The 71000-nt window shown below is 36.4% G+C and overlaps 8 protein-coding genes and 1 pseudogene across 11 annotated transcripts; 5 read left to right on the top strand and 4 right to left on the bottom strand.

The window, feature by feature from the left end:
• Window positions 1–13170: 13170 nt before the first annotated feature.
• Window positions 13171–20376, top strand: LOC126793924 (pentatricopeptide repeat-containing protein At1g10910, chloroplastic). 3 transcript variants are annotated; one of them, XM_050520556.1, is made up of 11 exons: window positions 13171–13389; window positions 13552–13851; window positions 13976–14060; window positions 14160–14423; window positions 14842–15144; window positions 16404–16508; window positions 17318–17417; window positions 17901–18220; window positions 18490–18666; window positions 18781–18909; window positions 19874–20376. In XM_050520556.1, exons 2-11 carry the CDS (start codon window positions 13577–13579, stop codon window positions 20096–20098), a joined length of 1983 nt encoding a protein of 660 aa, XP_050376513.1. In that variant the 5' UTR covers window positions 13171–13389; window positions 13552–13576; the 3' UTR covers window positions 20099–20376. The 3 variants fall into 3 exon arrangements, with proteins under 3 accessions (XP_050376513.1, XP_050376512.1, XP_050376514.1); XM_050520555.1 differs by having other exon boundaries at window positions 13547–13851; XM_050520557.1 differs by having other exon boundaries at window positions 13541–13851.
• Window positions 20377–23341: 2965 nt separating this feature from the next.
• On the bottom strand, window positions 23342–25266 carry LOC126794900 (uncharacterized). The gene is made up of 2 exons (XM_050521696.1): window positions 24453–25266; window positions 23342–24354 (listed from the first exon to the last, which is right to left on the bottom strand). The coding sequence occupies exons 1-2, from the start codon at window positions 24908–24910 to the stop codon at window positions 24339–24341; spliced, it is 474 nt and encodes a 157-aa protein (XP_050377653.1). The 5' UTR covers window positions 24911–25266; the 3' UTR covers window positions 23342–24338.
• A 452-nt stretch (window positions 25267–25718) lies between these two features.
• LOC126795696 (3-ketoacyl-CoA synthase 7-like) lies at window positions 25719–27700 on the bottom strand. The gene is given in 6 exon segments (XM_050522475.1): window positions 25719–25860; window positions 25862–26212; window positions 26214–26454; window positions 26457–26734; window positions 26736–27031; window positions 27686–27700. Coding segments are annotated over 6 exon segments (1323 nt in total).
• A 341-nt stretch (window positions 27701–28041) lies between these two features.
• Window positions 28042–31638, bottom strand: LOC126795695 (protein NSP-INTERACTING KINASE 2-like). Its single transcript, XM_050522474.1, has 9 exons — window positions 31419–31638; window positions 31179–31306; window positions 30977–31074; window positions 30305–30870; window positions 29674–29837; window positions 29163–29230; window positions 28914–29049; window positions 28682–28834; window positions 28042–28181 (listed from the first exon to the last, which is right to left on the bottom strand). Exons 1-9 carry the CDS (start codon window positions 31636–31638, stop codon window positions 28116–28118), a joined length of 1599 nt encoding a protein of 532 aa, XP_050378431.1. The 3' UTR covers window positions 28042–28115.
• Window positions 31639–41754: 10116 nt separating this feature from the next.
• LOC126794711 (mitotic-spindle organizing protein 1A-like) lies at window positions 41755–44110 on the top strand. Of its 2 annotated transcripts, none has more exons than XM_050521480.1 (3): window positions 41755–41929; window positions 43118–43330; window positions 43770–44110. In XM_050521480.1, exons 2-3 carry the CDS (start codon window positions 43127–43129, stop codon window positions 43815–43817), a joined length of 252 nt encoding a protein of 83 aa, XP_050377437.1. In that variant the 5' UTR covers window positions 41755–41929; window positions 43118–43126; the 3' UTR covers window positions 43818–44110. The 2 variants fall into 2 exon arrangements, with proteins under 2 accessions (XP_050377437.1, XP_050377438.1); XM_050521481.1 differs by having other exon boundaries at window positions 41756–41929; window positions 43118–43343.
• Window positions 44111–46312: 2202 nt separating this feature from the next.
• Window positions 46313–51247, top strand: LOC126793869 (putative SWI/SNF-related matrix-associated actin-dependent regulator of chromatin subfamily A member 3-like 1). Its single transcript, XM_050520497.1, is given in 4 exon segments — window positions 46313–47508; window positions 47511–47920; window positions 48693–48984; window positions 50220–51247. Coding segments are annotated over 4 exon segments (2628 nt in total). The 5' UTR covers window positions 46313–46385; the 3' UTR covers window positions 51023–51247.
• A 1502-nt stretch (window positions 51248–52749) lies between these two features.
• Window positions 52750–59738, top strand: LOC126795694 (G-type lectin S-receptor-like serine/threonine-protein kinase At1g61550; annotated as a pseudogene).
• Window positions 59739–62054: 2316 nt separating this feature from the next.
• Window positions 62055–65510, top strand: LOC126794484 (NADH dehydrogenase [ubiquinone] iron-sulfur protein 8-A, mitochondrial). Its single transcript, XM_050521216.1, has 8 exons — window positions 62055–62218; window positions 63406–63484; window positions 63633–63686; window positions 63815–63906; window positions 63988–64101; window positions 64906–64973; window positions 65056–65167; window positions 65270–65510. The coding sequence occupies exons 1-8, from the start codon at window positions 62159–62161 to the stop codon at window positions 65363–65365; spliced, it is 675 nt and encodes a 224-aa protein (XP_050377173.1). The 5' UTR covers window positions 62055–62158; the 3' UTR covers window positions 65366–65510.
• Window positions 65511–66413: 903 nt separating this feature from the next.
• Window positions 66414–68072, bottom strand: LOC126795693 (uncharacterized). Its single transcript, XM_050522473.1, has 3 exons — window positions 67892–68072; window positions 67608–67741; window positions 66414–67514 (listed from the first exon to the last, which is right to left on the bottom strand). Exons 1-3 carry the CDS (start codon window positions 68070–68072, stop codon window positions 66414–66416), a joined length of 1416 nt encoding a protein of 471 aa, XP_050378430.1.
• Window positions 68073–71000: the final 2928 nt, after the last annotated feature.

The raw sequence follows: 71000 nt of genomic DNA, 5'->3' as shown, positions 1-71000 counted from the left end.
ACTTCAATATACTAAGATATGTCATCATTTACACAAATGACAAATAGGTCAAAGACATCGCGTCTACTATGTAGTTAGTAAAGTAAGCATATTTTCAAAATGGAAGGTTCAATGGGTCAAACTAACATATCTTATGCAAGGGTTAAACGTTAAGGGGCTGCCTGCATGAATGTAAAAACCTGAAGCAGGATCTCGACTGGTTTGTGGTTGTTAACTATTTTTAATAATTATACAATTCCTAGATAACTGTTCTATCATGTTGTTGCAGAAGCTTCTAATATATTTGATGTTTATTTTTATTTTATAGTCATCCATATTGATGAAAAAGATACCCTAACAGAATCTCATCATCATTTTGATCTCTATTATCGATTTCATGATGAGGCTATAGAGGAGAGATCCTTATTTCTCATGTACGAGTTTGGGGATCCTATTTGGAGTGAGAAGGATACAATAGACTTGTTAGATGACGTCTGCCATCACTGGTATATATTCACACCAAATTTTCTGTAACATATTAGTTAGACAAGTATATCAGTGTAAGATTTGTTTAACTAGTTGAACTTTCTAATGTCATATTTAATTTTAGGTTGAGTGGACAATATCTATATGATAATGAGCTCGAGGTGTGTCATGTTGTGGCACATATGGTAGATTTCCGCAATCATCGTCTGCTTTTTCATCATGCAGCGGGGCAGAGGCTGCACTCAAGCGTGTTCACCGGCGAATGCATCTAGGTCCTCCTGCGATTGAGCACCATTTTTCCGCAGAAGATGACATGCAATAATCAGGTTTCATAAAGCATGTCTATACTTCGATATGAAGAGTATAGCCACTTGTGAGTGACCTGCATCAGATGATAACATATCTAATAATTAAGGCATGAAAGTAGTTAATGATTATAACTGAGGAACAATGGACTTAGAGTTTTGGTATGACCAAACTAAGTTCATGAATTGATCTCCGAAAAAGAACTAATTTTTTCCTAAATAAATATATGTTCCTAAGGTCTATATGAGTATAAACTAAGTGTTGACAAGTTTAGTTTGTCTAAAAATGATATCAAGCCATGAGTGGTGGTGTATTTTATGTAATGATAATTGTCAAGGAAATAAAGCTATCTTTTCCACGAATATGGATGAGTATTCCAAATTTATGACATGCATGTAGACTATAATATATGTTAATTATGATGTTTTATGAAGACTAATTAACATCCACAAGTGTGAAATTTGTTTGAGACAAAACTAACAAAACCATTTTTATATATGTGATTTGAGATCAATATAAATGGGAGGTGATAATAAACTTATCATTATTATCAATCGTGTTTGACCACTTTTTATTCCCAACGGCTATATGGTTTATGTTTGACAACTTTTTATAACGGCTAATTAATTACAGCCTTTAAATGTCAATATAATGGCTATTATCAAGTCAGAATTGTAAAAAAAATTCTACTTTTCATTCTAGTTTTAACTTACAATCTTTAAAAAATTTATATGAAAAAAAACCCGTATAAATACTTTTATTACTTAATATCACTTCTCACACCAAAACCATATTTTTTTCTCTATCTTCATAATCATCTTGTTCCTTATCTTTTTCATTCTCTATTTCTTCCAAATCTCATCAAACCATGGGAGATACTAATTGCAATTCTAAATGATGAGAATATACAATTGTGTGATTCATGGGAGTGTGTAACAATGTGTTTGATCACTGAAAAATTTATAAGTTCCTCAAATTTATGGAAAAAGGTTCATGCCCATTATGTCAAACATTGGCAAGAAGGTCTACTGACAAGTCAATGTCCTCTCGCCTTGCTATCTCAATTTCGGATGTTGACGAAGATGCTCAAAGATTGGCATAACGCACAAATTAAAGCATGTAGTGATATAGCTAGTGGCATCAATTTGATGAACGAGGTACGTATTCTTTTTTTTTCTAATACTATTAGTTGTTATATTATTATTTATGCTCTTAAATTACTCTTATAAGTATTTTAATTTTATTGGTAGAAATTGATTGCTTTATTATTCTCCTTGTTTAGATGAATCAAGCTCATTCGAACTACATGAAAAATCATCCCAAGATATTTGATAAATGAGAATGTTGGGATAAAGTTAAGCATCATCTTTACTTTGTTGATCACCATTTAATCCTCAACCAATGGAACTTTGTTCGACACCTAATGACTTTGAAAATGACTCCAATTGAATTTGAAGATGATATAGTTTTGGAGACACCTTCAAGCACTATCTCAAGGCCAATTGGGAAAAAAAGAGACAAATAAGCAAAGAGGAAAGAAAAGAAAGTACAAGAAAGCTCCAGCCCAGGCAGTTGGACAATTCTTCGACTCCCAATCCATGCTATTGATGTTTCCAATCATGCATGGAAATCTGCGATGATGTCCTTTGTTGAGAAGCCTATATAAGTCCTTTGTATGTCTATAATATATAATATTGTATGATTAATAATCCTATTAATTAATCTTTTAACTTTGTCATTTATTCAAATTTGGATTGTGAATTAAATTTGATGCAAATGTGGATTAACATGGAAATTGTCTTCAGTTGGTGCATTGATAAAGTTAAGGTAATTGCTAATTCTAGATTTTAAAAAAAATAGCAATATCAATTAAATTGTCAAATCAACAATTGACCTTCACTAAATGGTGCATTTGCTCTAAATCTTCAGTCCAACTCCAAATGCTAATATATACATTATATCAGAAAGGGAGAGCACTTGAAGCATTGATCGACTACCCAACTCTTTTTTTCGCTTAATAACTTCCAGTATGTCTATTATCTTCTATATATATTATTATTTGTTCAGTGGTATCTTCATGTTAATTCATCATTGTTGATAGATTTCTTTATTCTATTTCTGGATAGGTTGTTGATATGTCTATCGTATTGGACATTTAAGAATAAACAAAGTAGGCAATAGATTAATAATAGGTAATGGTAGATGATTTGCCATTAAGTATGATATATATCATATAACAAAGTACATATCATATTTGCATGGATTTCATTAGATGATTGCTAAAAGAATAAGAAAACATTAGACATGATGTGTTGGATTACGTAAACAAGAACTAAAGTCTGGTAATAAAATGTCTCCTTTACTGATGTTTATACAAATGAGAAGGCCACTATCAATAGGACAGAGATAATGATACATTGATGTTCAATTATTTAGGGATTGAAGATGGTGATTATATTCTTTTTAGGTCAGCTTAATATGAGATGATTCCAGTGTTCTTTTTTTCATTTTCAATTGCTATGTATATTAGATTCATAAGAAATAAAATTTGGTAAGTAGTTATGGCCCGTAGAATCTTGTTGAAGACAAAAAAGGTTCTTTCTTCTAATGCTGGACAATATTAAAGTTTACTTAATTTTGTTGTTATGATATATGTTATGATATATATCGATGATCATTGCACTCTAAAATCATAATCAACAACACTCTAAACGCGCATATTGTTATTGTGATGTTGTATGTCATTTTTCTCGTAGTGATCATTGCAGAATGACATTATTGTAAGTATAGATTGAAGTCTCGATCTCTTTATGATTTTGTTTCAAGGATTGGAAATTTTGAACGAATGGTGTATGCAAGTGATGTAAGATGCATAAACAGTCTTAGGATGAATAAACATACATTTAGCACATTATGCTCTATGTTATGCATATCTAGTAATCTGTGAGACACGCGACTTGCTTCTATGGAGGAAACAGTGGTTATGTTCTTGCATATTCTTGCACACCATGAAAAAATAATGAAACCATACAAGATAGATTTTTACGTTCGGAGGAAACAGTTAGCAGATATTTCAATGTGGTATTAAGAGCAGTCCTACGTCTATAAGGGCTATTGTTAAAAACACCATAACATGTCCCTGAAAACTCATCTGATGAAAAGTGGAAATGGTTTAAGGTACACACATATTTGTTATTCTTTTTACACTATAAAACTACATAACAAAATACATTATAAGTTTCTTATTGTTGTAGAATTGTATTTGGGGCGCAAGATGAGACTTATATTAGAGTACATGTACCCGAAGTTGACAAGCTTAGGTATAAAAGTAGGAAGAATAAAATTACTACAAACGTCTTGGGAGTATGCTCCCCAGATATGCAATTCATTTATGTACTCGGTTGTGAGAGGGTTCAGTTGCAGATTGATCGGTTCGATTACTCGAGATCAATTTTAACCCTGTAAGCATCATTAGTAGTATAAAGCAAGAGGGTATCGTTCACAAACCGGGGATCCAACCAGGGTAAAGAATCACAAACATTTAACAACGAATTCATACGAGTTTAAAAGAGTTTGATATATAGGATCGGGTTGAAAGATAAAAACAGAAAATAAAACCTAAACTAATATATACATGTGATCAACCAAACAACACATAAACATCACCAAACAAATCGTCACAAGTAGCTTCAAAATCATAATCTCATCCTATGCAAACACCGAGCCTTAGCGGACAAGTATTGAGTGAACAAACAACAACCTAATACCGAACTAGGTTACTTAGCGCATCCCTAACTCGTAACATGGCCTCGTAATCCTATCTTAGCGCTTAGAAATTACAAGGTAACATGTCATTCTCAATCTTACCACTTCATTGATTCATCTCTTATCTAATTACTTAGCGCATCTTAGATAACAACGAATCATGGTTAATTCCTAGTGATTACTAACAAGTCAAGCATGTCACTTACTTTAACAAGTTAACAAAAACACTTAAGAATCCTATATGCAAAACTAACTTAGCGCCTTGAATCACATATAGTTAACACACAAGAAAGAGAATCATTAAATCATTGAATTATAAACTCACGACATCTACATAGAAATCATAGAAAACAAAATCATAACTACTTTATAACATCTTGCAAAATCGTAAACTACATAAGAGTATTCCACAAATTCGAAACTAGCCAAAAACATAAACACAACATCACATAAAGAATCCAAACGGAAAACATAAGTGAAGAAGTAACGAGTTACACTTTGTAAATCTCCTTAGTGGTATCAAAACAAGGCAGCACGGCTTCAACTTGAATGGCAATCCTAGGCGTAGCGCTTTAAATCGAATGGAATGAAGGGAAGATGGTGTTTTCGCCTTGAATGGCTTTGAGGATGATGAGTAGTGTTTAAGGCAGAGCTTTGGCAAGTCTTGTGAGCAAGGTTGATCATCATTTTATGTGCAAATGAGGTGCTATATATAGAGGAAGAAACCCAAGGGAGGATGGTCACAAAGTCCACAAAGTTGAAACCAAATTGGTTGAGGCTTTCTAGATTCGGCAGATCTGACCTTTGTCCCTTGTTGTGGCCATAACTTTCTCTAGAAAATAGATATTGAGATGATTCCAACTGGCAATTTCAACTAGACTTCCGTGGCTTTTCATCCATAAATCATGCATTTTCTCAATCATTGTGAGCTGTCCAGGGGAGCTCGTCAAAGTTGGATGATCTGCAGTGCCAGAATTCTGATTTCTATAAGGATTGCATATCTTTTGCATTAATTGCATATCTTCTTCCTCCTTTAATGCTGATTTCTTTTGCACAAATTTCTTCTTTTGAATTAGGGAGGCAGCAAAAGTCTTAATTGTTGCAGCCATGTTTGATTTTTCTTACCTCTCCTCATTAAATTTGCTGCATGCCTTCTTTGACTTTCTTGCCTCTTCTCATTTAATTTGCTGCATGCCTTCTTTGACATTCTTTGGTGCAGGGATTTATGGACATTCTGATACATATTTGTGCTCTATATGCAGGGGGAACAAAGTCCCAAGTTTCCCTCATAGCCCTTGGATCAAAAGCAAATCAATGGCTGAGATAATTCCGCCGAGTTCACTGGACCTCCGAGTAATGATTTGGTCATATCTCCCTGTAGGAATAAGATATTGATTTGATTCTAAATCCTACAGAAACTAGACTCAAAATCCTTTTTATCCATATAAGGTACGTCTTCTAACGCAATCGGAGCTATCCAGGGGAGCCCGTCGAAGTTGGACTACGAATCTTGACAGCATTTTCATTCTTGCATTGATTGGGCTTTTAAGTGCAAATCTTCTCTTTCCTTGTGGAACTAGGATTGCTTTCCTTCTCCAAAATGAATTTGTATTTCCTAATAAGAATAAGTATGTTAGAAACAAAGAAATATGAAAGGATGAATCCTACTCGAACAAGGAATCATATCTCAACAAGGATTATTAACACTTAGCACGATTTCATCATCAATTCACTCATAATTGATATAAGCTCAACCTAGACACTTATTCTTACAAAAGAAACTAAAACATACTAAATAAGAGGTAACAAATAGTAAGAATAGGGCATAATCACATTAAGAACGTCACACTTTGTGCTCCTATCACAGATTCAAGAGTGTTGCATGATGCCATTAGTAGGAGACATGGATTGCGAGTTTTTTTTATCTTGGTGTTAGTGATAACTCAATAATAGAAACTAGACTAGCCTCGCTAGTCAAGGTGATATCTCAAGTCATAAGTGTGAACTAGCCCCGCTAGGCTTAGTAAAGTAATCAAGCCATACATTATGCTATACACTATGCCATCTTCCGAGCAACTCAGAAATGTTCTCATACTCCTATTACTGGGCTTTCGTGATATTCCTAAATATCACATCGCCTCCCATGCAGAAAGGGATATCATATTACTCTGCCAGTTCCCATACTCCGATTACTGGGCTTTCGTGATATTCCTAAATATCACATCGCCTCCTAGGCTGAAAGGGATATCATAATACTCTGCTAGCTCTCATCAATGTGCCCCTCCCGAGCAAAATAAATGTGTACTCACATACTCTCGAAACCATCACGTCACGCTAACGGAGAGGATAATGGGCTTTCGTAGCATTGTCGGCATACCACATCACCTCATTGATGAGAGCTAGCAGAGTATTATGATATCCCTTTCAGACAGAAAGGGATATCATATTACTCTGCTAGCTCTCATCAATGTGCCCCTCCCAAGCAAAATAAATGTGTACTCTCATACTCTCGAAACCATCACGTCGCGCTAACGGAGAGGATAATGGGCTTTCGTAGCATTGTCGGCATACCACATCGCCTCCCAGGCGGAAAGGGCTTATGTGCACTACTCTAGGTAGCCACCGACACCATAAGGTGGAATATACATATATGAGTGCTAGGATCATCATCATCATCATACCATCATCATCTGAAAGCCCCATATTCAAACAATAAATATATATTGCCTATACCTCGTTGTATCTAATGGAACAACCGAGTTGATAAGGCTTGCCTATACCTCGTTGAATCTAATCGAATAGCCGAGTTAATAGAGATTGCCTATATCTCGTTGATTCCAATTGAATTTCCAAGTGATAGGGCTTTCATGAGAACAAAAATAATACCAAATACTATGTAACAACAATCAAAGAGAACTTCACTGCAACGAGATCATACTACCATCGTAATTCCCACTCTTTAAGGAAATCAATCACATAATCGTATTTCAATATCCAGAGAAAACATTAATATAACAATTTGATATCACGCTACATTTATTATTTTGTAGTCATCCATAAGTCACAACATAAACAACGCATACCTGATGTAGACAATTTCAGTAACAAGAATTATGGTTCTTTGAATCAGATAAACTCCTATTTATTTCCCGCACATACCCCTAGGAATGAATCATGCAATATCTATATATATCAAGTAGTCAAATTCCACACCAAAATAACTAGTACCAATAGAAAATATATATAAATCATGAACCAAAACCAACTACATATACCACCAACACATTTAGCATCCATTAATACCCTGACCATCAACATCAATGTCTCAAACACTCCAACCTCTTAAAATTATGAAAATTCAACAACTATATTTCTCCTCAACAGATTATATCCCAGTAATCATATCCTCAATACATAATTAAGCAAGCAGTGACCAATGAGTCAAAATGACTCGGTCTTTAGTCCACCTATGAATCCTAAGGGCTGAAACATCCAATAGGTAGAAATTACCAAATACAAGGAAGTTACCTCTATGTGATCAAGGATCAGGACAAGTTAAGCATTAGAAATTTCAGACCCTCTCACTAACCTAAAATAAACGAAATTGCATATAGCCAAACAACGAAATGAAGTTACTCATCTTCTGGTTCCCTCACTAATTAACCCTTCATTGTCTAATGTCAGCTTGCCCACACTAAGGTCTTGAACACCAAATCATGAATACTCCTCCATTCTAGTCTGTACATGATAACTGCAACATATGGATATCCATATCACAAGACAATAAAACAAAACATTCAACAGTCCTTACTACCCTTTCCGATTTTTGACGACATGCCTCAGCTATAATCCATGAATGCACACATAGAATTTCATGAAGAGATCATCTATGCAGACAATGATGTCTCCATATCAGGACACCCAAACTAGAGGGAAAACGATAGGCCAAGATAGATAAATGACATACTATAATCATATTTCAAAGTCAAGGCCTCAATTTCTACAACCCAAAAACATATTAATGATAAAGATGATCGTGCCGATCTCAACTAAAAACACAAAGCTTTACCATAAGAAAAGAATTCACACAACCATAATAATTAAAAGGTACCAACGCTCGATAAGAACCTACATCATAATCTTGGTCCGAGGGGTGTAACCTAAACTCTCATACCAAATGAAATTCCCCAACCCAAAATTTATGTACTTACGCAATAAAATCCGACTTAAATCAATACTAACCCATATTCTAATCTAGAATATTTGTGGCTGGACCCAAACTTTGGTTGGGCTGCCTACATACCCTTTACAAGGGATCAAGTCATTCGTAGTTCAACATTCCATCAATCCAATATCACAAGCCCTCACATTTACAACAAGCCTACAACACTCACCTTAACAACGCAAACCTCATAGTTATTCTGGTACGTATATCACAGACACATCATCACAATTGACACACATAACCAATATTATAACATTCATCCATCAAACACACAATACCATATCCATTATCAATCAAGACAATCACATTCTAACACATGACTATCAATCAACAATTTTGGAAAATAAAGCCACATACATATATTCATCAACGTTCATAATTTCATCAATTATAATTTCAAAAAATCCACACCCGCTCATACTAAAACCAAATTTAACAAATAATATGTCGTTGGATTCGTATCGACAAATACCACTCGATGGAGCAACTCACTGCTCCATAAACCTCCGCATGCGCCACTATTCTCCTACCACTCCAAAACGACTCGACTCCAACTAGATCATCGGAAAACACACATTTTTCATGACGGCGTCGAAGCCCAAATCGTCTGGGAAGTGGCCAGAAAACGCATCCAAAAATCGGAACAGTGCCAAAATTCCCAAAACATGAATCCGCCCAAATCATAGCTCTAAGGACCCTAAATCGTGGAAAAAAAAAGAGATAGGCTAAGAAGAGGAAGACATGAGCTCTGATCTTGCCGAAAAATGCTGCAGCTCCAGCGACAACAACGGCAGTCCCTTGCGGCCTCCGCTGCGCCGTGTACGGCTGTCGGCGCGGTGTACCACTGGTACAGATCGACGGGAAATGAAGAGGCGGAGCGAATGTCACCGGTGGCTTCTCGATCTGTGGCCGGACAACGGAGTTCGCTAGCGAAGAAGTTTTCCGGTCGGGGATGAACAGTACCCGCCCAATTTTTGAATTTCGACTTTTCTCATTTGTTTATCTTTAAATCCCATATTTATACTTTTTCCCAAAAATGCCCCAACACACTTTTTGATTCGTAACTTTTTCTTATAAACTCTGATTTGGGCGTGTTGTGTGTACGAGTCCTACAATTTTCGTGAATGAAGTTTTCCTGAAAAACTTACGCATCGAAAAGTCAATATTTAGAGTCTCTACACTTAACGACGCCATAGGGTAAAAAGGTTCGAGCGTGACAAAGATGAAAATATAATTAATTTCATTAACTCATCAGAACAATGAAACAATTGGAGGAGAGAATTAGCAACACAAATGTTTAATGAATGGACATGAAATAGGAACACAAGATGAAAAACTGAATGGGAGTGTTCATTAGACTAAAAGAAGAACTAAAGACTTTTTGCTGTATTGCTGGCTTTATTGCTTTTAAGAAACTGTTTTTGTGCACCACCCTATGGAAGAATTTATCATGTATTCCGTAATTTATCTATTATTACTACTCTTTGGTATCAAATTTATTATAATTAATCAGAGTTCTATAATTTTTTGTAAAATTTGAATGGATTCAGGATATAGCAGGTGACATGGTTACTTCCAGGAACTAGAATTGAAGTGGGGAGCATTATAGTTACAAAATCCTATGTTTTATAATTTGGTATAACTTGTAATGGTGGGTGGATGGATCATCATCATTATCCTATGTTTACATATATGATGCCATTCATTCTGATTGTTCATGATTTACTGAATTGTATTTTAAGTTTAGTTGAATACAAAGCTGAATTTTTCTGTTAATTGTTGTTCCTACGTTATTTGGATTGAAGTGAAATATTAATCTCAATGCCTCTTTTATGTAGGATGGACTCGCAAGCAAATACATGACCCTCAACTAGTAGAACTGGGGGAAAGAAAGTGAAGCAACCACCACACACTTGGACCACTATTGAAGATGTAGCTCTAGTTGAGGCTTTGATTGAAATTTGTCTAGCTGGGAGCTAGAAGGCTGACAATGGATTTAAGGCTGGATATCTAGGAGAATTAGAAATAATTATACAACAGAAGCTACCAAATTGTGGCTAAAAAGCAGATCCCCACATTTTGTGAAGACACTGAAGAAACAAACACTTGCCATCTCTGAAATGATAGGTAACTCAAGTGGTTTCGCATGGGACCATTAGAATAAAATGATAGTATGCAAAAAGTAAGTGTATGATGATTGGGTTAAGGTTTGTTTTGTGAAATCTAAAATGCAAGTTCTTAATTAAAATGTTTCGTGGTAGACTTGAATCATTCATTCATTATGATTATGACAAGTCTATTTATATTGTGCATGCAGGTTCACAATTTTTATTGTGCATGACAGGTTTACAAGGATGCCAAAGGACTAAGACTTGGACCATTCATTCATTATAATAGTTTGGTGGAAGCTTTTGGGAGGGATTGAGCCAATGTGTTGGGAACTGAAGGACCTGCTTAAGTAGAAGAAAATTTGAATAATGATTATGAATTCCTTGATCTTGAAGGAGATGGCTTGGCTAAAGATATTGTTCCTACACCTGTCATTCACACACCTTTTGCTCCTAGTTCAACTGGAATTAGAAAGCGACCAAGAGGCGCTTATTCTCAATGCTTAGGTGCCATGGCTAGCACACTACGTTCTTTTGTCGATGTGACAAAGACACACTTGGAGACGATGAAAGTAATGTACGTTGAATGACAATGCAACATCTAAAAAAAGAGGTAAACTCGTCGAAGAGCTTATGAAAATTGACGGTATGAATGATTTTCTTGTGCTTGATGCTGCTACTAACATTATTAAAGATGACTCCAAAATTGAGCTCTTTTTCAGCCTACTTGACAATCTAAAGGACCAAATGATTTATAACCTTCTTAATCCATAGAAGAATGGATGCTCATGCGTAATGTTGGTCTAAGACTGAGAGTGGCTTTTGTTAATGGATGCTTACAAGAAGAGTTGGCCTAAAAGTTGCTTTTGTTTATATTTTGGAGTACAAGTCCAGGCTCAACATTATATTATGGCGAAACTCTCTTTCAAATGCTTTTATGTAATCTGAATTCCACTTATGTTGTGATATAAAACAAGACTTATTATCTATGTGATGTTGTGATATCAGCTTTACATGTCTTGTGATGTTGGTGGTTTGTTTATCTAATTGGATATGATATGTTGAGATCATTTTTCTTTGATATCAATTTAAAAATTGAATACATGTCAAGATTAACTAAACTGCTCGGATAAATTATTTCTTTGTTATCAAGATATGCAGGATATTTGCAAATTAAAGTACACGGAAATTAAACTATTTCTGCATATATGTCAATGCTATTGGCAAAACCAATGCCTACTGGTTTCCCTGTCCATTTCAATTTACCCCAGAAATAGGATCTTTATTTTTAGATTTTAGTTGCTTGTGTATTCTTGTTTTATATCATTTCATGTAGACTTATGATCAGTGAACCTATTTCTACAACTTCCAATAACCATCACCAGATTCTCATACTTGGCAAAACCCATGTCTACTGGATTTATATTCTTTCATTCCATCTAGTTGTTGGCCACTCCAATGTAGTAATGTCAAGTAGAACAATAATTATTCTCATTTACATTTTTAAGTAGAAAAGGTTAGAAACTTGAGTTAGAGTAACAAAGTTTCTTCATTCATGAGAGTTCAGGGTATTTTTGAAAAAATGGATTAGTATTCTGTTTCCTTTCCAAGGAATACCAAACCCTGGATGTGGAACTTCAGATTATATCTCCATAAACTCTTGGCACGTTTACTTACTCGGAATGGAATTAATATGGAATAGGAATCGGAAGGAATGAGAGACGGAATGGAATAATATGGAAGAATAGGAAAGAAACTAGTTACGATTGTTGTTGTTTACTTGTACTAAGGAATCGAAATTAAATTTAAGTTAATTACCAAAATACCCTTTTACAAATAGGAAAAAACTCTCTCTTTAGTGTTTCCTTTACAACACTTGATCAAAATATGTATTTAAATAGGTCATTTTGTACCTATGGCTAATTAAGTAGAGGTTTATTAAGGTCATTTTGTACCTATGGCTAACCAAACACAACTAATATAAGTAGATGGGTAAGGATATTTTTGGAAGAAATGTTCATTCCCTCCCATTCCCACCTCCCCCCTTAGTATTACAATTCCATGACATTTCCGGAATCGGAATGAATTTTGGAGGTGGGTCCCACCACGAATTCCATTCCTCTTGGTAAGTAAACGCCAGAATGGAATTGATTCCAGCGGAATACAATTCCATTCCAAGTAAGTAAACATGCCATCTGTTTCCTTTCCTTCCCATTCCTTGAAACAAACACAGCCTTGTGCTGCTTCTCTTTGTTAATGAGGGCAAAACCGTAAAACCATACACTGACAGTACAAAAATGAAAAGAGAGTGCTTCAGTCTAAGAACACGAAACCAAACGCTCCAACGCCTTAAAGATAAGGCAAGTTCATCCATATATTCTTTCACCTCTCCCTCTCTCTGATCACTTGTTTCCGGAAGATTACGATTGCGATTCAAACTGACTTCGATCTCTCTTCATTCTCTTAAAGTGATACCGGCGATATGGGGGTTTCTGTTGGTTGATGACTCGGGAAAGAAAGGTAAAGGAAGATTGAATTTTGAGCCGTTTACTGTCAATTTCACTTGTTAATTCAGATTCCCAAGCTCTTTTTACTGTTATTATCTATAAATTTTTAACCTTTGCAATGTAATGAACTGGAGAGAATTGATTTTTTACAATCATTAATGTAGTCTCAGCTCAGACAAATCTAGGCTTCACAGACTGGGATGGAGGCGTCGGCACTCGGCATCAGTGTCCAACATGTCCTCTGCCGCAACTCGGTTCCACCATTTGTTGGCTCAGTGGAACCATGGAGGACCAGAGTGAGTTATACTTGTCATGTCTGTTGTGCCACAACTATTAACAAAGAGCCATTTCGACGGCAGCCTTCCAAGTTTGACAGTGGGAGGGCCACAAGGCCTCACTCCAAGCAGTATTTAGCAAGGCAATCTGCGATTCTTGAAGTCCAGCAGTCGTCTGACTTGGAATCTGCTCTCACTAGGTAGTTTCGTTTTTTTTTAATTGTATATATTTGATATTTTATTCCTTCATGTAATCGATTTGCATTCGGCAAGAACATTATGCATTTAGTTTGACGTTTGAGTTTTGTAATTGCTTGGTCTCAGATTAGGTGGAAGTTTGAAGGTCCAAGACTTGAATGCCATAATACGCTATTTCGGGATACAGAAAAGATGGCATGATCTTTCCCAGGTCTATCTCTCGAAAATCTCTTAATGTTGTTATCTGTTACGTCTGTGTTTATTTTGTTCTTTCAGTTGTTAATGAAATAATATTATTACATTGTTGCAGCTCTTTGAATGGATGCAACAGAGTGGAAAAATTAGTGCATCTTCCTATAGTAGCTATATAAAATTTATGGGAAAGAGCCTCAATCCTGTAAAGGCACTAGAAATTTACGATAGCATTCAAGATGAATCAACCAAAAAGAATGTTCACATATGCAATTCGGTTCTTGGTAGTCTGGTCAGGAGTGGCAAGTTTGATGGCAGTATTAAGTTGTTTCACCAGATGAAGCAGGATGGCTTAACACCAGATGTTGTCACCTATAGTACGGTATGCATTTCAGTTTCCATGTCACATTGATTTAAAAAAGAAAGTCTCTCCATGAAAAATAGTAATGCAAAGTTAGAACGCTGGTAAAAACAAATAAATATAATCTGCTATTTCAGTATTTCAGTGTAAAAGTTTCCAGTGACAAAATGATTGTGAACATCTTTAACTGTTTAAAGTGAGGAGTAAACCGTTAACATAATTGAAGAAGATATAGACAATCTAACACTCCTTATAAGCTTTTGAAAAAAAGAAGGTTAGTATATGAAAAGCTTCTTAGTTCTTTAAGAGGTCTGTTATACAGTATTTTATATATGAATGTATATCACTTTCATTCATCGATTTCCTCCACTTCTGAACTCCTCATCTTTCATCTGAGAAGTATGAACTGTCTGACACCTAAATCTTGTACCATCTTTAGCTGCTTGCAGGTTGCATCAAATTCAAACACGGTTATTCAAAGGCATTAGAGCTTGTTCAAGAATTACAAAATAATGAGCTGCAGATGGACAGTGTACTTTATGGTACACTTTTAGCAATTTGTGCTTCAAATAATAAATTGGAGGAAGCAGAAAGTTATTTTAAGCAGATGAAGGATGAAGGTCATTTACCGAATGAATTCCATTACAGCTCATTGCTCAATGCTTACTCTGTAAGCGGAAACTACAAAAAAGCTGATGCTTTGGTGCAAGATATGAAATCTGCAGGGTTAGTACCTAATAAGGTTTGTTCATGTTCAACTTCCATAAATGTTATCTCTATGTGAATCTTGATTGTTAGTAATTGTCCATTTCGTATTTGTCAAATTGAAAGAGTTGCACCGAGGGACATATAAACATTAATGAATATAGGTAGTCACAGGGCAAGATGGCTAAAAATTTGGTAGAATAATATATATAATTAGTAAATGTTTAGTCATTTACTTGGTCTAAATGCTCATATTATATATGTTTGAGGGTGCAGAATCACACACTGGGAATCTGATTCTCAGATTCATATGATATAACAAAAGCCTTTCCTCTCACACTTGGAAGATAGTATGACAAATTTGGAGGTTCTGGGAGGGTGGTTGGTTGGAGCAAGTTCCATCCTAACTATTATTCCCAGATTCTTTAGGTTGCTATGAGGCACAAAGACTCATGTCAGTGTATTCCATCTGGATTGACTGTAAAGTCGACAAACACTGAGCACAAGTTATGCACATGGTAGGGTAGCCAGATATCAGATATTAAGAATTCAGCCCACAACATACTGAAGACATGAGATACTGGAGCTAATGTCGTCCTGTCAGGAAATATGGTAGCTACCTCTCCCTTCTAAAATAAACGATTTGCATCAGAATTCTTCCACCTTAAATGTAGTGAGTTTTGACTGCTTAAAAAGAAGACTTCCAAGAATTTTCCAAACAACAATCCCCTACACAGTATATCTCTTAAATATCATATCAAGATACTACTAATGATATGTTGTTGCATCATCAATATTTTGGAAAGGGTAAGGTACATTTAAACAGTTCTCTCCATATGAGAGCCCGCCATATGGAATGCAACTTATCTTGGGAGGTCTCAGTGATTGCTTTCACATGACACTTTGTTGGTTAACCAGTATCTGCATCAGATTAAACATGTTAAGATGTGCAAGCGAACAGTAATTGTGTATGCTAAGATTCCAATAATTTCCTATATATTAATTATTAACTGATAAAATCTTGCTTTTGTTTTATGTGCAAAGCTAGTGAGAGGAATTAGTCTGTCTGATCGATATCTTATTATGATTTTGTTTTGGCAGCTGGTGAAAGTGGTTTAGTAAAACTCATGTTATAAATAATACAATGGGCCACATATTGGTGTTTCAGTTTGAACCACTAATATCCTGGTTTCCTGATGTAGTCAAATGCTCACCTATTTATTCTTGCTCAATTTTCTTTTATATAGTAGTACAATTTGGTGATATGTAATCTGTTGAAACTGCAAATTCTTGCAGGTCCTGTTGACAACATTATTGAAGGCTTATGTCAGAGGTGGGTTGTTTCAAAAATCAAAAGAATTATTAGCCGAACTGGAAGCTTTGGGGTATGCTGAAGATGAGGTATAGTAAATTCTTTGCCTCCTAACTATTAGCTTGTAATCCAAGCCATAGTTTTGCATTTTTTCTACTATTTTGGTCATTCTCTCTCATTTGGAGGAGTGATTCATAGACAAATATGAATTGTTTCTTCTAATGTTTACTGTTTTCTTTCCCATTCGGTAGTAACGGAAGTTTTGAATTAATCAATAATTCATTATCTTCTAAATAACATCTGCTGGGTTTGGTATAGATCGTTATGAAACCATTTCTGTGTGCTTTCACAGATGGTAGTAACTTTTGTTTTCATTTTCGTAAGTTATCTAACAAAATAATTGGTAAATTTGCATTAATTTGCTCTTACTAGTTCCTTACCTTAGATCTAATTGGTCCCTTATTCTCACATTCAAAAGAAAAATAAAATCCCATGTTTTCTAAATTATGTGACACTAGATTGGTACCTTTATCTTGTTGAAATTTTAGCTAATGTAATGTTTGCTGGTGAAATATTGGACCAGCCATGCTGCTATCATATGTTTAGGAATTTCATTTCTTCATATATTTCCTGTGACATTTGCACCTGTGATTAATCATGAGCAAATTTCCATTAACTTGAAGCAAAAGTTGGTGGAAAACTTTAAAAATTACCACCATGATTATTGAGGCTTTTGTAAGATTAATGTTCTTTTCTGATAAAAATGCTTTTGCTTTTCGTGGGAAAATGATTGAAGATTTTCTATGCTTTAATCATCGAGTGCATTGTTTTAATAATCTATCATAAATTCTTTTCTTATTTTCTCTTCTGTAGCTCATCAAGTTACATGTATTTGTAGATGCCATACTGTCTGTTGATGAATGCCCTTGCTAAGGCTGGGCATATACAAGATGCTAAGTTGGTTTTTGATGAAATGAAGGCTAAATCGGTACGATCAGGTATCATTCAACCTTTACCGGAGATGAACTCTCATAGCAAGCTATCAGTTATTTTAATATTGATATCATAATTAATTTGGACACCCAAAACACTGAAAGTCGTGGCTAGTTGACTTGTTTTATGGTTATGTACCATACAAAAGATGATGTGTATTCTGTGTCTTGTTCTGTTCCTGGTGTCAATTCATACTTTGAAGAAGAAATCCTTGCTTGAATATGGTCTTTGCAAATGCTTTGCACATATTTCTTGCTCTTACATATCCATGTTAACTTGTAGTTACTTGCTCTTACATGGCCTCATTAACAGTTAATTTTTTCATGAGTCCCTTTGTTGTATTAGTTAGTAGCATACACTAGTAGAAAAGTAAATGGAGCTTTAAGAAATACTTCCATTGATCTTTTCCTGTAGAACCTTTCTTCCTATGTAGAAATTTGATTATATGTGCTTAGTGCTGCTACTTTATTATTTTTCCCCGCTTGCAGATGGATATTCTTACAGTATCATGATTTCTGCTTTCTGCCGAGGTGGGCTTATAGATGATGCAAAGCAGTTGGCTAAGGACTTCGAAAAAACTTATGACAAGTATGATTTGGTTATGTTGAATACAATGATATGTGCCTATTGCAGAGCAGGTGAAATGGATAGTGTAATGGAAATGCTGAGAAAAATGGATGAATTAAAAATAACACCTGATAATAAGACCTTCCATATTCTAATAAAGTACTTTTGTAAGGAGAAGCTATACATGCTTGCTTATAAGACCATGGAGGACATGCACAACAAAGGCTACCCACCAGATGAGGTATTATGTTCTTTTGAGATGCATCTTGTTGATAAGACCTGCTGAACATTTCCGTTTTGCTTTTCTTCTCTTTAAAAACGAATGAAAAAGAAAGGAATGGCCTTCAGTAAACCTAGACATAATGAAACCATTGATAGAAACAGTAAATCATGTTATGAAGATTTGTTGATATAAATATCAGTATCCTTTATGGTGTAAAGATGATGTAAAAACTTTTATTATATGACATGGTCCAAGAACACAAGACTAATAACTATATTGTCTTGTAGGAACTTTGTTCCTCATTAATGTTTCATCTTGGGAAAGTGAGAGCATATTCAGAAGCATACTCCATTTACAATATGCTAAGGTATAGTAAGCGAACCATGTGCAAGGCCCTTCATGAGAAGATTCTACACGTTCTAGTAGCCGGAAGGCTTCTTAAAGATGCGTATATAGTAGTCAAGGTTAGCTAGCGTTCTAATTCAAGGTTCTTCTTGTGTAACCTTTAATTGTCTGTCTAAGGGCTCTGGGCCTATGTAACTTCTTATTTCTTAATAATTTTGTCTTCTTTTGATCAGGATAATCCGAGGTTGATTTCTAAGCCTGCTACTATGAAATTTGCAACTGCATTTATGAAATTGGGAAATATCAACTTGATAAATGATGTTTTGAAGGCAATTGATGGCTCTGGTTGCAAGATTGATCAGGTAAATTAATATGGGTCTAATATTATGGATCATTATTATTATTGCATGCATATTTTGTTCAATTATTGTGATGAACACATTTGTGGTTTGTGTGTGGGAGGGAGTGCAGGAGAAGAATAATAGGGTCACAATGTCCTCACTTAAAGGGGGAAAAAAGGAAGTATTTTTCTGACTCAACTAAGGAGAAAGTAAAAGTCTAAAGATGGCTAGAAAAAAATGTTGGATTTTTGTAAATCGAGTTCTAAGAAATAAGAGGAGCTAAAAACTAAAGAATTTTTTTTTGTCGTGTATTTTTTGTGCAGGTGGAATTCTAGAAAGCATTTCAAAAATAGTTTACTTCGTTATTATAACTCAAATATAGGGTCTGGGCATATATCTCACAGTCTCACACTGATACTAACATGTAACCTAGGTTTGTTGAAACAAAGCATGGGTTCTGTCTAGTACGGCTATAATACAGATATTAAATATAATTGACGTCACCCTCTGCCATAGTAGGATCCCTGGAGGGAAGAAGTAGCCTTTCTTCATTTCACTTGTTTGAATTAACAGGCTAAGTACTGAGAGTTCATTTTGGACTTATACATTCATGTACTCATCTCCATTTTGTGGGCTTTGGTGTTGGTGCTTTCACATGCCTTTGTGGGCGTGTGACTCTCTTTGCTCTCTTCTGGTGTAACTTGTTACCTGTTAGATGGAAAATATTTCGCTTACTACCTCTTCTGTTTTTGGGTTTGGTTTTGTTATTTTTCTGTTTTCCTTTGTACTTTTGACAAGAAGAGAATAAATTTTTGAAGAGAAATAGTTGCCTGACTGCTTAAGAATAAAGGGCTGTAGGCCTGTAGACAAGTACACCTTGTAGAGACTCTGTTTCATCCTTAGTGGAAGCTTTTCATCGACCTTGTCTGTAACTGCTTTTACTATGACAACTCATATAGCTATGAATCCGTCCTGCATCCCACAGGGAATATTTCAGATGGCCATATCACGTTATATTTCAGAGCCTGACAAGAAGGATCTACTTCTTCAGTTACTACAGTGGATGCCAGGACAAGATTATATTGTGGATTCATCTACAAGAAACCTGTTACTGAAGAACTCTCACTTATTTGATCGCCAGCACATTGCGGAGTTGCTATCGAAGCAACATATGATATCAAAAGCGTCAAAATCTACTAAAGATAAGTGAGTTGAAAAATGTACAATTCCACTGTGGCTAGTTCAACAGTGAAATTTTTTGTTGTCTGATGCTTATAGAGGTAATAGAGCTTCACACTATCAGTATAATCAGTCTGCTGATTGGCTTATTGAAACTAAGCCTCCTTAACTGATTTAGGACATAATGATTAACCCCATGTATAGTGCTAGGTATTACTTTAGATTATATAACCATGCATCCATGTAATCAGATAGACTGAAACTAATTTCTTATTCCTTTGCTATACAAAATGGCTCAATCTTTATCTGCTTTAGTTCAGACATTGTTTGCACATTTAATTTTAAGCAATTTTTTTTGCATTTGAAGAATTATAAGTGTTGTTGATTACCATATTTCATGGAAGAGTTTGCTCGAGTATAAGTTGCAATGGCATTTTGGTTCACATCAATTCTATGAATGTTGATTGGTACTAGAAATGTGAAAAATTACTTCCTCATAAAGGCAATGGTGTTTTGTCTAAGAATGCAGAATCCTTGATGCCAGATTTTGGATTGGCATGGAAGCAATCAAAAAACTTTATAAGCCATTATATGAGATTCTTTAAATTGATAAGAATGTTGATACAGAGATTAGGTTCAGCATGCCTATACTATATGATAGGGAGAATTCAGCAAACGGTACTCAAACTATTTGTCATTCTAACTTTTAGTAACTTATATTTGAAACTATCGCATTGGTACTTCAAGTTTTTTTTTAACCCAATTTTAGTTTTTTTCATCAATTAACAATATTTGTGGCTTCATCTCCCACCAATTTTTAAGGGTATTTTCGTCACTTCATTATTTTTTGATTTCATCTTTCATTTTCCTCCAATTTCTATTTTTAATTTTTTAAACCAAGTTAATTAATTTATATCATTTCATTATAAATTTAATAAGCATTCTTCATTACCACAACTATTACAAACAAGTTAAAGTTCGCAATTATAAAATAAATCAGCATATATTTCATATTGTATATGTCCATTAACCAACAGCCATATTGTTATAATAATATGCTCAAAAACTCCATTATAGGCATTTAAATGTTTCAAAAGCAAAAGAAAATGCTTATATAACAATTGGTTGATTTAAATGATATAATATGTTGGCTATAAACTAAGTGAAATCAATAGAAAATAAAGTGATGAAAATGTCCTTAAAAATTGGTAGGAAATAAAGTCACTAACAGTATTAATTGACGGAAGGAATTAAAATTAGCTTGAAATAGAAACTTGAAGTATCAATGCGATAGTTTTTAAATATGAGGTACTAAACGTTAGAATGATTAATAGTTATGGTACTGTTTGTTGAATTTACCCTATATGATGTCTTATAATGAAAGTAGACTCTTATTAAGCCTGTACTACAAAGACCCACGTTTGACTGAAAATTAGAGCTCATATCGTCGACAACTTCAAAGTAAAAATGAAGTAATGCAAAGCTCATCCCAAGTCTCAACGCCGAGCAACAAAGTTCGACACGGGTGCCTAAATTAAATCAACGGACATTCTACCAAATTGGGTGTCCAAAAGAAATATTTTGACGGAGTCAAAAATATATGTACATTTGGCAAGTTCAAGATTCAGTACAAAACCAGAAATTGCCCAGTATGAACTACGGTCGGTTTGATCCCTCAAAAGGGGTACGTAGGCAATCTAGCAACCCACTAGACGCAACCACATATCTCAAATTGAATCGTTGACTCCACTAGTTAAGTTCAACCAATCTGAATTCTTGTTGCTGCTAGTCAAATTCACCGAGCACTAGAAATATCAAATCATTCTCAAAATGCTTGAAAGCAAACTCAAGGGCTTTAAACACTCACAAATGCGTTAGACAGAAATTCCAAGTAAATGGATATTGGTGTCGTTAGTGGCAATGATATGAGGAGGTTAGGGGGTAACGCAGAGAGACTACGGTGATGACAAAAATGATGGTGGTTGGGCAACACTCGCAAATGCCTTTCTACTTTTGGAAAGAGAGACAATGTTTTGACAATGACAACGCTTTAATGGTTTTCTATTTGTTTTTATAAATTTGAAACATTGCTTATTTTATTATAATTACTTGATATAAATGTGACTATTTTATAAAAACCCTTAAAATCATTTTCTTTTTTGTTCTTGTTGAATGAAGCTTTTAAATTTATTTTCTTTCTTGTCCTTTTTAAAATGAATTTTCAGATGTCAATGGCCTTATTCTTTGCTGGTTGTGTTATTATTTTTTGTTTGGGTATTACTTGTCTTAATTCTGAGTGTCAACTCAATTCAGAGGTTGAAGACTGAGAAGTCATCGTTATTAAATAGATCCTCATTATTGAAAAAATTTAGAATTTCAGGATCCAATTCAAAATCATCAGGCGGAGATCCATATCAGTTAGTGTTGGTTGAATCACTTAAGTATGATTATGTGTATTTATGGGTGAAACTACCTACTCCCAAGTATAGGAGGTCAAGTTTTAGTAAGGGAAAGTGTAGAGTATCGTACCCAAGGGATTGGGGGAAACTCAACTCTAACTAGATTTTCGCAAGAAAAACTAGAAAAACATGCATTCTAACTTTTTACAAGTTCACAACCTTAGCCCTTTGGAAGCTAAGAATCATGGAGATGATATTAACAAGTGGTAGTGAATCGACTTGGTTGATTTTAGAATTAAGCTAAGTAAACTAATTCTTGCACTAAAACAACAAAGAAAGGTAAATGTAGAGATAGAATCAAAAGAGGAGTAGAGACTTAGGCATTGCACCTAGCCTTACTCATGCACAAATGTAACTCAAGATTAATGCATAACATGTTTGACAAACTTCCCCCTAGTGCTTTGGTGAAGCTACCAAGAAACCAACTAATCATGTAATTTAACAAAGTCTTTTGGAGCCAAATTAAATCACAAAACCTTAGTCCCAATTATATTACCTTATAATACAAGTGGGCTATGTACCACAAGCATAACACCCCCTTAGAGTAATTACACTCATGGAACAAGCATTAAGTTCATGGTAAGAAATTCAAGCAACTTAGTATTTCCCGTAAGAAACACTAAGCCACCACCTAAAAGCTACCCATGCTCACGAATTCAAGAAGTTGTCAAGTTCAAGTTCCGATTCATTAATTACCTAAACATGTTTCTAGGTGACAAAACTAGTAACACATTTAGTAAGCATTTTAAGTGTAGAAGCCCATAGATTCAACATGCATCAACATCAATTAAAAATAAAATGAATTCATTAGCACATGAGTTTGGCTAGGGCTAGCCTAGCCTCAAATCCAACTACTCACAACCCATTAAATATAACACCCTTGAAAATGAAATACATCAAAAGAGAAGTAGAGTAAAGAGAAAAGAGATTACCAAGGGTTTGGTACAAATGATACCAAACCGTACCTCTAAAGGTTTACTACCCACAAAGATGTAATAAGGAAGAAAATGCTTCTAAGTATGGTATTAATGGGTTCTAACAAAAGAAGAACTCCATGAACACCATACTTTATCCACACAATCTAGGAACAAAGAACAAGGGTTGAGAAAGAGTATGAGTAGAGGATAAAGAGAGTGAAGTGACCCAAATCTATGAAACAAGTTTGTGATTGATCAAGGGTGTAAAAGATCTTTAGTTTTTGGTGAAAACTCAAGACACTTTACACTTTTCTTTGCACAACTTGATATCTATGACTTAGGCCTAAGAAAACTATGTTAAAACTATGGAAAATATGAAGTTTTGATGGAGTTTTAGTGTGGTGAAGGAGAATGCACGAATTTGTGAAGAATGAGGGTATTTAAAGGCCTTAAGGTCACAAATGAATGGTGGAGATGTAAGGGGATGATTGGTTAGATATGGTGGACAAATGTAGAAGCACAAATTGTGGATCTTGTTCTTGAAATGGTCCCCTTCATTTGTCTTCTTCTATTTTAAATTTAAATCCCCAATTCATGGAGCACAAATTGAGGATCTTGTTCTTGAAATTGTCTCCTTCATTTGTCTTCTTCTATTTTGAATTTAAATTGTAAATTAAAATTTACAATTCATAATTCACCAATATGCTTCATTGTCTTATTGACTTTAACCATCACCATTTCCGGCAACCACCTTCTCATCGCCGGAGTTTAACCGGCATTTTCCGGCGTTGACTTTTCTTTTCTTATGAAATTTCCACATTTGCTCTTTTTGGCTTGAAACTTTCACCTGAATCCATAATGTGCGCTAAATCCACTCTTCTTGACGTGTTTCCGATCATTTGCACATTTTCCTAACATGAGTAGGAAACGTAAAAAGAAATAAATAAATATACAAAAATATAAAGCAAAAGAATAAGAATAAGGCAAACATTACTATGTTAATATTAACCTAACAGTTAGAGAATCATGAACCAGATGATCAAGCTGCTCAACATCCAAGGAAGAGGTAGAGGTAGAGGGTTCTGATTCTTGCGTTTTCAAAGTGTTCACAGCCTCCTCCTCATTCTTCTTTCTTTTGTTGCTCTTCTTCTTTTGCTTCGGAGGAGGAGCAGTGTCTTCAGTTGCTCTAGGGCTTCTTCTGAGGGCACAGAGTAGAAGATCACTGTGGGATGTGATTTCGTACTCGGTCATCAACCAAGCCCCATTTTGGACAGAATCGGAACCCTTGATATACCGGAATTCTCTTTTGAATCCGAGAACGACATCAGGATGGGCAGGAGCAGCGACTCGGTCTAGATTCTGGGAACTCCATGTCCCGGAACCGACCTTTCTGTCGAAGTGTTTGGATCTCCGATGAGTGAAGACATAGAGAGGCTCTCCGGGCTCTTTGAGATCCCCACCCCACATGGTCCAAGTGACCCAGGGCTCCTTCCCATAGATATCGGGGCAATCAAACACAAATTCCGATCGAAACTGATCTCCCAAGACAATTCGATTATGCAAGTAGTAAGCAATCAATTCATCCTATCTGGGATGGAATCGGAGCCCGACGGGGCGAGGAGTAGTCGATGCCATCTTGAATCAGATTCAGATTCAGATTCAGATTCAAACGAAGGAAGGAAATTCCCAAGTTTGAATTAGATCTGATTCAGAGAGAGAGCGAGTGTGGTGATCGGACTTCAGAGTCTCTTATTTATAAACAGTTGGATCGAAGACGCGTCTATACAACGCTCCTCCGCGTTTTTTTTCCGGCAATCGAAAGATCTGGGCTTGCATGTGGAAATGGCAGAAATGCCCTCGCTTGGGCACATGTTACGAATCCTCTGTGGGGGTAAAAAAAGTAAAACAAGACGCTGAGTATAAAGTTTTCAAGAGAGAGAGAGAGGGAGCGCTTCTAAGTGATATCGGCGATATGGGGCTTTTTGTTTCGTTGATGATCGGGGAAGAAAGGTAAAGGGAGATTGAATTTTGAGCCATTTACTGTCAATTTTCACTTGTTAATTCTGATGCCCAACCTCTTTTTACTGCTATTATCTATAAATATAACCTTTGCAATGTAATGAACTGGAGAATTCATGTCTTAAATTGTGGTTTGATTTTACAATCTCTTTAAATTGTTAAAGAGTGTTGGTACAAGAATTATGTTCACCTACCCGATCATTGATAATCGGTGTTATTATGAGAACATCCATAATGGTATTATTGAGCTGCCTTATTAATTTGGGATCTCATCATCAATGATAGGATACAAATTGATGTTGTCTGACCATGCACTTCGTTTTGTTGGATCAACATCTGAAATGCATTTCCAAATTGCACTGTTACACCTGAACCCACTTCCGAATGCAATTTGCCATCTTTCCTTTTGCTTTCAAATAGCAAAGCTCATACCAGATTGAAGAAGATGATGTGTTTCCAAATCTATGTAATGTCATTCTTGAAGCCTCAGCATCTTCCTTTTGCAGTTTCCGACTCTGTTTTATGCTATCAATCACTGCTCTTCCACCAGCATGGATGCAGAAATGTTTGATTGCCTTCTTGAAATTCGGCACATAAATTCCCTTCTGCTTTGGTAAGAACCTGAGTTTCTTACGGATCATCGACCATGCGAACCAAAGCTGCTCGGAGTATGGTAGCACAAGTGGCCCTAGAGCTGAGAGGTTTGTTTTAAGAGCTTTTGTTGCCACACTTAGCAGCGCTCTTGATAGTGACTCCTTCAAATCCATCTTCATCTGGTTTCTGGAAAACAGATTGGTATGCTTCATCATCTGAACCAATGTGGGTTCTGACAAGATGCTGAAGCTCGTACTTTGCCATGCCCTTGTCCTTCTTCCTATTCGATAGTAGAATAGCAGCTCCTCCCATCCTAAACAAGACATTTGGAAGAAGCATGGATTTTTTCTTACCCGCATAACCATTGGGAGTTACAGCTTCCATGCTGAGGAGTGAGGACTAATGCCAATAAATTTGTGAACTTTGAGAAGATCCTTGGCTAAACAAATTGACAGGATTCCAGCACTGCATCCCATGCCGCTGAGGTTTATGCTCTTTATGTTGCTTTGAAATCCAAACTTGTTTATGATCATAGAACTAATGGATGGTGTAGGGCAGAAAATGCTGCAGTTTGAAACAAGAATGTCAATGCTTTTAGGATCCACTTTGTGTTTGGATAGAAGGTCTTCAACAACAGTGAAGAGAACCATTTCAATTTCATTTCGAGTATCATCCACGAGGCGGAATCTCGTGCAGTGAAGTAGGCATGCAAGCCTCTGATCCAATGCCTGACCTTTCCATTACCTTGATTTGGAAGTCAATACCCTCTCTGCCATTGATGTTGGACAACTCGACATGTTCGATGAAGTGCGACTTTGGAACCCTCAATATAGGAGCAAGATAGCAAGTGAAATCAACCAAGTATATCCTCGTTGATCTGAGTTTTAGAAGGAGAACTGTAATGATCAAAGTGGTTCCAGCTAAAAATAGGAAAAGGAATTTAGAAATGATTCTGTTGTGACAGATGACAATTGTCTAAGCAACATAGTCTCCACGTCAACTTATGAATGCTTTTGCTTTCATATTTTTGTTCATGTATCTATAGACGGTTGCATTCCAATTCTACAGGTAAAGACAATCTTTAATTTGTTCGTCTGTTTGATCACATAGTATTCATGCACAAATCAACCTGATAACATTCAGTTTGCATGACATAATGCAATTTCGTCTTCTGTTTAACTAGCTACCGTAAGATATCATCTTATAGCACTCTTTGAATAATAAAAGCAAAGAAAGACTTAAAATGGAGAATACTACGAAAGCTTGTATTGATATTCTGATAATTATACAAAAGACTTAGAAGAAACAGAAATGAAATATGATGTGTATTTCTTGTTTTGATTCTTTCAAATAGCAATGAAAGACTAAGAGATATCAAGATCAAGCCCCGAAGAGCTCTGATACCATGATAAAGTGATTTGACATTCAGATCTAAAACTAATTGGTAATGGATGAAGTGACTCAAACCATTATAAACTCACAAACTAAGTCTCAATTTCCAATGTGAGATGTATATTCTTAACACGCCTCCGCACGTGTAGCGAATTTTCAAATCATACACATGGACAACATTTTGGGTGACGTGGAGTCTGTGTGGTCATTTGGACTTCACACGTGAACGTGAGTAACCTGTTCTGATACCATGTAAGATATCATCTTATAGCACTATTTGAATATTAAAATCAAAGAAAGACTTGAAATGAAGAATACTACGAAAGCTTGTATTGGTATTTTGATAATTATACAAAAGACTTGAAGAAACAAAAATGAAATATGATGTGTATTTCTTGTTTTGATTCTTTCAAATAGCAGCGGAAAACTAAGAGATATCAAAATCATGCCCGAATGGCTCTGATATCATGATAAAGTGATATGTGGTTCACATCCAAAACCAATTGGTAATGGATGGAGTGGTCCAAACCCTTATAAACTCACAGACTATGTCTCAATTCTCAATGTAAGATGTATATTCTCAACAGCTACAAATTTGGTTTTATAATTGTATTTATACATAGATACATTTGTAAACTACTACCCAAAAGCCAGTGATTTCCTGGATTCATTCATATATCTTCAGAGCTTCAATGGATACCACGAGTTCGTCACCGCGAACAATTGCCAAGGCCTGTTAAATTTACCACCATCCATTAGTAGTTTAGTACTACTAGTTCTACAGATAAAGAAGAAAACTGCTGTTCTGTCCCAGTGCAAAATTCCATTAATTCTTACTGTTGTTCTTGTTTTTGTTTGTGTTAAGTCCAGCCAGTCAAAACTAAATTCTTCACGTACAAAGGCTAATCCAAAATAATAATCACATGACTAAAGGAAAATGACTGAACTATGAAATTGACCTCTCATTATAGTCATGCTCTAGTCTTCGAGATAGTTACTTGAGCTTTTCGACAATTCTTACACAATCATTATTTTCCAATGTTTATCTGGTTCACTTTGTGGTAATGAGAAATTCTTTATGGTAATATGTCTGAATAATCCGTTTTAATATTGATTTCACATTTTAAAAGAAGACATAAAACAACTGGTAAGGGAAATGTTTAAAATAGGGGGTGTGTAACAAATATGAGAAGTAAAATCTAGATTGAATATCAGAAGTAAAATCTTCATTACCTCGCTCATCGAAAGTTTGTGATCTGCGTCGACATTTAGGCAGCGCAATGCAGCATGGGCCATCTGACGTACCATTCTAGCATCACCGGCAGTTTCTATCACTCGGCAGTCCATTAGTTCCTTAAGTACACCATTTTCTAGTTGTGGAAATGCCTGATATGCAGGAGAAGCTAGATCAATGACCAAATACATGTTCAGATAGAAAAAGTTACATTTTCCCCAGATTTCTTACCCAGTCAATCAAGGATTGATCATTCCCTTGGATTGGAAAGCTACATGCATTTTTCCCTGTAATAAGCTCCAGGAGGAATTTCCCATAACCACGTACATCTACAAACAGGCGCTCGTCTTCTTCGGAATCTGAGCATCTTTTATACATCAGAGAGCACATGCATAAGATGGTAGTGTTCTTTTATTGGCAGAAAGAAAAAGGACGTACTACACTTATATATTATGATCAGAACATATTAAGTTCTCTTACTTGGCAACCAAATCTTCATCACAGGGAACAACTCCATCAAGCCATTCAGCATCTCTCAGGTTGGCAAGCTTAAGTAATAGGCAAAGTGATCACATATTCAGTGAAGGATAGAAACAACAAATATCAACAAATTATGGACAATCCCAATGAGCATCAGATTATTCTTGAAATCATGTTGTATAAGATTCAATCTGGTGTAAAGTATTCTCTGAAAGCAGTGCAGTTTTTCCATAGGCAAAACTTCAATCATTAACAAATTAATGGTGTATGTATGTGGTAAACATTGAATTGTTTGTGATGCTATCTCTATATTTTGTGCTGTGAGGTTGCGAACTGTTACTTAAGAACGAAAAAGAGTGTGTGCACAAATATATCTGTCTATACAAATAAGAACTGGTAGTATGAAGTCCTTGGAGTTCAATCAGACTACAATGACTACAATTTATAAGAGCTCATATTCACCGATATTATTGTTTCCATATAGGTATGTGGAGAATCAGTCAGAACTCACCATTGCAGAGTTATCATGAGAAAGTGTAACATTACAGGAACAAACAGATTTGTAAATGATAGGTCCATCAGCACATTCCTCATGAAGATAGCGCAAGCTTCTGCCTATCTCTTGAGCGATACACCACCTTGTTCTCCACCCCAGCTTATTAGCCAATTCCTCAACTACAAATGACAGACCTCAGTTTAATTTATGCCTGACAATAATGATTGCATGAAGAAAGCAAGCTAGGCCAATATTGCCACTTCCTCTCTTTAAAAAGAAAAACAAAGTAGTGAGATGAAAATTTGAAGACAACACTCGGTGATTATCTAATAGCGGTTGATGTGGCATGGACATTATGATAAGACTTCAGAGACAAATAGAAGATGCAAGGAATATAGAATGAGGTAGTTTCATGACTCAGGTTCATCCGAAAGAAGATTTGACGCTAGTCGTCCGCATGATGATGAATCCTAGAACCTATCTAGTCAATATGCACATATATATCAGTTAATTAATTCTAACATATATATGTCAATATGCTGTCATAACTCCTAACTAAACTGATCGAATCTTTCAAACGCAGGATGCATTAGAAAGCATGTTTTGCAGATAGTGGTAATTCAATTAGAGAAATGGTCATTCTTACTTTGAAAGTTGACCTCAAGGTTACCCAAACATGGAAAGTCGAAGACCATGTATGCAGTAGCACCAGTGTAGCAGTACCCTACGAGGTTCAAGATATTGCGGTGATATACTCGAGAGAGGATCTTTAGCAATGACCAGAAGCCTTTATTCACTTCTTTGTAACACTTGACTATAACAGTTGTGTCTTGCAATATTCCTTGGTAAACTTTCACGCCTGTCAGTTCTTTTGTAACATAGTCATCGGCAAAGCCATTTGTTATAACTTCAACTTCACTGTGCGAAAATACTCGAGGGAAGCCAGTTCTCCAAGAAACTGGGTAGCAACAAGGATTCTGACGATAAGGTGCCGGTGCAGGTGACATTCGTAATTCATCAGGACTTAAGCTTTTACTAGGCACTTCCACAGGATGTTGTGCATTGTAACTTTCTTCAGGAATATTCTCAGACAAATTACTGTGAGTTGGGGTTGCATTTGATAGCATCAAGGTAGCAAAATATTTGTTCTTCATTACTGCAATGTTGCAGCTTACATGTCCCCGTAGATAAAGTCTGGACTCCCTAAAGTGACTGGCAAGCCAAAATACAAAAGTCGATCAGAAAACCGATCACAATTCTGAGAACACGTGAAGATTTAAACACGCTGCAAACTGAGCACAATTCTGAGATGAGATACCTGTCCATTAAGATCCACCGAGTGTTAAGGTCGCGTGCTTGCTCAATTGCTAATCTCGCCGGACAGTATCCCACAGCAAATTTAACTTGCAACTGCACCTGCACATACACCACAACAAGTACTTTGAAAGTAGTAAGTATTACATTACCAAGCGCTACGTACACTTGCATGTAGTAGTAGCTAGTAACAATCACCAATTAACCTCATTGCTTTGGCACAGGCGGTTTATAGTTTGGAGGCCAATCTCGTACTCGCCTCTCATTTTCTCGTATTTCTCTTTAATCACAACAGAATCCAGGTCGTCATCGTCAACCATTTCTGATCTCTCGCCTGCAACAAAACAAAGTCCATAGCTCTATTATATAGGTCTCCATAGTCCATAAATGCAAATGATCGGTAGCAGAAAAAGGCTTTAGAATCTGATGAAAAGGAGGAGCTTTACATGCGCCGGTGGCGAAGAGAAAGTTGAAAGGAAAGCAGGACTGCTTCTTGGGGTGTCCGAGTTGATCATCATCCAAAACACCCAAGACAAGGAGGATGTCTCCTGGACGAACCAAGTACTTGAAGGCCCATTCCACTATCTCCACGCTTCCCTTTCTCCGTTTGGAGTCCAACGCCACAACCACAGCTTCTCTTGGCATCGCCTCCCTCTCATTTCTCATTTCTTATCGTACGTTGTCACCCCTCTGCTACATGCAGTACGTGAAGCACAGAAGAAGAAGAAGAAGAAGAAGAAGAAGAAGAAGAACAAGAGACGGTGAAGAAAGCGAGGGTTTTGGGTGGGTATGTGAATGGTGTAGATGTAGGGTTTCAATTGGGGTGGAAAAACGCCATGCACGGCGTATCTAGCAAGGTGGTTGAACAAGATGGAGTGTAGTTATCATCGTTACGTACCCATGGATGTGAGCAATTTGTTTAATTTGTCTCTCATGATGACTCATTTGAAGGAATATTAAACCTTATACTTTGTTGCCCAACTCTCTGGATGCCCCAATTGCAACTGCCTATATGTGTTTTTTGCTTGGCTCATTATGATTCCACAGCACTGTCATGATGTGATCGCATACGAGTTTTTAGTATGTGATGTAATTAACTGTCATGATGTGATCGCATACGAGTTTTTAGTATGTGATGTAATTAACTGTCATAATGTGATCGCATACGAGTTTTTAGTATGTGATGTAATTAGTCATTGTTATTAGGAGAAAAATAACTAAATCACAAGGACAAAGACGTGGATCCCATAGACGTGTATCACAGTTACAGAATTCTGCTTTGCATTTTTCCTACTTGAACCCCAATGTACTTGTTATCCAAGGCTAACACTTTTATCACATTATACGAGCCTGAGCACATATGCTATGGGAGAGGAGAAAGTTACTCATTACATGTAGAAGTTAGAAAGTTATTTGTGAAGATAATGAGATAATTATTCATTATATTTTGTATTTATTTTTTATATTTTGTTATTTACATATACAACCTTTATATATTAAAAGTATATCAAAAATAAAATATGATCGGAGGGTTCTCATGTCTTTTCATAGTTCTTTTGGTTCATAAAGTGTGTTTCAGTTATTAATAGTTTATATATGTATATGAGTTATATATGTTAAATATTCAAGTTTGAGGAGATTTATGTACACACTATTATCAAAGAAAATTTAAAATGAGAAATGTTATAGAATATGTAATACGCATCAAAATAGGGAGAAACATCATTTTTTATTTATTGAAAATGAGACATTTATATTGACATTACATTGAGCATCTCGTACAATAAAAGATTATATATTATTTTTTATCTAGACTAACTCAAAATAATTAGGACAAAATACACTGAAAGATTACGGAGAGTAATTCTTCTACAACAAGAAACTGAATAACCTACTTTATAGAGGCTTAGGAGGAATGGGTTAATTTTTTAGGAGCCCCAAGCTTCCATTGTGACTATCCATATTGATTTCGAGTGTAGCATACAAATTTACTGTGATTATAAGCCAAGGGAAACTTAGTGTTTGGTATACCCATAACAAGTCATTTTCTCTCCCGAATTAATGATATTTTTATTTGTAAAGACATTGGGTGCCCTTCAAACCATCCGCAATTACATGGTAAACCCATCACACCTCCACTTTCTCACTATGCATCAGAACCCTGGTTCCTGCATCTTTTTGCTCACTCTAGTTGAACTCTTATTCCATTTGCCACTCACAAGTAACAACCCAGAAGAGAGGAATTTCAGTCTCCAAGGATCTCCAGAGGGTAGGTTCTCATTACTATGATTGCATTTATAAATTTTCCAATATTCAACCTCCAGAGGGACATCTAATTGACGAAATCAAGGTCTTGTTGTCACATTTCCAAGTTTGCTCAGTGCATTTCATTCGAGGCGATGGTAACCAAGCGGCCCACCACTTGGCTCGAGAAGATCTCTCCCTTCCTACCTCTTAAGGAATTTGATTATTTGCCTTTGTGGCTTTCTACTAGAGTCGAATTGGACTTCTCTTCTTGACACGACTCGTCTCAAATAACAACTTAAAATATCTAGAATAAATTGTGTTGTGACCATTATCAAAAGAATATACTAAAAATTTCGGAACGACACTTTTATATTAACACATCCAACCTTAACACCAAGAGCCACCATGCTCCTTATAATTCTCCAAACTCTACAACCACAGCCAATATTTAGAGTACACGATACTACATAATTTAGGATTCTCAGAGTAGTACTAAAATTTCACAACTAATTTAGCGGAAGCTGCAAAGTTGACTATGCCTCACTTCTGGTACATTTGACCTCATTAAGCTTTTCCTGCAAAATGGATCATTGAAAATAAAGGGCCCAGGGAAAAGTAGTTTAAAAAAAAAACTATGTTAGAGTGAGTGAACATAATATAAAATAATAAATCAAACTTACGATTAAGGTAAAAATGAAACGTTTAATATTTTTCCACTTGATAATATAAATAAACGTGCACGTGATCAATGAGTTATAAAAGTAAACGTGATTTCATCTTATAATATCATACGTTCATTTTCAGAACCCAACTTCAAGTACGAAACTCACAAGGACTATCGATCACCAACTCGCGTTTTCAAAATCAGAAGCAGTCAAAATAATAATAATATAGTAGAAACAAAACTTCACACACACGCCTGTCATATCACTCGCAACACAAAGATACATACATGACTACATCTACACTCCTACAAGTCACAAGTATATCTCCTCACTCTCTGAATCTATATCCACTAGTACATGCCTCTCTTTTAACGACTCAATGACATCTGTAACGTTGTCGGTTCATCCCCTCTCTTCCAGAATCATACTCACAAGAGATCACTATTTTATTGACACGACCCGCCCAAAACAAAAATCTAATATCTAGGGTAAGTTGTGCGAAGACCAATATCAAATGAGGCATACTAAAAATTTCGGCATAGTCTCTCTGGAAATAGTCGACCTTTCCTGCACAAAAACGACACTTCTATATTAACACATCAAACCTCAACATCTAGCGCCTCCGTGCCCAACGCATGACCAATCTCCACCACAAACTCAAAGTTTTCAAAGCAAACCTATAACCTTACAACTAAACTAACGGAAGCTGCAAGGATGACTATGTCTCACTCCATGTACTATTGACCCCCTCATGCTTTCCCTACATACTGGGTGGTTGAAAACAAAGGGCCCAGGGAAAAGTAGTTTAAAAAATGAAAACCCCATTATAGTGAGTGGACATAAAATAATAAATCAAAATTTACAATTAAGGTAAAATAAAACATTTAATACTTCTCCATTTTAATAATATAGATAAACGTGCATGCGATCAGTGAGTTATAAAATAACATGATTCCAAAACTCATTCCTAGAGACCACATTCCAATATAAATTTGACAAAGATTGATAATTACCACTCTCGATCTCAAAAATAGAAACAGTCAAACACACTAATAAAGCAACAATGAACCTTACACGCATGTCGTCATATCACTCATAAACCAAAGCGAGACCACAACTCACACAATACAAGTATCACGCACATCTCCTTACTCTCTGAATATATATGACTGAAGTCCACTAGTACAATCAGAGATCTGTGAAAACTATCACTCTCCAACTTACTTTCCCAAAACAAAAGTGGTTAAGATAATAATATCGTCAAATCAAATCTACACACATGCCCATCACAACACACCCAAAGGAAAAGACCAGACTGCAACAACACCATACGAGTCACCAAAAGTAATCTCTCACTCTCTGAATGTATATTTGTCGTCCACTGGTGCATCCTCTCTCTTCTAGTGACCACGTAGAATATACAACACTACAAGTTCATCTCCTCTCTTCCGATATCATCATACAATATGCCCCTACGCAATCAACAATACTCTCAATAACATCAGAACACTACCGATTCATCTCCTCTGTTCTAGTTCTAGTGAAATGATTCATATCATATAGTATGCCCCCTGGGCAACAATAATACTCTCAGGCTCCTAATATTGTCACGTCGCGCTAATGGAGAGGGTATTAGGATGTCGTGGTATTGTCGACTATACCACATCGCCTCCCAGGCGGAAAAGGGATATCACAAGATACGGTTCTCAACTGTATGAAAATAAAAATATAAGCCTGCTAGTTCATCCTCTATTCTAGCTTCACATACCGGTGAGACCACTAGTTCATCCACACTCTTCTAGTGTCTCAATATACCTCATACCATCTCCATCACAACCAATAAACAACCCCGAGTATCACTTGGTAACATGTGACCAACACCCTTCTCTAACTCAACAATAATTATTGTGTCCCACTAAAAATGGGAACCCATATCATACCACTCATCAATACGAATCAACTGAATAACTGAAATAATAAAATCCACAACCCGGACGGTCACGCGACACCAAACATTTATCCATTTTTGAAAATTACTATACCAACCACACCACAAACACACCACTCATAACACTACTGACAATTGAAATCACAACCATAACAAAAAGAAAATCCATCATCAACCAAGACAATCCCATAGCAAGCAACAATTTCAATACAAGAAAATTACCTGATAATTTCTAAAAATAAAATTGCATGCATATATATTTAAAAGCAATGTCCACTCACCGTATAATGCTAGCAGTGCCCGGCGTGAGGATCCTCGTCAAGTGGACTACCCATATGTCATCCTAAATCTCAGAACAATATTACAAAATCAATATACGAGAATCCATCGAGATTCACAATTATGAATCATTTCCAAAACATTCATCTAATATCCAAAATTGACAAATAATATGCCGTTAGGATCATATCGACAATAGCTAATCAATGGAGCAACCCACTGTTCCAAAAATCACCTCTCCAACCTCTCCAAAATCACTTGACTCCAACATAAAAGTTGTATATTAGACGAAAATACACACATTTTTAATACATGCACCGATGACCAAATCGGCTGGGAAGTGGCCGGAAAATGTGGAGGAACTCTGGAACAGTATACTAGATTCAAATTCATGATACAGGCTAAATCGTCGCCTAACTCCAATCGATTCGAACCCAGAGTGAAGGATAATATCGATTTGTAGCAGCCCCGAGATCCGTGTCACCGGAAGGAGGCCACACGACAACATTGACTTTTGCCGGATCTTGTGGTCGTTGTTGTGTCCCGCACGGTGGTCAACAAGTCGAGACTTGTCCCAAACGATGTAGAATGAGGGAGTCGGTTCGAACGAGACCAGTGACGTGCCAATTGGTGGTCGGAAGGCGGAGATCGGCGCCGGAAAAAAATTTCTAGATCGGGGATGAACAGTGGAGCCCAAATTTTGATTTTCGAATTTCTGATATTTCCTCTTTTCAACTCTTTATTTATACTATTTTTCAAAAACGCCCCAATTCCTTTTTAATTCGTAACTCTTTCATACGGACTCCAATTTGGGCGTACCGTGTGTTTAGGAACTCGTATCGATGCGTTCTACAACTTTTGTGAGGAAGTTTTCTCGAAAAACTTACGCATCAAAAAGTCAATTTTTAGAATCGCTACACTTAGTACGACTCTTGATCAAAGTAAAAGGAAAGAGTACAAATCGTAAGTAGGGGTAAAAGATTCAAGGCGTATCATTTATCCTCTCTCTTCTAATGTCTCAATAACATCTGTAACACTGCCAGTTCATCCCCTCTCTTCGGGTTCTAGAAAATGGACTAGCCCCGCTAGTCATAATAATGTCATAATGCCATATAGTATGCCCCTGGACAACAATAATACTCCCAAACTCCTAATACTGTCACGTGACCTTAACAAAGAGGGTATTGGGTTTTCATGATATTTCTAGATATATCACATTGCCTCCCAGGCGGAAAAGGGATATCATAAGAAATCTGCTGGTTCATTCCCTCTCTTCTATCTCATACAATATGCCCCCCCCCCCCCCCCGGCAATCATAAATGCTCTCATACTCCCAGTCACGTCACACTAACGGATATGGTATTGGGCTTTCGTGGTATTGCCGACTATACCACATCGCCTCCTAGGTGAAAAAGGGATATCACATGATATGATTCTCAACCGTATGAAAAAAAATATAGATAAATTCTGCTAGTTCATCCCCTTTCTTCTAGTGTCTCTACATATCCTATATATAACCATGATCCACTCAACATCATATACTAAAAAACCCTTTTTAGATTTAACAACAAATCACCAGCCATAACCAACCAACTCAATAAGTAAAGTAATTAAATATATATTATTTCTCGGATCCCATTTCTGGTAATTCAGATAACATCATAGTTTTCCAGAAAATCACATTTCTGAATAACTAATTAAATAACATGGTTTTCTAGAAATCCCATTTCCGAAATAAATATTTAAAGGACAATTAACTATAGTAATTTCCAATAATCTCATTCTTGAATAATTAAACGACAAATATCAAATATGGATCATGGCTTATTATATGTTTATATACCTTGTTTTTATTTTACAACGAGTAAATAGAAATTCCTTAGATGTATATATATATATATATATATATATATATATATATATACCATAACCAACCAACTCAATAAGTAAAGTAATTAAATCTATAGCATCATAGTTTTCCAGAAATCACATTTCTGCATAACTAATCAAATAACATGGTTTTTTGGAAGCTCATTTTCGAAATAAATATTTAAAGGACAATCAACTATAGTAATTTCTAAGAATCTCATTCTCGAATGATTAAACGACAAATATCAAAATATGGATCATGGCTTATTATATGTTTATATACCTCTTTTTATTTAAGAATGAGTAAATAGAAATTCCATGTGTGTGTATTGCGAAACCAATTAATCGAAAACAAACTTGCATGCATATAATTCAAAATAAAAGTCCACTCACAGTTGAAGGCCTAAGCCTGATGATGACCAAACCATTCCTCACGTATCCCAAGTGCAACGAACCTTCTGTCCCTCGGTAACTAGTCCCTTATCGAAATGAACCAAGGAACAGTGACTCTGCTCTCTTCCTAGACTCACACTTGCGGCATAACTCATAACAACTGCAACTCCACTCATCGTTGTGTTCCGCTTTTGCCCAGAAGTTTCTGGCTTTTCCCCAAGCTTGCCTCATCGTTCGGAATGAGAAGAGACTCGTCGGAGATGGTGGTTTCTTGATATGATCCAAAACAGAAAGAGAAACGGAAATTAGGACTGGTCTCTTGAAAAATGGAAGGGAAAGGACTTAGAATTTGATGAGGGGAAAATGATTTATTAGGGAGGAAGAAGGGAAGATAACTGAAGCTCCGATTTGCTACGGTGGTGCTTTGATTGCTCGATTCGTCTCCAATTTGATCCAAGGGAAAACTTGCCCAAATCCCACAACAATTTTAGGGCTATTTCAGAGCTCGACGAGAGTGAGAATGGTGGTGATGGTCTAAGGAGATGCTAGTCGGAGTTCGTGTCCGTGACACTAACAGCAGAGGAGGAAGGATGAGCTCAGGGAGGAGAAAAGAAGAAAGAGAGGAGAAGAAGGAAAGAAAACAAAATGCGGTCGGGTGAGAGAAGAAGAAAAATTTAAAAGGGTAGGGTGAAATTGTTGAATTACCAATTTGTCCTTGCAACCACTTTAATCCAAATTTCGATATTTAAACTTGGTTGCTAACAACTTTTACATACGATAACTATTTTAAGCATGCTGCATGTCTACAAATGTATATCGACGAGCTCTACAACTTTCGTGAATGAAGTTTTCTCGAAAAACTTACACATCAAAAAGTCAACTTGTAGAGTCGCTACACTTAGAATGATTGTCGATACGAGTAAAAGATAAAAGTGAAACCGTAAGGATAAAAGGTTTGGGTCGTATCACTCCTGAGGTCCTATAGGATAATTTTATCTCTACCTATCCTATAACTCTTTGCATCATTCGTTTTTCAATGAACAAATCTTGATTAAAAAAACCTCTGGGTTTTTCGTTATATTTTGGGGTGAGATTTTGATTTGGTTTAATTTTCTTATGTATTGGAGGTGTTTTTGGTTTTCATTAATTGGTGGTAATAATTTGAAATAGAAGAGTATTGTATGTATGTGTTTGTATATCAATTTGTATTGTATTTACATCATGGTTCTAAAAATCTCCGCTTAGGCGCTAGGCGGTGCCTCACCGTTTCAATTAAGGCTAGTCCCCGAAGTTAGGCGCTAGGCTGTAAATCAGCCGATTAATCTGCCTAATCGACCAACTAGTCTGCCTAATTAACGGCGATTATGCACTATTTTTTATATGTTTATGTTTTCTAACTTCTAAGTTCTAAGAACTCATTAACTCATTGTTGTTAAGTATTTTATTCATATTTGAGTAAAAATACTCATTTCGAACATTATAATACCTCTAATATTTTTTAGTGTATATATGTACATGTAATAAATATTAGAAAAAAATAAAAGATTTTAAACCGCCTAGTCCCCCGACTAGTTCTGTAGGCGCTAGTCCCCGCCCCCCCCCCCCCCCCCCCCCATCTTTCCACCCGACTAGCGCCTAATGTCTTTTAGAAGTTAGAACCTTGATTTATATATCAGTCTTTCCAATAGTGATGATTATTTGGTAGAAGCTGATTTAGTTTCATTGATCTATGCCTTTATCACAATTGTATTATGTGGGGAATAGGTTTATATGGATTCCAAACTGAGGTTGATAGACCTTGGTTTTTAGGAATGACATGTTCTAAATGGGTAGATGAGGGACATGGTTTACTTTGGAACCAGTAGATAGATGAAATTATGCTGGTCTCATAATGTATATTAGATTGTATGAATCTGTTTTATTATAGACGCGTCGGTGACGTTCAGATCTGATTCTTATATTCCTTGTTCAGTTTTGATCCTTGATTTATAATCGTCAGGTTTTATTTTTGTTTTTTGGTTTCTTAAACTTGGATGTGTTCTCATTTTTGTTTTGATTGAGCTTCTTGTTTGCTTGCTATTACCTATTTGTTTCTGACCTTTATGGTTGATAATTATTTAACATCAAGACTGGACATGTTTGGCTGATGAACAAATTTCAAGTTCAGGCATAGGCTAATTTAACCAAGCTTTGTGTATAAGCCCCTTGTGTTCTCAATAGACAATTGGAACATGGTGTACCTTCCATTGCATAAGGTATGCTAGGAGAACTTCCCAATTTCTAATTTTTTTTGTTTCTCGTTAAGATTGACATCATAGAATAGTATGATTAATTAAGAATGCTTAGCTCCAATCAAGGATTATTAAGTAATAGAATATCTTTTCCTTCACTCAGAGGCACACAGCCTACATTTTTGCTCACCATGTGTAAGGTATTTATCGATGGTTTTATTTGATCCTGGGGAAGAAAATGTAAGGCAGGCATTTTGGGCAGAATTTACTAAACTCGACCGAGATTTGAATCGACCGGATCATATTGAGCCAAACATTCGGCTAACCGAACATTCGGCTCGGCTCAGTCGTATAGATGGTATGTATTTGGCTCAGCTACGGTATTCATATATGTATATCGTGAGCATACCAAACAACAAAAATATCTAGGGGTGGACACGTATACCCGAAAACCGAAAAATTATATCCGAATTCAAACCGGATCCGAAAAAAAACTAAAAACCTATAAAACAAACCAAACCGATTATATTTGGGTTGAGTTTTAGATTCAGTCTTTCATAAAATGAATGAAACTGAACCGACCCAAATAACCCGAAGTCAATAGTCAACATTATAATTTTGGTATATTTTTACTTCTCTTATAAAAAAGGTAAACCTAAAGCGTAAACCTAATTAACTTGAACAATCTTACACCTCTTGGGTAAAAAAAATAAAAAACTTACAGCCCTCTATTACTTTGTTTGTACTTGAGCTAAATATGGATTATGGAAACGTTAGAATCAATTAGACTTGGAATAATCAATTGGACCTTTTATTTTTCATATTGATATTAAACTTTGTAATTTGAAATTAATGTCTAATATTACGTAATTTACGGTATAACAAAAAAATCTGAACTGAACTGTGCGGATTGAGCATGAATTTTGTTTAAAACCGAATCGTAGTGACGGATGCACGCCCCTAAAAATACCATTCAAAATAAGATTTTTTAAAAAAAGGTAGGATTTGAACCCTGCCCCTCTTGCGCGTTCCTAGCTATACTTACCACCAAAGCACCTTTGCAGTTACTAACTGGTGTACAAACGTTAAATTTATTACATTATTTTGCGTCAGGTAGAATAAAACAAAAAAAATAGAACCATTTCGACATTCCCTCCCTTGATTCACTCTCTTGAGCGCCTCCATCCCCAAAAATTCACAAAATCTCAGTTCTCACTCATCCCACCCCATAACCCAATTTTCCAAACCCTAGTTCCTCAAGAGTAGCCCATTTTGAAGCCGAATTGAGCTACAGGAAAGTTCTTTTTACTCTCTTCTGAACTTGTGTAAGTTGTGTTGGATGAACTGAAATGCCTGTAAATATTTTTGTTTTTGTCTGTGTTTCAATCAAGGAACCAACAGCAAAATGCCCGTTTTGTGATTCTAACAAGAATTGGATTGCAGCGATGCAACAAATGATTTGCCGATTTCAATTTCGAATGGAATTATCCTTTTGTTTGTGTCTGTAATGAATGCTTTATGTGAATTATTTATTTATATGAACTTAAGAATTTCAATCAAGGAAGAACAAGACCTCTGTATTTCACTTTCTTATTTCTCTTCCTGTTTTTTTTCAAGTTCTTCAGCTCTTCTTCTTTAGATCTGCAGGTCTATACCTTGAATCGCATCGTTTCGGTTTCCGACCGAAACCGAACCTAACCATTAAAAATTCCTTAGGAAAAGCATTTTGTTTCCACCGGGCTAAAACAATTTATTTGTCTTTAGTAAACCGAAGATATTGTTTACTAGCTGTTCTGCTTCAATTCCCCTACAGAAATGAAATATTGAAGATTTAGTTACGATTAGAAATATTAGAAATCAAATGCATAAAATCTATCCATGCTCATCCTCTAGGTCCGCCCCATAGAAGTTCGTGTTCTTAGTACATTCTGGAATGTACTTGCATAAGAAGTCTGACATGGGGTTTGCAAGATGCATCTGGTTACCAAAACATCTGAACACATCTAGTTACCAAAAGATCTGAACTTACTCAATATCGTAATTGGGTCAACTGCAAAAGATTTCAAGTTAAAAGGTGCTACCGAAGGAGGGGTGTTTTGGCTATCAATCGACATCATCAGTCGTCGTGTTGCAAGTCGCAAGTATATAATTGTTATCTTATGGCTTTTAGATTAGATATTTCTAGGGTACTTCACTATCTTCAATTACATTAAGAACTAGATATTCTTTACTTGACTTTTGTTTTATTATTGATTAGGATTCTTGAATTGCGGTATATTTACTGGCCATAACCGGCGTCATTCTCTCAATCTCTTTACATCATTTGTGACTCACTAGTTAAAGCACATTCAATGATAGATTTGTGAAGAACGTAAAATATATGCACTAGATATTGAGTGTAGATGTATTGATTTGCTGGACTTTTATCTTTGTGATATGACGGTCTTTATTCTTCAGAATTATTTACAATGGATATTTTCTCATCTTTCTTTTCCTGCGTACTTTCTCTACAGCTTCTTCATATGGATGCGGATGCTGCAAAGACGGCCCGGGAGTCTCTAGACCTAGCATTTCAGATGTCGAACATTCTTGAGACAGGGCTTGATCGTCACACCCTCTCCATCCTTATTGCACTGTGTGATTTGGGTCTCAACCCTGAGGCGTTAGCTGCTGTTGTCAAGGAGCTCCGAAATGACCTCGGGCCACCGCAGGATGCTGCTCATGATGTAATGTGAACAGGTTTATATATTTGCATGTCCATTCTTGCCTGGTTGGGATTATTCATTTGTAAAACTTATAAACGCTTTGTTTAACCTTCAGATAATCCTAACTGATACAGGTTTTTGATTTAAAAGAATTACTTGAACAATGATTTTAACAATATTTATTCTCTATAGTATTTAACAAATGTTAATCTCTCTTCTTGGCTAGATAGATAGATCTTTGAGAATTCGGTCTGCATGCATTTCTACTCAGGTTTACCTGAGAAAGTACACCCACTTGTTTCAATAAGAGGTTTCTTAGTCAAGAATTGTAGGAAGTCTAAGTTGCACAGTTAGGAAATCTCTGTATTTCACAATCATGTTGCTTAATTTGTGAAATTATCAACTTAGACATTATTTGTGTCTTTGTGTAGCTTTTGCTAAATTTTAGTCTTCTATACAGAGCCTTTTGGTGGAGAAACTAAAATGCGTTTGTGGAGGAATGATATGAACACATCACTGGGTCTCTCTTTGTTTCACTTCAGTTCTGTACAACCAAATGCATGATTGCTGCAAAAATCGTTCATGCTATTTTCCTGCTGTTTTGGTTTGCGTGTGTGTGAGGTTTAGCTTTGTAATGTGCAGTCTATTGCAAGGTTGTGGGACTTGGGGGAAATTTAGTGTGATAGCTCCTTTGTATTTTTCTCGTTATGTACAAATCTCTACCTTGTGATTTGTGTGTGATACTGCAAAGGCAAACGCGTTGCCAATTATGAATGCAAATTGTGCAAAAGATTTGGAACACAGCGGTCCTTTCTTCTTCACTTGTGCTATTTGCCACTTAAACTTCTCTTTTCAGTAATCTCAACACCTCGAATCTCTGTTGAATTATTGAAAAAAACAAACGAATGGTAAGGTTATCTAACAGGTAACAAACTACAAACAAGAGAACAGAAAAAAAACACCCAAAAGAACATAGTACCATTCTGTCTAGCCGTATAGTCTCCTCTATAGATACGTGCGAGAGGCCCAGAGGGATTTGTACTTGTCGTGACATTTCAGCTGTGATCGGATTATTTCTTTTTAACACTCTTTTATTCGAGGAGGATTGATGAGTGTAGTTTACCATATATAGTTGGCTCTTACTCGACTACACTCGACTTTCTCCCTTAGATTATATTTTTATGGGTATTATAGTATTATTTTGTATAGTCTCGTAAAATGAGGCAAAATTTGTATTATTTTTTTCCCACTTTTACCATGTCATTTAGATAGAAAATGACGTAATCATTTCTAGATTTTTACTGAAGACGTTCCCACATGTAAGCTAGTTAGAGTGTAGTTTGAGTAAGGATATCTCCGACAATGAGAGTTATCTTAGTAGTTATAAATAACTAAGAATGAGCTATAACTAATTGGTTAATAAGCTATGCTCCTACCTCGACTCAAATTAAGTTATAAATAACGATAGAAATTTAACAAAAATTTATTATTTTCTCAACTTTAGTCAAATTTAACAAGAAAAAAGTTACATGCATCTACTTATACACATATAAGATAATGACTCTGCTCTACATAGCCAATTTAAACATAGCCAATTCCATGCACACTTCATCATTTTTTGTTCAAAAGGAAATTACAAATAATCTAAAGCCATTAGTATGAAGTAATCTAAGCTCACTTTGAATCTGATGTAGTTACAACCACACCAACATACAAGTCTTATCAACACATAGAATGATGATCTAAGCCTCAGGTATTCAATATTCACTTATGTCTTAGGCCAATATCCAGTCCCTAGGACTCACCAAGCAATTACCAATGTCATACATATAAAACAGGGGTAAATTTTTTGAGACAGCCAATGATTATAAATCGTCTATATAATTCTATGAAAGTATGAAACTAATCATATGTATCTCTGTGATCCTAAATTGACATAGCCTCTATCATTCTTAAAGATATGAAACCATCCACCTCTTAAATTCTTAATCAAATTATTACTATGGAAGCTTGTTCTGAACCAAAAGCTACTAAATTTATTACATTCAACTTAAACACAGAATACCCAATACACTGATACAGACTAAAATCCTCAAAGAGTTAAACCCAAATACAGTCAATTATGTTAAAACCCAGAAAGGATCAGATAATTTAAAGCAAACCCAGCAAGAACATAACAAAAAGATACATCCTTTTTCACTAGGAATCATAAACCCATTTGATGAGAAATACATGCCATTGAATTATTGGAGAAGGGTTCTTATGGCTCTCATCTGAAATTGGAAAAATAAACAGAAACAACTAACTCGATCTCAAGTCTCGATTCCACCGATTGCTTCAAAGTGTCAAGCTTCCGGCCAAATTGATTAAAAGCAATTATCAAATATTAATCCAAAAACAATACAAATGAGAGAACTAATTAAAGGGATTATGGGGAAGAACCGAAGAAGAGAATGAATGAATGATTATTGATCATGATTCATGAACAGTAAACAACCGATAGAGAGAGAGAGGTCAGATGAGTTAAAAGGGAAAGTGAATGAGGGAAGGAGTTAATAAGAGGGGAAAAAAGGAAAAAAAAACACAAACCCGCGTATCGAACCCCCAACCTCATTGTCACTCTAATTATAAAATCTGGTATGTAGCCAATCCACCAACCACTTTGTTTGATTATAAATAGATCATGCTTAGTATATGTCAAATACCTTATTTCTATTGGAAAAAAAAATTGCAAGCCCTTATCGGCCGGATGACCCTTGCCGGTCGGAGGGCCATGTGCGGCCGCACCTCCTTGACCGCCCTATGGCCGGCCCTGAACTTAGCCATACATTTTAATTAAAACTAAACTCAAATACTTTTTAACTATTTTGCCGGAGATTAAAGTTAGCACAAACAAAAATTTCAATTTCATTTTTTGTTGTTGAAATAACTAGTCTGTTAGATAGATATATAAGAGCCAACTATATCCTTACACCAGCCTATCCATTTTCAAATACGTCTTCCTCTCATTTACAAACAAACCCACGCCTCTTTCTCTCTCTCTCCTCACTGAAACCCCAAAGCCCTAGATTCTCCGATGGACGACCAAGAAGGAGAAGACCCAGTAAGCCGCCACTTGACGAACCTCGACCAATGGCAGTGCCCCATTGCTGAGCCCTCCGACGCTTTCGTCCCCACTACTCCCCCCGAGGACACCTACATGCTCGGCTTCCTCATCGCCAACATCGTCGGAATCCAATACTACTCCGGCAGCATCACCGGCCGCGAGATGGTCGGCCTTGTCCGCGAGCCTCTCAACCCTTACGATCCCAACGCCATCCGCGTCCTCAACACCCGCTCCCTCCAAGTCGGCCACATCGAACGCAAAGTCGCCGCCGCCCTCGCACCCTCGATCGACGCTGACCTCATCGCCGTCGAGGGCATCGTCCCCAAAACGCGCTCCAAGGCCAACCGGTTCAAAGTTCCCTGCCAGGTCCACATCTTCGCCAGAATCCACGACTTCCCCGCCGTGAGGTCCGCCGTGATCGGCGCCGGGATGCAGCTGATTTCGAACGAGGACGCGGGGTTTGCGCTCTCGGAGGCGGCGGCGGTGAAGGAGAAGAAGGCGGAGAGCGGGTACAAGACTGTGGATGAGATTTTCAAGCTGGTGGAGGACAATGCCGGCCTGAAGGGTGCGTTGGAGGCGGTGGAGCCGCCGGGAGAGGTGATCAAATCGGAGCTTTTTTGGCACCAGAAGGAAGGGCTGGGGTGGTTGGTTGGGAGAGAGAATTCGGCTGATTTGCCTCCATTTTGGGAAGAGAAAAACGATGGCTCTTTTGTTAATGTGTTGACAAATTACCATACGGATAAGCGGCCGGAGCCTCTAAGAGGCGGGATCTTTGCAGATGATATGGGTTTGGGTAAGACCCTGACTTTGCTTTCCTTGATTGCTTTGGATAGATATGGTAGTGGCAGTAGTGCTAGCGTAGATGAAAGGATACCAAATGATAGTGCAACGTGTGAGGATGAGAGGTTGTCTGTTTTTGGTAAGAGGACTAAGACTAAGGGAGGGAGTATGGTTTATTCGTCAAGACAAGTAACAAAGAAAATACGTAAAAATGAGGATAGCAATGCTAGTGGAAATGATTTGTGTAGTGGCGGTTTGAGTAGCAAGTCGACGATAATTGTGTGCCCTCCTTCTGTGTTTTCAACATGGGTTACTCAGAACACACTAAGTCGGGCAAATTGAAGGTGTATATGTATTATGGGGAGCGGACTCGAATTGCTGAGGAGCTGATCAAGTATGATATAGTGTTAACTACTTACAGTATTCTTGCTACTGAACATTCTTGGCCAAGCTCTCCTGTTAAAGAGATTGAGTGGTGGCGGGTCATTTTGGATGAGGCGCATACGATTAAGAATGTCAATGCTCAACAAAGTCAGGCTGTCGCTAATTTGAAGGCTAAGAGAAGGTGGGCTGTTACTGGAACTCCAATCCAGAATGGCTCATACGATTTGTTTTCTTTGATGGCATTCTTGAGATTTGAGCCTTTCTCAATTAAGAGCTACTGGCAGAGCTTGGTGCAGCGCCCGCTTGCTCAAGGTAACAACATGGGGCTCTCACGACTGCAGGTAATACAACAGTGTTAAGTTATTTATTTTATTTTATTAATCTTTTAAACAAAGAATTGATGTATTTAATGTTCTTTGTTATAGACTTATAAATAGGTGTGGATTATTATATTTCTTTACTGCTCGGCAGTTTATTTTTTACGAACATGGACGGAATAGACTAGATTCTTTGACGAGTCCAAAATAATGTCTTTTGTGCATCTGAAGGCTGTCAGATCTCACCGGCTCTCATCTAAATTGTGTATCTAACGTGTGTTGGTATTATATTTTGAAAGGAATGATAGTTTCTCTTTTTAGTTCTAATTTTATTTGAACTCTTGAAATCATAAGATATCTTATTGGGTTTTAATGATGAGTATGAGTATGACCTTGCGGTTTGATATGAACTTGATTCCACCTGAACCACCTGTCATCTTTCACTCTCTGTAGTTGGGTATGAAGGAAAGTAAAGTTCTGTTAGGCAATATAAGCTTTTAGATGACAGATTAGACATGGCTAAAGATGGTTAATGACTTGCTACCAGGAGTGTTTTTTTATTTTTTATTTTTATTTTTTTTAATTTTTCTCTATAAGATTTTTAAAGGCCTTAAGCGACCTTGGATGTATTTCTGTTAAAGATAGTGAATCCATAGGGCTTCTTTTCTGTGAAAGGGTAATGAATGCCCCTTATTGACTTTGTATGTGTATTTCATGTTGTCTATGTTGCAACTTTTCAGTCCGGCCGTATTGCTTATATTCCAATCATAACTGGTTTATAATGCCAATTATTCAGGTTTTGATGGCAACCATTTCTTTGCGGAGAACAAAAGACAAAGCAATGATTGGATTACCTCCTAAAACTATAGAGACTTGCTATGTGGAACTATCTGCTGAAGAACGTGATCTGTATGATAGGATGGAAGGCGAAGTGAAGAGTGTATTGTGGAATTACATAGATTCTGGTAGTATGATGCGGAACTATTCCACTGTGCTTAGCATAATCTTACGACTGCGGCAAATCTGTACTGATTTGGCCTTGTGTCCTTCTGATCTCAAGTCACTTATTCCTTCCAGCAATGTTGAAGGTATTGGAAAAAGATTTTATGTTGGTTCCTCCGCTGTTCTTAAATTTGGTCATTTAACTTTAGATCACCTGCATACACCACTAGGCTCCATAAACTCTGACTCCTCTTTTAGTTTAAAGTTGTCCCTCTTGGGAACATTAATTGTCTAGGCTTCGTCAGGCTATGTCACCTATGTGTTATATATATAGATATATATAATTGCATTTGTGTACTTCTACTATTAAATGCGTTTACTCCTGCTTTTAAGGTAGTCAATAAAATATTACAACCTTGTGACCATCTTGGTAGGCACAAGTTAATAGTGTGAATTCTGAGGAAGAAAAGAAGTTAATGGTGGATTTATGTCGTACTATTGGTGAGGCCATGGCAATCCCTCTCTGTTCCTATCTACCTAGCTATTAGCTCCTACCCCCTATGCATATGTATATTCATGAGGACCCAATTTTGTGCTCGGTCTGTGAAGCTGTTTAGGATGATTTCTGGGTATCAAAAAAAATCCAGGATTTTCTCTAGGAGTGTTGTGCAACTGATGTGCCTCATAAGCAATAAGGAGGAGCCATATGCTTAAATTCTGTAGGATTGTCCTTGTTTAAACAGTTAACTTTGAAACTGGACAACTGTTCCTTTTCCTTGATTTAGACTATGGACTTCGAATATTTTTCCATGGTCCTATTGTTGATGACCAACTTACCACGTAAACATAATTGACCATACATAAACTAAGTAAAATTCATTGTGCTACTTTGATTCGACTGTTTTTGTGTTATGGTGATGTTTTGCTTTAATTTTGGTATACCATGATCAAATCTGTTAATATTAACCAAGTAAAATTCATTGTGCTACTTGGATTCGACTTTTTTGGTGTTATGGTTATGTTTTGCCTTAGTTTTGGTATACCATGAGCAAATCAGTTAATATTAACAAAGTAAAGTTCATTATGCTACATTGATTTGACTTTTTTGGTGTAATGGTTATGTTTTACCCTAATTTCGGTACACCATGATCAAATCAGTTACTATTTAGATGATGATTCATTTAATTGTCTATGCCGTTGTATAATGACTTTCCATTATAATGTTGTCCAGTTCTGCATATGTTTCTTTCTGTGTGCGTTTGCATAATTAGTAATTACTGTAAGTTCTTCAGTACTTTTTGCCCACATGAATTGCAAACCTCTATGGAGAATGTTTTCACTTGGTATGTTAATTCTGTCTCATTTGGTTGATTCTAAGCAGATGTATCAAAGAACCCAGAGTTACTGAAAAAGATGGTTGAGGTGCTACAAGATGGTGAAGATTTTGATTGTCCCATCTGCATTTCTCCACCAACCAATGTCATTATTACTCGTTGCGCACACATGTTTTGCCAAGCCTGTATTGTGAAAACCCTTCAGCACACCAAACCCTGCTGCCCTTTGTGTCGCCGTCCTCTATCACAATCTGATCTGTTCTCATCGCCGCAAACATCTTCTGATGATGACAACACAATATCTTCAGAAAGAACCATGTCATCAAAAGTATCTGCTCTCTTAAAACTTCTTGTTGAATCAAGGGATCAAAATCCACTGGCCAAATCAGTAGTGTTTTCACAATTTCGAAAGATGTTGCTACACATCGAAGATGTACTGAAAAAAGCTGGTTTCAAAGTTTTGCGTTTGGATGGGACTATGACTGCAAATAAAAGAGCTCAAGTAATCAGAGAGTTTGCGGTTGTAGGAGATGATGCACCCACAATTTTGCTTGCAAGTCTGAAGGCTTCAGGAACAGGGATAAATCTTACTGCTGCTAGTAGAGTCTATCTGTTGGAGCCATGGTGGAACCCAGCAGTTGAGGAACAAGCAATGGATCGTATTCACCGGATAGGGCAGAAGGAGAATGTTAAGATTGTCAGATTGATTGCTCGAAATAGCATAGAAGAGAGGATATTGGAGTTACAGGAGAAAAAGAAGAAACTTGCAAAAGAAGCTTTTGGAAAGAGAGCTGCAAAGGATTGGAGAGAAGTGGGTGCTGATGATCTTATTAGTCTCATGTCCTTGTGAGTTCATCTACAAACGCCTTGATGCTACCTTTTGTTGCTGCACATAGTCGGCTGTTACTGCATGTGTAAATATTTAGGATATGGTAAGCTGATGTACATGCCCTCCTCTTAAGAAACTAGTGCCTTTAGTTTTGTAGTCGGCGCATAGTTTGTTCTGGTTTTGTTGGAGGAGGTGACAGTTTTTTTGCTAATGGTAAGAATGTGCTATTGATATTTACTTTTTACATGCGATTGAAATCATTGAATGATAACACATGTTACCCTTGGCTGCAAGTTAGAATGTCCTCTGTGATGCAAGAACTTCAAAGAACTATGCAAGTTGAAGCCCCTTCTGTAGAATATTAACAGAGGGTGGAGAACAAAACAATCGAGTATAATTTTCTTTTATCTCACTAATTAAGATTTCTGAACCTGATTTACGTCACGAATTCTACGCATGTAGCCGAGGTCGCCCAACTTCCTGACAAAACAGAGCTTTGCACCATTTTCATGGTCTTTCTCTAGTTTGAGCTATTTGCTTGTTTCTCTTGCGTACATGCTTCCGAATAACTTGTCCAAATTTGACATCAGCGAATGGATTGCATGAATACCAGCGGTAACACCCGAGGTAACAATCACATTGGTATCGGTATTAAATGCATGTTTGTTTGCCGGGACTAGCCAGGATGGCGTTACATAAGGAGTGCTATATGGCTAATACTGTGTTTGGTGCTCAAAGGTACAAACTTAAATGGGCTTAGGTAAAGCCGTGTCTTCTTTCCAACCTCCTTAAGTGGTGTTAATAAGGGTACTCATTTTGCTCACCCTTAGATAGTGAAGTTAAAAGTACAAGGTAAAATGTTGTTCTTAGGAAATTTGTAAGACAAAAACCAAGTCATCCAGTCCTCCAGGCCCAGCCAGCATAGGTTTAAAGACCAGTGAGTAAGAATTTTTTGAAGATAGAGAAATTGAAGAAGAAGAAGAAGAAGAAGAAGAAGAAGAAGAGCAATTGCTAAGGAAAAGTTTGAGACTTGACTCCTATCAGGTACTCAATTGTTTCTGAACAGTGCAAAGTTTCAGTCTTTTACATCAATTTCTACTGGGTTCCAGCTCTGTCTTGATGAAGATAATGATGGGTTTTATGATTCTTTCAAATTTTGATTAACTGGCTTGGGTAATATTTATTGGATTTCATTTACTTTTTCAGAATTTGATTGGTGCTATATTTTCTTTAATTTCACACTCTGAGAATACTAATTCCTCCAAAAACGAAGCTAGCATTACTATGATTGAAGGACGTTAAGCAACGTACCATATATCTTTCCCTGATTTCTTTGGTGCTGAATCTACCTGCAGATGATTTCTTTGCATGCATTCTGGTCTCTCCTAATTAAGGGATGGAATTCGGCAATTCGCTTCCTTTACTAGTTCAATTATTTTTTCTCAGTCATTGATTCTGTCAATGGTTGAAAGCATTGACTTCAAGTATGAATGTTACTTAAAGTGATCATAAAACATAGAGAAGATTGTTTGAATGTTACTGAGATGTTAACATCTCAACATAATGTCAAATATGTGTGCCATGACTTTGGAAGCATTGGCAGAGCTATCATTGACTTTTTTTCAATTACCTTGAATAAGCTAAGTTCTGTGTGCCCAAGGTGCTTTACTACTTTAATTAGCAGCTATCCCTTTGAAGCAGAAAATTATTGAGATTGTTCTTCTGCTAAACATTTAAAAGTAGGGATGATGCAACTGGGTTTGTTTTTCTTATTCATCTTTAGTTTGCTTCCGTTACAGTATGGCGTGGAAGTCTATAACTAACTCCCTCACACCCATTAGCAGAGGGACAAACTCTAGTCTCTCCTGGCCTAATATTCGAATTAGGCTTCTTCAGTCCAAACAGTTCTACTAATAAGTATGTGGGGTTGTGGCACAAAAGTATACTTCCTCGTAAATATGTATAGGACAGAGTAAGTCCTCTTGCAGCTTCAGACACCTTGGCTACTTTGAGATTGTTGGCAGCAGTGGGAATCTGGAGCTTGTAGATGGCAAGCAGAGTTATGTCTGGTCAGCTAATATATCTAATTGTTCATCTGCAGTTCTCTTAGACAATGGAAACTTTGATGTCAAAAATGTCATGGGAGCTGTTATGTGGGAGAGTTTTAATAATCCTAGTGACTCACTACTTCCTAGCATGTTGTTGGGATATGATAGAAGTTCTGGTAAACGGAATTTCTTGACATCTTGGAGAAGTGAAAATGATCCATCACCGGGGATATTCTTGGGAGGACTGTCAGCAGAGTTGCCGGCGCAATTGTTCGTTTGGATGAATGAATCTACTCCCCACTGGAGAAGTGGGCCATGGGATTAATCAACGTTTATTGGTGTACCCTCGATGGTTTTTCAGTATCGAAATCCAATTAGTCTGGTTGATAACGAGATACAGGGATCAAGGTATCTCTCATACGGTATCCTTCAATGTGGGTTCATATCTTCAGATGGAATAGCGAGAACTTTTCATTCAGAGAGTGACAAGAACTGGCATCTCGACTGGTACTCATTGGAAAACCCATGTGACATCTATGGTGCGTGTGGACCATTTGGGGTTTGCAAAGCTTCTAAATCTCCAATCTACAAGTGTTTGAAAGGGTTTCAACCCAAGTCAAACGACGAATGGAGAAATAGAAACTGGACCCGAGGTTGTGTGAGACGAACAAATTTGTCTTGTGAGACACGCACAAATGGATCAGCCTCATCAATAGAATCAGATTGGTTTTTTAAGATAGAAAGATTGAAAGTGCCCGATTTTCATGAGTACCTGAACTCTGTAGCTGTAAGCCTGATTGAGGACTGCAAGATAAAGTGCCTTAACAATTGTTCTTGCCTGGCTTATTCTTATGTTGATAACATAGGGTGTTTGGTCTGGTACAAGGACCTTATTGATATTCAGCAGTTTCCATCTCTTGGAAAAGATCTTTATGTCTGCCTAGCAGACTCAGAAATAGGTAAATGATAGTAGATGTTGCACAATTCTCGCATCACTAGGCTTATTTGTTTTTTTCTTCCTCCAGGTGAAGGAAAACCAATAAAGTTAATTGGCAGCCTTACAGCTGTTGGATTTATGATCATCTTGGTGGCTGTAGTCTTCACTAGGGGTGTTAATTGAAAACCGAAAACCGAAAAAAAACCGAACTATAATCGAAAAAAACCGAAGAAAACAAAAACCGCACCAAACCGAAAGATTTGGTGTGATTTTGGTTTGGGATGTTTGGAAACCGAAACCGAACCGAAAAACTGAATATATATATATATTATAAAAATTATATTATTTATAGATATATTTAATATACATAATTAAATATGTTATCGATCGAGAAACAAATTTTATCAAAATTCGGTGAATTTTTTACCATATCTGTATTTATATATGCTGATCACATCCGACGGTCGAAATTTAATAATTTGAATTTTAGATATTGGAACCACAACATGTCTACTAATGTGGTATAACTTGTTTAGTGGTCTTTTTGCAAATGTATGCAGTTGTGAAGCAACTATATCTTATAAATAGAATTTTACAAATATGTCTGCATGATGCGTTACGTATAGTGAAATATGGTTATGGTAAAAAAATCACATATTTTTCGATAACGTTTGTGTCCCGATCGAGGCGGTCAACCCTTTTTACACTTATTATCCCCTATGGGTAGCCTTATCCCTGGAACGTAAAATTTTTGAAAATTTTACACGAGCTGCTACATCACATATATGTGAGAGTATGTGCATGAAAAAATCCACCAAAACTAGTCAAGAAGGAGGGGGTAAGAACAAATTCACTTAATTAGATGAAATTAAGTTAATGTTGACCACATCGATCGAGACCCAAATATTATCAACATTAGATGAATTTTTTACCATATCCTTATTTAAATATGCTGACCACATCTGACGGTCAAAATTTAATATTTTGAATTTTAGACATTGGAACCACAACATGCCTACTAATGTGGTATAACTTGTTTAGTGCTTTTTTGCAAATGTATGCATTTGTGAAGTAACTATATATTATAAATAGAATTTTGCAAATATGTCCGCATGATGCGTTACGTATTGTGAAATATGGTTATGGTAAAAAAATCACATATTTTCGATAACGTTTGTGTCCCGATCAAGGCGGTCAACCCTTTTTACGCTTATTATCCCCTATGGGTAGCCTTATCCCTGGAACGTAAAAATTTTTGAAAATTTTACACGAGCTGCTACATCACATATATGTGAGAGTGTGTGCATGAAAAAATCCACCAAAACTAGTCAAGAAAGAGGGGGTAAGAACAAATTCACTTAATTAGATGAAATTAAGTTAATGTTGACCACATCGATTGAGACCCAAATATTATCAACATTAGATGAATTTTTTACCATATCCTTATTTAAATATACTGATCACATCTGACGGTCAAAATTTAATATTTTGAATTTTAGACATTGGAACCACAACATGCCTACTAATGTGGTATAACTTGTTTAGTGGTCTTTTTGCAAATGTATGCATTTGTGAAGCAACTATATATTATAAATAGAATTTTGCAAATATGTCCGCATGATGCGTTACGTATTGTGAGATATGGTTATGGTAAAAAAATCACATATTTTCGATAACGTTTGTGTCCCGATCGAGGCGGTCAACCCTTTTTACGCTTATTATTCCCTATGGGCCTATGGGTAGCCCTATCCCTGGAAGGTAAAATTTTTGAAAATTTTACACGAGCTGCTACATCACATATATATGAGAGTGTGTGCGTGAAAGAATCCACCAAAACTAGTCAAGAAGGAGGGGGTAAGAACGAATTCACACTTAATTAGATGAAATTAAGTTAATGTTGACTACATCGATCGAGACCCAAATTTGATCAAAATTAGATGAATTTTTTACCATATCCGTATTTAAATATGCTGATCACATCTGATGGTCAAAATTTAATATTTTGAATTTTAGACATTGGAACCACAACATGCCTACTAATGTGGTATAAGTTGTTTAGTGGCTTTTTGCAATTGTATGCATTTGTGAAGCAACTATATCTTGTAAATAGAATTTTGCAAATCTGTCCGCATGTTCTTTTTATTTCATTAAGAATCAAGTAGATAGACAAGGAAAGAAACTCCGATTTTCTTTACAAAATAACCGAAAGAAAAACCGATATAAACCAGAGAAAAACCAAACCGAACCAAACCGAACACAATTGGTTTTTGAAAAAAAAAAGTGAAAAACCAAACTGAACCAAACCGAATAAATAGAACGGTTTGGTGTTCGGTATCACCTATAAACCGCACCATTCACACCGATTAACACCCCTAGTCTTCACTTTGCACAGGTGGCAGGCTAACCAAATGCGTAAGAGAATTTGAAGAGGAAATTGATTAATTGACACACAATGAAAAATTTATAATTTATAGTGTGTTGTTAGTTCAACAACTTCTTGACTTATGGACATATTGTATTTATGTAGATGTAGTAATTGACTTTTGTGTTAAGTGTTCATATTAGATAGGTCTCCTATAAATGTATGATATGAACTTATATGAATTACAATCATCTATTATATCTGATTTGGTATCAGAGTAGATCTAAAAGGGTTTGCTATTTCCTTCTTCTTGTTAGGATTTTCTTGTCTCAAATCAGTGTTGTGTAACGTCTGGCGTTGATGTTTTATTAGACGGTGTTAAAGGTCTCAGTATTGCTGTGTGAAGTTCGACAGTGTTCTCCGAGCAGGTCGTCCGACATTTGTGTCTCAGGCCGTCGTTGAGCCCCGTAGTCGAAGCCTCTGGATCGTTCTGCTCCTTCCTCAAAAGCTTCCAGGCTATTGAGCAAGTACCGTTGTGCAGACGCCGTCGTCCCCTTGGAAGTGATCAATTCGACCTGGCTGCAGCCTTCAACGACCCAATTCCAATATTCTGACCCGATTTCAGTGTTCAACCAGTTTTCAGTGCATTTACACTGCCAGTGCAGATTCACCTATTTTCTCCTTGTCATTGCAAGTGCACCGATAGTGCAGGTTCACCTGAGCAGGTTGTTATCGTTATTTTCTGCCGCATCACTACTGATCTGTTGATTTTTTTACAATGGGTTCTGGAACAGAAAAAAGTTTTCAGGCCAAAGTTTTCATCAAACAACGTGTCCTTACACACTTGAGCAGAACGGGGTATCCGAAAGAAAAAATCGTCATTTACTTTATATGGCTCGTTGTCTTCTCTTTAGTGTCCAGATGCCTAAATATCTTTGGGTGATGCTGTCATAACCTCTGCCCACCTCATTAATCATCTTCCACCTAGTGTCCTCCAGGGAAAAGTCCATATGAGGTGCTTGCATCTCATGTCTCCTTCCCCTCATTTCATAATCTCCATGCTCGTGATTTTGGTTGTGTTACCTTTGTCCATATTCCAAAAAGTCAGAGGTTAAAGTTGAATGTCCGGGCACTTAAATGTGTGTTTGTTGGTTGAGGACATCAGAAAGGGTACAAGTGCTATCATCCACCTACCAGGAAATACTATGTCACTATGGATGTTACTTTCTTTGAGGACATGAGCTATTTTACCTCTTCTGATACTACTCTTCAGGGGGAGTATTCATATTTTGAAGAGCTGTATCGTGAAGAGACTGAGATAGGTTCAGTTGAGATCACTGATGCATCAAGTCCGAAGACACCACCAGATGATTCTGGTACAGTTGCTCTAGAGATTGAGGTATCAGAAGCTGACAACGCAACTGCCCCTCCTGCTTCCCCTGCTGTTACTTCTATCCCTGACCCATGTTTGCGTGGTACAGAAGATCACTCATATGAGGTTAGTCACTCTATTGGAGTTAATACTAGTGAGGCTAATAGTAGACAATATACTTTACCAAATAGGTCTACTCGAGGTCAACTGACAAAAAAGTATGAACCTACCCTTCAGGCCAAAGGTAAGTATCTTGTGGCTAATTTTGTGTCCACCAAAAAATTGTCTGAGTCATATAAATCATTTGTAAATCAAATATCCGTTGTATTCAAACAAATAAATGAGAAGAGGTAAGAAAAAAATCACATAAGGCTGCAACAATTAAGATTCTTGCTGCCTCCCTAATTCAAAAGAGGAAATTCGTGCAAAACAAATCAGCATTAAAGGAGGAAGAAGATATGCAATTAATGTCCAATCCTTATCAGAATAAGAATTCTGCCAGTGCAGATCATACAACTTTGACGGGCTCCCCTGAATAGTTCACAATGATTCAGACAATGTATAAGATATATGGATGAAAATCTACGAAAGTATATTTTCAAATGCAATTGGAATCACCTTAATAGTTATTTTCTAGCGAAAGTTATGGCGATAACAAGGTACAAATGTCAGATATGCCGAATTGAGAAAATCTAAGAAACCTAAACCAATTTGGTTTCACCTTTATGGACTTTGTGGCCGGCCTCCCTTTGGTTTTTCCTCTATATATAACACTTCATTTCCATAGAAAAGATCATCAACCTTGAACACAAGTATAGCCAAAGCTTTGTCCAAACACTTTCATTCACCAAGAACCATAGAATCCAAATTCACCACCATTCACCATATTTTATGTCCAAAGCTTGGGAGCCTAGGATACCATACTCTTGAAGATTTCGTGCTACCTTTGTAAGGAACCTTGGGAGGTGAATATAAAGTGTAACTTTATGATTTCATGTTTAGTTTTCGGGTTTTTATGTTCTTGTTCTTGGATGATTTATGTTTATTGTTAAAGTTATTTTTATTCGTGTCTATAAGATATTTGTAACTTTCGAATGACATGATGAATTAATTTTTTCGATTTTTATTCAATAATTTTAGGTTTTATGCCATGAGTTTCTGTTTATTTATTTAAAGGATTTTCGGTGTGTTCTTACTTATGTGTGTGATTGATACCCAGAAGTTGACGTTGCATGTGTAATAATCCAAAGTTATAAACGATTTTGATACTTGGGAGTTGATTAATTGTTATTCTTTGTCACCTTCACCGATTATTGCCTAGGTTCGGTTAGACTTGTGCCTTTGAATATGTTAATTTCTTTATGTGACTGGGGTTGCATGATGGGTTAGTATGTTAGATTTCGAATGAGGCTGGGGCTGAGTTCGAATCTATTAAAGTGTCATTGAGTTAAGAACCTTGGGAGGAAGTTAACTACATAACCGATTCTAGGATGTATAAGGAACCCTACGACATGAACTTAATTGAGATTATATTTCGTTTCCTTTGTTCTTATGTGATTTGTTGGTGATTGCTTATGTGTTGGTTGGTTGATCACATGTATATATTATTTTAGGTTTAATTTCTGTTTGATCTGAAATATATATTAAATCTTTTAAACTCTTATGAATTCGTTGTTAAATATTTGTGATTCTTTACCCTGGTTGGATTTCCGGTTTGTGAACGATACCCTCTTGCTTTATACTACTAACGATACTTACATGGTTAATATTGATGTCGAGTAATCGAACCGATCAGCTAGCATTACTATGATTGAAGGACGTTAAGAGACATCGAATTTGGTGCATGACATGTTGAAGATCTTGTTTTTGGTGTAGGTAACATTGTTAAGAAGATGTATGGAGATTTATTTCGTTAAGGAGATGCACGCTTTGGTTGATGTTTTTACATTTTGTATTGACAATTGTGTAAAGCCTGAAGTCTATTACATGATACATGCTCTTTGAAACAGGTTCATTAATTAATCAATTTCTCCAAATTAAATATTCAATATATTATACTAGAGGTGGCAAATTGGCCGAAAAGCCCAAGCTCAGCACGTTAAAAGTCGGCCCTGCCCGAGTTCATTATTATAATGGGTCAAGCTGGGTCAAGATATATTTGCCCATAGGCCCGGCCTGGCCCGAGTCCGTTTTGAGCCCGGCACGGCCCAAACACGATAATTTCATGGGCCGGCCCGTTAAACACATAATTTTATATTATTTATATAAATAATTAAACAATTATCACTATTAGACTTGAATATTAGAATTTTTAAATTAATATCTTTTGATTATTTCATTATTTTAACTACAATATTTCACAAATATAATCAAAGTAGTGAAGAAAACGCTATTGTTTTGACATATGTAATATTTTACAAATAAGATTATGAAATATGTTATAGTAGTTTATTTATTTTACTATTATAAATAGTTATATAAAACAAATATTCTAATTACATAATATTTTTTATTCTAATTGTGTGATATAATGTTAATGGGCCGGCTTGCTTCTTGGCCCGACACAGGCCTGAGCCCGGCCCGACATAAGCTTGGGCCGTGGGTCGGGCCGGACTTGATGTTTAAGAAAATGGGCTGGCTTGAGCCCGACACGAAAAATAAATGGACCGGCTCGAGCACATCACAAACACGGTTTTGACCCGCTTAAAATGGGTCCGGCTGTCCCGACCCGGCCCGGCCCGTTTGTCACCTCTAATTATACATACAATTCTTAGGGTATGCTCGCTTATATGTGATGGTTGATGTGAAATTGGCAATTAGCCGATTATTAAAGATGCAACACGCACAAGTCTCTCATTTCAGTTTTCTCAAAAAAAAAAAAAAGTCTATCATTTCAGAACCAAAAATGAGAAACTTCACATTCTGCTCCAATGAACAATAATTTTGTGAAACTAGAGAGAATGGGGAAGAAGGAGAAGAACTTCATAAAAAAGCCAACTGCTCTAGGCGGGCTCCAAGAGAAGCTAGGCGGATCATAGGCAGACGCCTAATTAATCGGTTCAATGAGTTCTAGTCGGACGCCTAGAAAGACTTGGTAAATTCTAGACGGGCACCTAGGCGGTTTAGTTTCTTGTTAGACTAGTGCTTAATATGTTTGTAATTTGAAAGAGAGAGGGTTTAGTTTTTTGCGGTAAATGGGGTTTGAGTGTTAATTATGTAACACTATCTTGACATCATATTGTTGTCAACGGTATCCCACGTAATTAACTGAACACTTAGCTGAACCATAAGAAAGAGAGAAAAACAATCAATTTGGATCTTTCTGCCTCTTTTATTCGCATGCAAATTTGCCGACCACTCAAACTTTGCCCACCATATGTCCAACTTCTAAATGTGTCATGTGTCATCTTATTTAACTATGATTTAACCATAATATAAATTTATAACAACAAATTTCAATTTATAACAACAAATTTCAATTTCTTAAATGTGTTTAAGTTTAAATCACATTAATTAATAAAATAGAATCCTATTACCACCCCTATATACAATAATTGCTTCACTTCACACCATATTTCTTCCTCATTTTTTTTCTCTTGCAGTAAGACCAACTAAAGTGCAAAGGTGTGATACCAGAAGTAGTATGATTTAGAACACTATTACAAAAGAATTGGAGCCAAATTTACTCCATAAAAATATTGAAAAGGAAAAAACCCAGACATAATACTTTTAAAACAGTGTTCAGGTTTAAATGAAAAAAAAAATCAATTGTATTGTTAATTTTTATCTTAACCATGGTTAGACAAAGTAAAGAAAATGACACATGACACATATTTAAGAAGTGGGCATGGGGTGAGCAAAGTTTGGGTGATCAGTAAATTTGCATATCTTTTATTCATATACGTGGACAATTCATTTAACCATTCTGCAACGTGAACTACAAAAACTCTTGTATGAAATTACGTTACAAAATCATGCACAAGGCAAGATTGTCCATACCACCATGCTAGTCCTTACATCAGTCCATTCACATGTCTTATCTCACTCTTTAAATTAAGACGGTACGAGACATGTCTTGCGTTTTCACATTTCAATCTTACTGAAACATATAACCCTCATCATCAGTATATTAACATTTATACATCAATAAATTTTTCGCTCATTGTAAAGAAAACAAAAAAATAACCATAAATCGTAATTCTTCAAAGTTTTATATATGAGTGTACGCTAAAGAAAATATAATAAAAAAATAAATTATAAAATTCTCCAAAGTATACTTGTAGAAATTAGGGCCATGGGCATAGCTGACGTGTCAGCTTTGGGGGTTTATTTTTTAGCAGAAGGAAAAACAATTTGCATTTCAGGGTCGATCGCCCCAAATCGAAGGAAGGGGAGAGAGAGAACTACAAGAACCCACCGACTCAGCCCATCGTCGGCAATGGCTGCCTTCCTCGCTCGCAAATCTCTTCAGACTTTCCGTGCCAGACACCTTCAGCTTGTATGCCCTATTTCCTCTCCCCCTCAATTTTTGTTCTTCATTTCTATCCCCCTTTGTTAGGTTTCTCAGTCTCTTTTGGTGACTGAGCTAGTTTATTGAATCCATATTCAATACTTTAATTGCGGTTATTGGTTTAGGGCTAGAATCCTAGAAAGGGCTCACCTGATTGGAAGTACCTGGGTCTTTTATTGTGTGAGATTTGGATGATCTATGGATAAAGCATTGTGATGGTGCCAAAGCTAGTAGTTCTGATGTAATGATTGTACTAATGAAATGCTGAATTGATAGGAAATGCTAAAACTAGGTTGATTGTTGTGCTTAGGTAAGGAGTGTGGTAGAGTTCAGTTTCTAGATTCTTGGAATTTACGCTGCGATTATACTGGGCAGTGGGTTTCCAGGATGTATGAACCTCTTACGAGGAAGTGTTAGCAGGTCTATCCGAGTGTTACGCTAGAACTCGGCTGAGTGGGAGGCTATCTGCAATTTTCGTTATATCATAACAGCGAAATGCTTAGTTGCTTAGTTATTGTGTTCCTCTGTATTTACGAGTCTGCTATGTTAGAGACTCCGTCTTCCCTGTTGCTCGGTTTTTATATTTTCTAGTGACATGTTAGTTTTTATTGGTTCAAGAAATTAGGAGATGAATGAAATTTAATGATTTAGCTTCATATATATGATTTTAATATAATATAACTGCATTGATTGGGCTTGGAAATCCCCTCTGTTGCACCGGCTTCAGAAAACCTTCATTTTGGGTTATAGATATTTATATAAAGCCAAAATGAACTAACCAATTTTTTTTTTTTACTCTCACACGTAGAAGTAGCATTCGGTCTGTTTAAGAGATTTGTTGAGGTATTCCTGAAATTTCTTAACAATATGTCTAGCTTTCAGTTGTAAGATCCATTCCTGATACAAGATTCTTTTGGTTTTCTTGAAGAAGAAAGAATTATGATGTTGGTGGTCAGTTTGAAGATTGATAAATCTTGTGTACTAGTTCATGTCTCAAAGATTCATCTGAATCTATCACTCTCACCTTTATCATCTAAATGCTTTTACTTGTTTTTTTCTTCTAGTTTCTCAGAACCTGTTACTCTTAATTTCTTTCTATTGATATTACATATTATTTGTAGCTTTTAACCGTTAAGAATTTCATTTGACCATTCACGTTTTTGCCTTTTGTTTAGGCTGTACCAGGGAAAGCACTGCAGGGATCTCAATTATATGGAATGCGATCTAGCTCACATTGTTACTCAACTAAACTAGGTTGGCTATTCTATGGGGACATTGGTGTTCCTGTAGTTAAGAAATAAGATAAAACAAATAAATCTCTTCAACATTTATGGTTAGCGTTTAGAGCTTTGTTAAGTAATTAAACTAAATAAAAGTTCATTTTTGCTTATGCCATCTGCAGAGGATGAGGAAAGAGAGCAACTGGCAAAGGAGATGTCCAAGGACTGGAGTGCTGGTAATGCTTTTTCCTTATAGAAGAGAAGATCGCGAGCCATTATTTTTGCTGTCAATAAGGTGTTAGTTTTTTATTAGGATACGTGAAATATATACCATCAATTTTTGTAACTTTTTTTGTAACTGCAGTTTTCGAGAGAAGCATCAACACACTATTTCTTACTGAAATGGTTCGAGGTCTAATGCTAACGCTAAAGTACTTTTTTGAGCAAAAAGTTACTGTAAGTATTTACTCCATCTAATTCTGGGATTATTTGTTTCTGAATGCTGAGGACATATGACAGCCATCTTTTGTTTTGTAGATCAATTATCCTTTTGAGAAAGGTCCTCTGAGCCCTCGTTTTCGTGGTGAGCATGCCCTACGGCGTTATCCTACTGGAGAAGAGCGTTGCATTGCGTGCAAACTTTGTGAAGCTGTAAGATTCGGTGGTGCTATTCTAGCTGTTATAATATGAACTAAGAAGCTACACTCACCAGTATATGACAGTGAAAACTACTTGCCTGTTAAGCTTGAATATGATGCAATTTTTTTTTATAGTTATAAGAGTTGAAAGATTTTGCAGTTGCATAGCTTTAAAACATGAGCTAAGAAGCTAAACTCACTAATATACGATGGCCAAAATTACTTGCCTGTTTAACTATATTATGATGCCCGTTCATTATTCTGAAGTTCCTCTGGTGTATATGGCCTTGGATGACTCCTTGAGCTACCAATGAATGGTGTCTTGCTTTGTCGTCATGGACAATGCCCAACTCAGATGCTAGATATTATGCTAAGGAAAACTACATTATGTTGTGTAATCTAGCTTCTTTAACCATCAGGTTGTTGCCTGATTAGGAGCAAGTTAATGTCCCAAATAGTTCATGCCCCTGGCACACGTGCATGCACACACACACACACACACAGATATATGTGTCATACTGTTCTGTTCTGAGTTTTATAATATGCACACACATTACAGATATATATGTGTCATGTTGTTCTGTTCTGAGTTTCATAATATGCACACACTATGGGTCGTCATAATGTATCATACAATCTCATTTAATACTCATGGTATATATCTTCTTAGTACTGTGCTTTGGATGTAACCAACTCTTTTCTATAATTTGAGTCACGATTTCACTTGGTAAATCATTGTTGTGTTTGCTTGCTTCATGTTTATTTTTAAGGGCTTGAATGAAGCACTCTAACTCGCAATGCAATTGTTGTTCAACAGATTTGCCCGGCACAGGCAATTACAATTGAGGCCGAGGAACGAGAAGATGGTAGCCGTAGGACTACTAGGTAAATGACCATGCTGCTTTCTTTCTTTCACCTTGCTTTATAATCCTCTTACTTCAGTTCCCTCACATTCATTTGATTTCAGGTATGACATTGACATGACAAAGTGCATCTACTGTGGATTCTGTCAAGAAGCATGTCCTGTAGATGCTATTGTAGAAGGACCAAACTTCGAATTTTCAACCGAAACTCATGAGGTTAAAGATCCTTTCATTTTATTTATAAGTCCTTGCTTTTACTCTCCTTTAAGTAATTGTTTTTTGTCACCTCATCCTGCAATTTCTATATCTGGATTACAGGAGCTTCTTTATGACAAAGAAAAGCTGCTTGAGAATGGAGACCGTTGGGAGACTGAGATTGCTGAGAACCTCAGATCGGAAAGCCTCTACCGATAATTGTTGTTGAATGGTTCTTTCCTCAGTAGCCGTACCTGCACTTGACTTTTTGATCATGTGGGAAAATAATAGATCCGTGCATGGATCTTAAATTGGCATCATTGATTTGTGAACCTTTTTCCTTTCTTTTGTGTTGGTTTAAAATGCAAGGGATGTAACCATTTTAAACATGCTGAGAATACACAAAAATGCGTTTACTCTGTTCCATAATGGCGTGCGTTCAGAACTGTTTTGAGTAAAACGCACACACCGGAACACAACACAAAATTGGTCAAGACAGGATGCGATTAATGCGCATCTTTAGATCCGAGAACTGTTTTGATATTAAAGATGAGCTTAGATCAAGGATTGGGGCATTACAGCAAATGAACTGAGCTTAAGTAAAGGCGGTCGAGCAATAACATTCCGATCTCACTTCAAGCATAGTACAATTGATATGCCTTTGGCTTGTGATATCCCTTGTGTGCAAATAAAATACAAGCATAGAGAAAAGAGAGGAAGAAAGTTGAGAAAGAGTATAGGAATGCTCCCCGTTGAAGACCTCCATTGCACACGACCTGGTGTGGGTGCTCCAATGAGGTTGCCATCACTTGGAACCGTAAGCTGATGTTGTGTCTCTAGATTTCTGTTTTGTGGCATAAGGGTTAACGAGTTTACAAGAATCAGCTGCTTAATTTGTCCGAGGATTTAGGCAAGCGCTTTTTACTTGCATACAACAATTATGATCTGAATGGAGGTTTTGAGCAACGCTTAGGAAACACGTTATGAAAAGTTCCTTCGGTTATTAAGGATATCTGGATATTGAGGATATATATGGCAGGTACTGTGATACATGACTATATAGGCATTCAGCTCTTATGGTAATCCTCTCTGTATTGTATCTGGCCATTGGCATGGTTGCTGAGCTTGTAGGCAGTGACGGATCCAGGATGACTAAATTGGGGATGCTTGAAATTTTAAACCAAAGAAGAATAAAATTGTGAAAATATCGATAGTGCCAAATAATTTTATTAATTGAAATAAAAATGGATACGACAAAAAAGTTAAATTATCTAAATTTAACTCTACGAGTCGATAGTTCCTCAAACTCTCTTATCACCTCATCATTACCTATAGACTCAGCATACTCTTTCTCAATATGAAGGACCATACAATCACCAAGAAACTCATCTCCCATCTTATTTCTAAGTTTATTCTTGATGATGTTCATAGCTGATGCCCTTTCAGTTGTTGCCGTAGAAACATGAATAGTCAAAACTAAATAAATCAATCTATAAAGCATAGGAAAAAATTCAGACTTCCTTGTTAGAACCAAAGTGTGGCACAAATCACCAATGGATTCTAATTTCTGGAACTTTGGATCACTTGAATCTTTCTCATAATATGCACACTCTGATTGAAGAGTAAACATTTCACCATCATCAAAATCTTCAGAATAAAACTTCTTGGCAAGATTGCAAACATCTTCAGCTTTAAAACTCATGAAGTTATCCCGAGGATCTAAGGTTGAACTAAGAATAAGGAGTTCTGATGCTTGGTCTGAGAATATTCTATTCAATTCACTCAGCTGAAGATCAATCCAAACATTGAACACATCTATATGGTAATGATGTTCAATTGAAATGAAATTCCTTTGTTGGCAATCACGACATGTACCAGATTTGTATCGAGCACTCAAATCAGGCATATCAAGATCATGTTTTTCACAGAAAGATTTCACTTCTCCTACCAAATCCTCCCAACCTTCTTCTCTCATTTCTTGAAGAAGTGAATTTGTAAGTCCAACAAAACTCATAGCCTGCACAAAGTCTAGAGATTTCCGCTGCAATGTCTGACAAAGAAAATCAGTAACTTTCATTACTTTGTTCATTAGAAGCAAACAGAACACAAACTCAAAAGACCTCAAAGCTCCAAGAATAGCTTTAGCTTGTCCTCCATTTCCTTGATCAATCATATCATTAAGAGTTTTCTTTACTGAGCTAAACAGTTCAATTAAACTCCTGATAGAACGGAAATGTGAGCTCCACCAAGTAGGACATGCTCGTTGCAAAGTACAAATTTGGTTAGCACCACTGCCTGTTTGAAGTTCCCCACAAGCAACCAAATTAGCAATTTCCTCTATTCTCACATCTTTCAATGTTGAATGCCTCTTAGCAAAAGAATCAACAAAATTCACAATTAAGCTCAAAGTTTGAAAGAATTGCCAAATTTCTTTAACCCCTTGAGCTGTAGCATTTAATACCAACTGCAAATGGTGAGCAAAACAATGCACAAAATATGCATAAGGACACTCTTCAAGAAACAATGCTTGTAACCCATTATAAATTCCCCTCATATTACTAGCACCATCATATCCTTGACCTCTAATGTATTTCACTTGAAGATTGTACATAGTAAACACTTTTGAGATCTCATTTTTAAGGGTTTGTGAGGTAGTATTGGGAACACTCACAATTATAAAAAATCGTTCTCGAAACAAGCCTTAATAATCAACAAATCTCAAAATGATTGCCATTTGCTCCTTACCGGACATGTCTATAGCTTCATCAACAAGAATACAATATTTGGAGTTCCCAACTTCATCTCGGATCTTGCCCCTTACTTTGTTACCAAGGATATTGAGGATTTGCTTTTGAATTAAGGGACTAGTGTACTTGGCATTTGCAGGGGCATTTTCTAAGACAACTCTCTCAATATCCACACTCATCTTTGAAAAGGATTTTATTATTTCTTGAAAATATCCACGATTCAAGGAGTTTTTAGATTCATCATGGCTCTAAAAGGAGCTCCTTGATTAGCAAGCAATCTAACACTCTCTATTGAAGTCGTAAGCCTCAATCGATTGTCTTCCACGTCCTTCAATGACCTTGTCTCAAGAACTCTTTCAATATGGTCATCTGAGTTCCTCAACGAATCCCATTTTTGCATGGCAGCCATGTGTTAAGATGTGATGCTTCCAACATGCTTCATCAACATATTATTACCCGCATAAACCTTGTTCCAATTTTTTAATCCTTCCACAGTAAATGCATGATGGCCAGAATCTTTAATGTCAAAAAGAAAACAAGGAAAGCAAAATGCTCTATCAACAACAATTGAGTACTCAAGCCATGGATAAGTCTTGAACCAAGAATACTGAAACTTCCGTTGTTGACCCCCATATTTGGTCATTGGAAACACCACCTTAGGTTGAAAAGGCCCCAACGAAATGTAGGCTTTTTGAACTTTATCTTGCTCATCCACTGGCCATTCCCAAATCGGACAACGTAATCGAGGATCACGTTGAAGAGCATTAATCCTATTTGGTGGCTCTAAAGGTTGAGAGTTGGGCAATGGAAAATGACTTGAAGATTGTGGTTCATCATTAAAATTTGGAGAAGTAATGGAAGGAGTAGAATTCAAATTGGAACTTCCAGACTCAACATCCCTTGAAAACCATGAAGTAATTTCTTTTAATCGCTTCGATTTTAGTAGAGGGTCTGACATTTTTTAGATCTTAGACTAATAACCTATAATCATTGAATACCAATGCATATATTAGACAACTACATATATTACAGCTACCAAATTGATAAATGCACATAGCACAATTCGAAACAGTTCAATATCACAACATCATGCTCATTACTGCCAATACTAGTTTTCAGTTTTCACAATAGATGAAATAACTACAGTTATAAAACAAGCACATCTTCATCACTAAGGACACTAATTTCAAATCAGTAAACATTACTTTAAGAAGAAAACATCAATAAAATTTCTTACCTGCTCTGTTGTTCAGTTTGTTAGAATGTTGGATGATGAATTGATGATTCTCTATATTCTGGTCTCTGGAACTGGAAGTAAATTCTGTTAGGAAAATGAAGTAAATCAAGTAATGAATTACTAGATTTCCTATCTTGAATCACCATAAAATTAAAAAATTAGAAAAATTCAATATTTTTACAAACTAAAAGTTGGATTTAGTGAGCTTACGAAGTTATGAGGAGGGACTAGACGAGAGGGAGTGAGAGACACTCACCATCACCAGTCAGTCAGTCACCAGATCAAATTGTTGATGAAGGCCGGCGCCATGCTCCTACAGTGGTGGTCTGGTGGAGGACTAGAGGACCATGTAGGTGGAGATAAGTCAGATTACTGGTTAAATTTGTGTTTGGGGATTTTAGGGATTTAAGATTTGAGGTCAAAGACTCGGGGTCCTTCAAGAAGAAGAAGAGCTGAATAGGGAAATTGGGTGATTTCACTTATTTGGGTTTATTCTTTTTAATTATTCAGTATATGTTATAATACAATGGAGAATTGAGGGTAATTTGTGGATGCTAAGTCTACACACATCGAAAAGAAATACCGGGTGTTTTTTTCCCCTATTGGCTGGGGATGCTTGAGTCTCTCCCCCCCCCCCCCCCCAACACATGAGATCCGCCCCTGCTTGTAGGGAGTTGTGATTTTAGTGTGACAGGAAAGTTGGCTGAAAATCCCTCGATTACTAACCTGCATGAAGCATGCCTTAAGATTACAGTGATTGCCTATAAGCAAAAGTTATTCATCCTCTCTTCTTCTGTTTTCTTTACCTGTTTTTTAATCTTTAACTTTTTGTTTTTCATTTTTTTTTCTGCAAGACCTAGTAGAGTAATGATTCTCTTTATGCAAAGTATTGACTGCTTATGGATCTGATGACGATGTAAAAAATTACAGGAAAGAAGTAATGAAATCTCTGTACATGATTAAGTAAAAATGTATCCAGGCTGCATTAATTGAAGCTTCAAAGACCATATATGACATTGGAGTTATCAGAATGATTAAGTACTACATAGAATAAAAGCTTTTTCTGTAAATGGACTTAAACTGAACGAATAAAAGATCCAAATGTACAGCTTTCCACTCTCTCCCCACTTTACTTGCTTCAATTCATCTTTCAAATTAGTTCACTCTCCTTTCTTGTGATCCTCTTTTTGTTTGTGTGGAATAACTGTAACTTTCATTCAAGTTTATGGGTAGATTATGGGTCTTTTTTCTGTTGTTAATTAGAAAGCTTCATCTGTTATTAAACTCATGTCTCGACATGGTCTACCATGTGCTTCTATTGTTATTTCACCATTGTATTTGTCCTGAATGTCATTTATTGGGACATGGCTTCTTATTCTATTTGAGAATATGAAAGATATGAATCACAAGTGGTTCAACAGGTTTTGTAAATTTGGGATTTAAGTTCAAACTTAAGCGGGTGCTGTGTACTACCATTTTTATGGATATAAAATGAGTTTAAGGCATACTTAACAACTTGAGGCATGTCTTACACCTCAGCATTTGAAAGCATTTTTTCTTCCAGTAAAAAATATATATATATATATATATTAATAATTATAGGCACAAGAGAATAGAAAGGAATGTTGGTACACGAAATTAAATTGAACTGCTATACTACAAAGGGAGCATTTTCAATGAGGACTATCTTGTTGACGACTAATTGATGACCTCTATGATTGACCCACTTTTCGATCTCATATTAACATCTCAACTGTTTAATTTGTAGATATATATGAGTATATTATCCCTGTAAATTTTCATCCAATTTGCAAATCGTTAAGACATTCATAAATGTGATTTATTTATTATGAACTTGAAGGGTTCATGT

Source organism: Argentina anserina, chromosome 5 (genome assembly GCF_933775445.1).
Source record: "Argentina anserina chromosome 5, drPotAnse1.1, whole genome shotgun sequence".
In the NCBI taxonomy this organism is placed as follows: domain Eukaryota; kingdom Viridiplantae; phylum Streptophyta; class Magnoliopsida; order Rosales; family Rosaceae; genus Argentina; species Argentina anserina.
Note: the sequence above shows the minus strand (reverse complement) of the source record. Positions and strands in the feature narration are given on the sequence as shown.

Bases quoted from the DNA above. Each gene is read 5' to 3' on its own strand.
- LOC126793924 (XM_050520556.1), top strand. From the start codon at position 13,577: ATGGAGGCGTCGGCACTCGGCATCAGTGTCCAACATGTCCTCTGCCGC. The intron at 14,424-14,841 runs GTATGCATTTCA...TACCATCTTTAG, and splicing joins ATGTTGTCACCTATAGTACG to CTGCTTGCAGGTTGCATCAA. The intron at 18,667-18,780 runs GTTAGCTAGCGT...TCTTTTGATCAG, and splicing joins ATGCGTATATAGTAGTCAAG to GATAATCCGAGGTTGATTTC.
- LOC126794900 (XM_050521696.1), bottom strand. From the start codon at position 24,910: ATGTGGGGTGGGGATCTCAAAGAGCCCGGAGAGCCTCTCTATGTCTTC.
- LOC126795695 (XM_050522474.1), bottom strand. From the start codon at position 31,638: ATGAGAAATGAGAGGGAGGCGATGCCAAGAGAAGCTGTGGTTGTGGCG. The intron at 31,075-31,178 runs GTTAATTGGTGA...GTGTATGTGCAG, and splicing joins GCCTGTGCCAAAGCAATGAG to GTGCAGTTGCAAGTTAAATT. The intron at 28,835-28,913 runs GTAAGAAATCTG...CCTGCATATCAG, and splicing joins ATCAATCCTTGATTGACTGG to GCATTTCCACAACTAGAAAA.
- LOC126794711 (XM_050521480.1), top strand. From the start codon at position 43,127: ATGGATGCGGATGCTGCAAAGACGGCCCGGGAGTCTCTAGACCTAGCA. The intron at 43,331-43,769 runs GTAATGTGAACA...TCTTCTATACAG, and splicing joins CGCAGGATGCTGCTCATGAT to AGCCTTTTGGTGGAGAAACT.
- LOC126794484 (XM_050521216.1), top strand. From the start codon at position 62,159: ATGGCTGCCTTCCTCGCTCGCAAATCTCTTCAGACTTTCCGTGCCAGA. The intron at 62,219-63,405 runs GTATGCCCTATT...CCTTTTGTTTAG, and splicing joins GTGCCAGACACCTTCAGCTT to GCTGTACCAGGGAAAGCACT. The intron at 63,907-63,987 runs GTAAGTATTTAC...TTTGTTTTGTAG, and splicing joins TTTTTGAGCAAAAAGTTACT to ATCAATTATCCTTTTGAGAA.
- LOC126795693 (XM_050522473.1), bottom strand. From the start codon at position 68,072: ATGAGTGTGGATATTGAGAGAGTTGTCTTAGAAAATGCCCCTGCAAAT. The intron at 67,742-67,891 runs GTAAGGAGCAAA...ACAATCTTCAAG, and splicing joins TGAAGCTATAGACATGTCCG to TGAAATACATTAGAGGTCAA. The intron at 67,515-67,607 runs GTATTAAATGCT...TCTTTTGCTAAG, and splicing joins TTGCTCACCATTTGCAGTTG to AGGCATTCAACATTGAAAGA.